General features: G+C 30.8%; 7 protein-coding genes across 10 annotated transcripts in view; 5 read left to right on the top strand and 2 right to left on the bottom strand.

Moving 5' to 3' along the window:
* The window catches only part of LOC114173941 (hypersensitive-induced response protein 1-like), a 6740-nt gene extending 5188 nt beyond the window's left edge, over positions 1–1552 (top strand). For 2 of the 3 annotated variants that reach the window (XM_028058635.2, XM_085669909.1), the window contains 5 exons: positions 169–401; positions 524–644; positions 737–828; positions 901–997; positions 1071–1552. In XM_028058635.2, coding sequence (XP_027914436.1) covers positions 213–401; positions 524–644; positions 737–828; positions 901–997; positions 1071–1435 — 864 coding nt within the window. In that variant the 5' untranslated portion in view covers positions 169–212 and the 3' untranslated portion in view covers positions 1436–1552. Of the gene's footprint in view, positions 57–168; positions 402–523; positions 645–736; positions 829–900; positions 998–1070 lie in introns of all 3 variants that reach the window. The other variant, XM_028058636.2, reaches the window with a different exon arrangement.
* Positions 1553–13105: 11553 nt separating this feature from the next.
* LOC114173938 (serine/threonine-protein kinase PBL34-like) lies at positions 13106–17043 on the top strand. The gene is made up of 7 exons (XM_028058633.2): positions 13106–13184; positions 13499–13715; positions 14403–14740; positions 14834–14969; positions 15435–15571; positions 15645–15768; positions 16235–17043. The coding sequence occupies exons 2-7, from the start codon at positions 13511–13513 to the stop codon at positions 16750–16752; spliced, it is 1458 nt and encodes a 485-aa protein (XP_027914434.1). The 5' UTR covers positions 13106–13184; positions 13499–13510; the 3' UTR covers positions 16753–17043.
* Positions 17044–18953: 1910 nt separating this feature from the next.
* LOC114173936 (alpha-amylase 3, chloroplastic-like) lies at positions 18954–25903 on the top strand. The gene is made up of 13 exons (XM_028058630.2): positions 18954–19492; positions 20033–20163; positions 20310–20364; positions 20459–20581; positions 20721–20847; positions 20988–21337; positions 21886–22631; positions 22945–23134; positions 23374–23480; positions 24106–24355; positions 24522–24644; positions 24786–24953; positions 25435–25903. The coding sequence occupies exons 1-13, from the start codon at positions 19229–19231 to the stop codon at positions 25597–25599; spliced, it is 2799 nt and encodes a 932-aa protein (XP_027914431.1). The 5' UTR covers positions 18954–19228; the 3' UTR covers positions 25600–25903.
* A 7122-nt stretch (positions 25904–33025) lies between these two features.
* LOC114174263 (Pectate lyase family protein) lies at positions 33026–35778 on the top strand. Its single transcript, XM_028059071.2, has 4 exons — positions 33026–33393; positions 33495–34161; positions 34743–34985; positions 35273–35778. Exons 1-4 carry the CDS (start codon positions 33173–33175, stop codon positions 35495–35497), a joined length of 1356 nt encoding a protein of 451 aa, XP_027914872.1. The 5' UTR covers positions 33026–33172; the 3' UTR covers positions 35498–35778.
* A 3717-nt stretch (positions 35779–39495) lies between these two features.
* LOC114173830 (GRIP/coiled-coil protein, putative (DUF1664)) lies at positions 39496–45501 on the bottom strand. 2 transcript variants are annotated; one of them, XM_028058464.2, is made up of 13 exons: positions 45300–45501; positions 45148–45209; positions 44546–44617; positions 44362–44440; positions 44110–44180; positions 43762–43863; positions 42832–42921; positions 41765–41839; positions 41455–41487; positions 41184–41261; positions 40796–40864; positions 40500–40612; positions 39496–39766 (listed from the first exon to the last, which is right to left on the bottom strand). In XM_028058464.2, exons 1-13 carry the CDS (start codon positions 45358–45360, stop codon positions 39745–39747), a joined length of 927 nt encoding a protein of 308 aa, XP_027914265.1. In that variant the 5' UTR covers positions 45361–45501; the 3' UTR covers positions 39496–39744. The 2 variants fall into 2 exon arrangements, with proteins under 2 accessions (XP_027914265.1, XP_027914266.1); XM_028058465.2 differs by having other exon boundaries at positions 40796–40861.
* A 9244-nt stretch (positions 45502–54745) lies between these two features.
* LOC114166856 (POLLEN-EXPRESSED TRANSCRIPTION FACTOR 2) lies at positions 54746–56553 on the bottom strand. Its single transcript, XM_028051729.2, has one exon. It carries the CDS (start codon positions 56511–56513, stop codon positions 54918–54920), a length of 1596 nt encoding a protein of 531 aa, XP_027907530.2. The 5' UTR covers positions 56514–56553; the 3' UTR covers positions 54746–54917.
* A 336-nt stretch (positions 56554–56889) lies between these two features.
* WHY3 (ssDNA-binding transcriptional regulator) lies at positions 56890–61680 on the top strand. Its single transcript, XM_028056531.2, has 7 exons — positions 56890–57117; positions 57199–57299; positions 57399–57497; positions 60457–60551; positions 60712–60785; positions 61091–61188; positions 61413–61680. Exons 1-7 carry the CDS (start codon positions 56931–56933, stop codon positions 61530–61532), a joined length of 774 nt encoding a protein of 257 aa, XP_027912332.1. The 5' UTR covers positions 56890–56930; the 3' UTR covers positions 61533–61680.
* The last annotated feature ends 10409 nt before the right edge of the window (positions 61681–72089 follow it).

Genomic DNA, 72089 nt, shown 5'->3' with positions numbered 1-72089 from the left:
TCCTATATAGACATACCATTCTCTCTCCTTTTCATTCTCACTCTCTCGCTATCAAGGTGAGTGCACTATCTTTGAAAATTAACCAATGGAAAATCATGGTTTTTGTTATTCTTCTGAGCATTGAGAACAATGAATTCATGCATCCTATTTATGTTGGTGTGTGTTTAGGTGCTTTCTGTTGGAGTTTTGTTGCTGTTCTTTGAGTTGTGAAGATGGGGCAAGTGTTTGGATGCGTCCAAGTGGAGCAGTCAAGTGTGGCCATCAGGGAAGTTTTCGGGAAGTACGATGATGTTCTTGAACCTGGTTGCCACTGTGTCCCATGGTGTCTTGGCAGTCGTGTGGCTGGTGCCCTTTCTTTGCGTGTCAAACAGCTTGATGTTCGTTGTGAAACCAAGACAAAGGTTCTTTCTTTCACTTTCACTTGTTCTTATCATCTTACCAAAATTGAAGCACAAAATTATATTTATCTGAGTAATGTCTGAAATGATGAATCATCTGATGATGTTGTGATGCATTCGATCAGGACAATGTATTTGTTACTGTGGTTGCTTCAATCCAATATCGAGCATTGGCAGAAAAGGCAGTGGATGCTTACTACAAACTCAGCAACACCAGAGCACAGATACAATCCTATGTCTTTGATGGTGACTATTCTAATGCTTCTGAATTGAAAGAAAATGGGTTTATCTGTGGATTCTCATATTGAAACTTTTTTACTCATGTTGCTGCTATTCAGTTATCAGAGCAAGTGTTCCAAAGATGGAACTAGACGCAACTTTTGAACAGAAGAATGAAATTGCAAAAGCAGTGGAGGAACAACTTGAAAAGGTATATTCTTTTTGTCTTATTCTTAAATTAAGAATGGAATAGAACATCCTTAATCTGTTTCCTTCTTTGTAGGCTATGTCAGCTTATGGTTACGAGATAGTTCAGACTCTTATCGTGGATATTGAGCCAGATGAACATGTGAAGAGAGCTATGAATGAAATAAATGCTGGTATGTTCACATGTCGCTTTATCTTGTTTGAAGAACTTGTTTTTATGTTTTGTTGGTGACCCTTTGCAAATAGCTGCAAGATTGAGGGTGGCTGCGAAGGAGAAAGCTGAAGCAGAGAAGATATTGCAGATAAAGCGAGCAGAAGGAGATGCAGAATCAAAGTACCTAGCAGGGCTTGGAGTTGCGCGTCAGCGCCAAGCCATAGTTGATGGGCTTAGAGACAGTGTGTTAGCTTTCTCTGAGAATGTTCCTGGGACAACATCAAAGGATATCATGGACATGGTTCTAATGACCCAATATTTTGACACAATGAAGGACATTGGTGCTTCCTCCAAATCCAATGCTGTTTTTATTCCACATGGACCTGGTGCTGTTCAAGATGTTGCTTCACAGATCAGAAATGGTCTTCTCCAAGGAAATGCAACACAGTGTTCTTGATCTTGTCCAAGGAAATGCATCACAATGTTGAAGAATTATTTTACCATGCTACAATGCTGTTATCAATTCAAAGCACTTTAGTTTTCTATCAAATTTTACGATGCAGAACACAACCCAGATCAATTGTCCCAATGATGCATCTATTGTATGTTTAATAATTTTCCTGTATAAATTATTTGGGGTTTTTAAAATGCAAAACAGTCATAAAACACAAATGCAAAAAGAAATTAAAAACAGAGGTTGAAAAATGAAAGAATTGGATACCAAAAGTCAATTGATATAGATTTAAAGTTCTTACGGTTCATCTTATTATAACTTTCTAAACATTTCTGAAAAATTTTAATTGAAGTTTGAATAATTAACTCGTTCAATTAAAAAAAGATATGGTATTGAATTGGTTAATTAAACTGGATATTAGAACCGAATCAAATTATTATTCAATCTAATTCATGTTTAATTATTAAATTAAAGGCACAGAAGAAAATAGAAGATATAAAGAGAATCAACTTAGAAATTTAGAGCTTCTCTAAGAGAAGACAAAATTTTAAATTGAAAAAATAAATAAATGAATTCAATATTTTCAACTCATCAATTGTATGCATGGGCCTAAGCTTAAGCTTGATTACAAAAATCTAATTTAAAGAAAGGAAATCAATTCCACGTTCCTACAATAACAAAAAAAATATTAAAAAGTCTCTAAATCTAATAAATCATATATTTATTTTGAAATATTAGATATGTAGAATAGAATCTAATGTAACTATAATTAGTCCCAAACAATATTTACATTAATGGTTCTCTCACATAGGTGTGATAGATGCACTATAAAGTACATTTTATAGTTAGGGATTTTTCGTGACTTTTAAGTATTAAATTTTGTACTAAATTAGAAAAAGTTATAAACATAAAAGTTGTAAACAATTATACTAGTTTTCAATCAAGATAAGAAGCAATTAGATGGAATTAATATAACTCTATACATTATATTTAGATTTTATAATGGTCATATGAGTGCAAAGAGAGTTGTGAATATGAATTAATTAATTTAGATTGCATTACATAAATGTAGTAGTGAGTTTTACATGGAATGTGGTAAAGTATAAGAATGAATGCTATGAATTAAGTACACTTCATATTGAGATTTTGTAAAAAATTATGTTAAGATATGGTGAAATGAAAAAGTTTGTTATTCAATTCAAGAAATTTATGTAAACGTCAAATACTCTGGTATTTTGAAACTTGTCACTACATATCTATAAATAGAAACTTCATGCACTTCTAAATCAACTTTTAATTGAATGAAAGTATTGTTATCTTAGCAAAATTGTGAGAGAAGAGTTATCTTCCTCTTTTAGAGTTTTATCTTTCATTTATTTAAGCAACGATTTTGATTATCACTTATCTTGGAAAGTATCCGATTGACATGGAAAACTTTCCATTTCCACATTTTCTCTTTACTTGTTTTTTCTTAGTTATTTATTTTCTATTATATTATTCTTTTCTCCCATGATTACTCTTGTATTGTTGTGTGTTTCTTTGTTTTCCACTCCTTGAAGTGAGCTTTCACACTTATTTAACCCTTTTATATTAAATTTTTTGTTTAATAACAATGCTTATTGAGTCCATTTCCTTCCATCTTAAAGCATATAAACATCGCCTTAAGTTCCTTATGTTTAATTGTCTGATAAAATCATGCATGTGCAATTTCAACCTTCATATTGTGTATTAAGTATCAACATTATTAAGGAAAGAAGACATGACTCCACTAGTTTAAAAATCATGTAGATGAGGATATTAAAGGTGAGACGTGAATATAATTGCGATAGCAAATGCAAGGAATTACCTTAGTGACTTCTGAATTGCTGTATGAGTGACATTTATATTGGCATTTGTATAAATTCCATCGATAAAAACAAAAAACTAATTTCCTTTTTAAATTTCTAAATGTACACAATTATAATTATTTTTTGATAAATTTTCAAACATATAACAATCATTATCTCACCAACACAAAAACAACATTCTATGTCACCAATTACAAGTCAAGCAAAAAAAAATCTACGTAAAAAATGTGCAGTAGCATTTTTGTTAGAAGTGACTCTAAATACCACTTGATGGACCTTGTAGCACGAAAATGAAGAGGAGAAGGTCCATGGTTGCAACGAAAATGGAGTGAAATTGAGGAGTGGATTCAAGCTTGGAGGCTCTTGAAACAATGAAGGTGAAATGGAGAGGAAACCTAGAAAAGAAATTTATTCTAGGGAAGGAGGCTAGAGGAGTTCTTGGTAGAAACTAGTCTAGCAAAGTGACTCTAGAGGCAATAGGTGGAGTACTCTCAACACTTAGTCTATTACCAATCCAAAGTAATCAAAGACAAGCATAGGAAGCTCTCATTTATAGTAGAGGATCCTTCCTTAATGCAATGAAAATGAGAAAGGAAATGAAATGCAAATGCACGGCTTGCTCTCCAAGTTGCTCAGGGAACCATTGGATGCAAAGGAGCTAGGATCTCACGCCAAGTGTCCTCCTTCACATGTCTCATGCATTGTCACACTTGGCACCATGTGGAAGGAGTCTTTGGAGAGCAATTCTCGGCCAAGTTATAATGGGGCTTGAATTAGCCCAATTTGCAAGCTAATCAAGTAGTTTAATAAATCATGGCCTAACAATTAGCCCAAAATAAAAGATATTCTAATGCTCCAATCATGAGTGCTCTCATATCTTGATGTCTTCTTTAGCCCATGAGAACAACATATAAAGCCCATGATGAATTTGATCCTCTTGAGGAAAGCCCGTTTGAATTCTTCTAAGAATGTCTCTTGTTATTGGGCCTTTGATTGGGTTTTGATCTTTAGGAGCATGTGGGTCATGGATTGGACCTTGGCATTAGCCCAAACTATAAGCCTTGTTAGGATCACATCACTCTATGTGGGGAACAATGAACAAATGAGTGGAGAACTTCATATTACTTTTTGTACAATTTTTTTTCAAACTTACTAATCAATCTTTTGTTTGATATCCAATAAGATGTACTTATTATGTACTACAAATTTGATTATAAGTCACAAAAATCAATCCTTATTATTTGCATTGAATGACTGGCTTGGAAAAAAAATAAGTCAAACTAGATATGCAAATAAGTTGGACACAATGAACAAATATGTGTGGAGTTGTTTGTCAGTTTTCGTATAATTTTTTAAAATTTAATAATCAATCTTTTTTTGTCATCCAATGGGATGTACATCTTATGTACCATGAATTTAATTATAAGTTACAAAAACCAACCTTTATTGCTTGCACTAGGTGACTAGCTTGAAGAAAAAAATAGGTCAAACAAGATAGACAAATAAGTGAACCCTAATGAACAATCCGACTCACTTTTTAGTGAGTCAAAAAAATCAATCCTTATTGCTTGCACTACGTGGTTGGCTTGAAGAAAAAAGAAAAGGATAATAAATGGGGCACAATAAGTAAATAAGCGGGGAGCTGCGTATTACTTCTCGTACAATTTTTTAAAATTTTCTAATCAATTTTTTTTGTTATCCAATGGGATGTACCTCTCATGTACCATGAATTTTAATATATGTCACAAAAATAAACCTTTATTTCTTGCACTAGGTGGCTAGTTTGAAGAAAAAAATAGGCCAATAAATGGGGTTCAATAAGTAAATAAGTGGGGAGTTGTGTATTACTTCTTGTACAATTTTATAATATTTACTAATCAAATCTCTTTTTTTTGTCATCCAATGGGTTGTACATCTTATGTATCATGAATTTGATTATAAGTTACAAAAACCAACCTTATTGTTGCACTAGGTAGAGATGGCTTGAAGTAAAAAATAGGCCAATAAATAGGGCACAATAAGTAAATAAGTGGGAGTTGCGTATTACTTCTCGTATAATTTTTAAAATTTACTAATCAATCTTTTTTTGTCATCTAATGGAATGTACATCTTATGTACCATGAATTTTATTATAAGTTACAAAAACCAACCAATCCTTATTGATGCACTAGGTGACTGGCTTGAAGAAAAATATATGCCAAACAAGATAGGCAAATAAATAGACCCCAATGAACAAATATGTCGGGAGTTGCGTGTTACTTTTCATACAATTTTTTTAAATTTAGTAATCAATCATTTTTTAACCAATAGGATGTACTTTTTATGTACCACGAATTTTATTATAAGTTAGACAAATCAACCCTTATTGCTTGCACTATATGGCCGGCTTGAAGAAAAAAATAGGCCAATAAATGTGACATAAGTAAATAAGCGGGGAGCTATATATTACTTCATGTACAATATTTTAAAATTTACTAATCAATCTTTTTTTGTTTTCCAATACCTCTTATGTACCATGAATTTAATTATAAGTTACAAAAACCAACCTTTATTGCTTGCACAAGATAGCTGGTTTAAAGAAAAAAAAAATACGCCAAATAAGATATGCAAATCAGTGGACCCCAATGAATAAATATGTGGGAAGTTGCATGTTACTTTTCGTACAATTTTTTAAAATTTAGTAATCAATTTTCTTCATCCAATGGGATGTACTTCTTATGTATCACGAATTTTATTATAAGTTAGACAAATCAACCCTTGTTGCTTGCATTAGGTGGCTGACTTGAATAAAAAAATAGGTCAATAAATGGGGCACAATAAGTAAATAAGTGGGGAGCTGCGTATTACTTCTCGTACAATTTTTTAAAATTTTCTAATCAATATTTTGTTGTTATTCAATGGGATATACCTCTTATGTACCATGAATTTTAATATATGTCACAAAAATCAACCCTTATTTCTTGTATTAAGTGGCTGGCTTGAAGAAAAAAATATACCAATAGATGGGGCTCAATAAGTAAATAAGTGGGAAGTTGTGTGTTACTTCTTGTACAATTTTTTTAAATTTACTAATCAATCTTTTTTTTCTTTTCCAATGGGATGCACGTCTTATGTACCAAGAATTTAATTGTAAGTTACAAAAATCAACCATTATTGTATGCACTAGGTGGCTGACTTGAAGAAAAAAAATAGACCAAACAAGATAGACAAATAAGTTCACCCCAATGAACAAATATGTGGGGAGTTGCGTGTTACTTTTCGTACATTTTTTTAAAATTTAGTAATCAATTTTCTTTTATCCAATGGCATGTACTTCTTATGTACCACGAATTTTATTATAAGTTAGACAAATCAACCCTTGATGCTTGCACTAGGTGGTTGACTTGAAGAAAAAAATAGACCAATAAATGGGGCACAATAAGCAAATAAGTGGGGAGCTACATATTACTTCTCGTACAATGTTTTAAAATTTTCTAATCAATCTCTTTTTGTCATTCAATGGGATGTACCTCTTATATACCATGAATTTTAATATATGTCACAAAAATAAACCCTTATTTCTTACACTAGGTGGTTAGCTTGAAAAAAAAATAGGCCAATAAATGGGGCTCAATAAGTAAATAAGTGTGGAGGTGTGTATTACTTCTTGTACAATATTTTAAAATTTACTAATTTAATCAATCTTTTTTTTTTCAAATAGGATGTACATCTTATGTACCATGAATTTAATAATAAGTTACGAAAACCAACCCTTATTGCTTGCACTAGGTGGCCAGCTTGAATAAAAAAATAGGCCAAACAAGATAGGCAAATGAGTGGACCCCAATGAACAAATATGTGGGGAGTTGCATATTACTTTTCGTACAATTTTTTAAAATTTAGTAATCAATTTTTTTTTTCATCCACTTCTTATGTACCACAAATTTTATTATAATAGAGGAAAAAATAGGCCAATAAATGGGGCACAACAAGTAAATAAGTGGAGAGCTGCATATTACTTCTCCTATAATTTCTTAAAATTCACTAATCAATATTTTGTTGTAATCCAATGCGATGTACCTTTTGTGTACCATGAATTTGATTATAAGTTACAAAAATCAACCCTCATTGTTTGTACTAGGTGGCTGGATTGAAGAAAAAAAAAGGTCAAACAATATAGGAAAATAATTGTAACACAATGAACAAATATGTGGGGAGTTGCGTGTTACTTTTCGTACGATTTTTTAAAATTTAGTAATCAATCTTCTTCTTTTTTTCATCAAATGCGATGTACTTCTTACCACGAATTTTATTATAAGTTAGACAATCAATCCTTGTCGCTTGTCCTAGGTAGCTGACTTGAAGAAAAAAAAATAGGCCAATAAATGGGACACAATAAGTAAATAAATGGGGAGCTGCGTATTACTTCTCGTATAGTTTTTTAAAATTTATTCATCAATCTTTTTTTGTCATCCAATGGGATGTACCTTTTTTGTACCATGAATTTGATTATAAGTTACAAAAAATTAATCCTTATTGTTTGCTCTAGGTGGGCTGGCTTGAAAAAAAAAAGCCAAACAAGATAGGTAAATAATTGGGACAAAATGAAAAAATATGGGGGCAGTTGCGGGTTACTTTTCGTACAATTTTTTAAAATTTACTAATCGTTCTTTTTTAAAATTAACCCTTATTGCTTGAACTAAATGACTGGCTTGAAAAAAAAAAGATCAAATCAAATCTAACTCTAGGTGGGGAACAATGAACAGAAAAATGAACAAAAGAGTGGAGAACTGCATATTACTTTTTGTACAATTTTTTAAAACTTACTAATCAATCTTTTTTTTTATCATCCAATGGGAAATACTTCTTATGTACTACAAATTTGATTATAAGTTACAAAAATTAACCTTTATTGTTTGCACTAGGTGACTGACTTGTAAAATAAAGGCCAAATTAGATAGACCAATAAGTGGTGCACAATGAATAAATATGTGAGGAACTACGTGTTAGTTTTCATACATATTTTTTTTGAACTTATTAATCAATCTTTTTTTATTAATCAATCTTATGAATGACTGACTTGGAAAAAAAATAGGTCAAACCAAATAGGCAAATAAGTGGGATACAATGAACAAATATGTGGGGAGTTGCGAGTTACTTTTCGTACAATTTCTTAAAATTTACTAATCAATCATTTTTTTTTCATAGTATGAGATTTACTTCTTATGTACCACGAATTTAATTATAAGTTACACAAATCAACCCTTGTTACTTGACATGCGGACATTTTTTTAAAAATTAAAAAAATTAAAAAAATTAAAAAGAAATTAAAAAATCACAAAATGACACGTGCCAGTTATTGTTCATAATCTGTTAACTATTTTAACAGTGTTAGTGAAAAGTATCAAATTAAATAAAATTAACGAATATTAAGATCAAATTGAAAAAAAAGTAAGACCAAATTGAAAGTACCAAATGAAAACTAGGACAAAAATATTTATTTAAGCCTATTAAAATTATAACAAATATATATAATTGTTAAATTTAAATATGAAAAAACATTGATATCTATCATTTAACATTTTATTAAATATAAATAATTCCGTTAAATTAAACTTTATCAATAACTAATCTAAGGTTTAGATGTAAATAAACGGTTAAAAGTTTCAAATATCTAGATAGATTGATTGAAAACAAATTTGAGCAATCATTTTATATATAAGTATAGATAACTGCTTAAAATTAAAAAGATCAAAGTTAAAATTAATTATTAAAATGGTATACAAATAACATTAATTTCATCCATACAATTATAAATTTTTTATTAAATTAAATTCTACTTTGATTTGGCTCATTACCACGACAGATTTATCCGTTCCTCCGATTGAATCTAATTGTGTTTATATCCATTAAAAAAAAAAAAGACACAAATCACTTCAGAAATTAATTATTATGAGCCTATGGATAAAAATTTATATATTTATTCTCAAATATATTAAACAAACATTAAATATGCATGCCACTAAGTGTACAAAAATTAACTATTTAAGTAGTAGTAACAATTTATCATTCCATCTCATCCATCAACTCAACATTTAGCAAACTAACTAATAATGCTGAAGCACACATAACAATTACAACAGGGGACAATTTCTCATTCACAGATTACCATCTTATGTTCAATTCATTCACAACCAACAAAATAACTAATTTAAATACCTATCTCTTCTTATATAATTTTAGAAAAATTATGTTTCGAAAAAGTTTTATTAACAAATTTTTAATAAAGTATACGTAATAATATTTTAATGGATGGAATAAAAATTTGATATAATTTGAAAAAAGAATGTTTGATGTGTGTTAAAAAATAAACTTTGTGAAATTTTATTAAAAAAAAATTTCTCAAAAGATCATACTCCATAATCTTGTGAGGAATAACAGATGTAAAATCCTTCTAAGTTACTGAGATAATATATTATGGGAGAACAAGTATATAAAATTAAGATGAACAAAATAAATTTAAAACAGTTATGAATAATTTTAATAGATCTATTACCGATTATGATTCATTATCATAGAAGTTTCGTTGCCTCTAGAGAATCTACTTAAACAACAAACAACATTTATACAGAAAACTCATATTAAGAATCTTATTACACCCTGATAATCATAACCAAACAAATATTGATTTTTGAATTTGTATTCTTAGACATGAAGTCCAACCATCTCCACTTGCCACAAATTTCTAAAAAGACTAAAATATAGACAAAAAAAAAATATTTTGACAAGTCCCAATCTCCAAACAAGCAAAAAGAATAAAAAACTTAGAGAAAGTCAAGATGATGAAAAATATTTTACTCTTGAAAGAGATAATAATTTTATAAAATAAATCTCAAATAAATTTAATAAGTTTTATCAAGTTTAAAAGTTAATTACGTAATAAATTTATCAAAGATAAATTTGATAGAAAAAATACAGACAACAAAAATATATATAACTTGTTCATTAAATTAAACTAAAATTTTTTTAATTAAATTATATTCTACTGTTAGTATAAATTAAAATAAAAAAATCTATACAAATAAACACATAATGACTTATTTCCAAATTGACGTATTTATATAAAAACTAATTTTAAAAATGCTGAGAATAAATATTATTTAATATTTACAAAATATTTAATAATTTAATAAGATAAGTTAAAAAAGATTAAATATTTATGATAGTTAAAATTATTATTATTACATTCCAATAAATTATTTAATATTTGATTATAAGTTACAAATAGAATACATTTATATATATATATATATATATATATATATATTCAAAAACTGTCTGACAAATGATTTTATTTATTTCTATATTTTATTCCTAACAAAATTGCATAATAAATAAATGCCCCTACTTAATATTAAAACTATAAATGTTAATATTAATTATAATAAGTAACATTAATTTCAATTTTTGAATTCTTTACTCATTTAGTAACATAAACTCAATTTCCAATATGAAATTAAATGAGCAAGTGTCATGTAATATATTAAATAATTTCTTCCTTCAATACAATTAATAACATTAAATTCAATTACATCAAATATAAAACTGAAGTTTTGACTAAGGATAGCAGCTATATTATTATAATATATTAATTATGTTTTAAGTTTACGTAAAATTGTGAATTTTTAATTGAGTTATTGATAAATTTTTATAGTTTATTAAATATTTAATAAATATAATTTTTTTAATTGAGTCATTATTGAGTGAAATAATCGTTAAATGGATGACATGATTATTATTTTATAATGTCATTTCTTTCGTTTGTTTGCACTTGTTATTTTTTTATTATTTTTATTTTAAAATTTTGTATTTTTATAATTTCATAATTATAATTTTATATTTTATTATTTTATTATTTTAATTTAAAATTATATAATTATAAAATTATGAAATATAAAGTTATAATATATTTTAGACTTTTATTCAAATAATAAAATAATAATGTTAAAATTAGACAACTTTGAATTAAAATATTTAAATTTTAATCGTCTGTTTTAAAAATAGTTGGTTTTTTAAAAATATTATTTAAAAATAATTATAATTATAATTGTAATTGTAATTTTTATAATAAAAAACATAAATTACAAAAATATGAAATGTATAATATTGAAATTATGGGATATCAATTTATAAAATTTTAAAATTAAAAAATTTATAATTTTATAATTTTGCGTTTTCATACTTTCATAATTTTGTAAATAGTTTTATAATTATATAATTATATATTTTATTATTTGGTTATTATGAAATTATATGTTTTTACAATTTTATAATTTTGTAATTTATTAAATTTTACAAATTTATATTTTTTTAATTTTTATATTTTTGTAATTTTGTAATTTTTAATTTTATAATTTGAATTAAATTTAAAAATAATTTTCGTTAAATATATTAAATATTTGAAAAATATATTTTCATTTTTAGTAATAAATATCATGCAGTTACACATCTCAAAGTTAACAGTTAACTTCAATCTTAATTAAAAAATTTTAAAAATTGAATGACTAAATAGATCATACAAGTTTATTAAAGACAAAATTAAAATTCTTAAATTTATATGGAGACTAAAAACATAATAAAAACATAATGAATAATGAAGCTTTTATATATATATATATATATATATATATATATATATATATATTATATAATACAATATGATATTAGATATAGATAAATAATAATAATTATATTTAATATTTATAAATAAAATTAGTTTCAACAATTTCATTATATATGCACATTTTATTTATTAAAGAAAAAAATAATTATATATATTGGGTAAATCAATAGTTAAATTATATTTTTTTTATTATTGTGGTTATTTACTTCAATTTTTTGTTAAAATTAAATAATAATTGAAAAAAAGATATATTTTGGATTTATATAAAATAAATTAAAAATAATCTAACAAAATAATTTACAAATTTACTATTTTATGTGAATTATGTTATATTTAGTATAATTTAAAACGATAAAATTTAATAACTTCTCATATATATATATATATATAATAGATATTTAACAAGCAAAAATAATATTTAAGAAATAAAAAAATAAAGTGTATAAATATTTATATATATAATAATCTATTGCTTAATTATTAAGTAAAATAAAGTTTTATAATAAACACAAAATTACTATTTAATATTAAACTTATACATAAATATAAATAACATTGAATTCAACATTGAATTCACCATTACATACAAATAAAATCATTAAATTGAAATGTTTCCTAAACATTTGATTCATTTATAGAGGTCGAAGTCTCATTTAAAAAGGTAAATACTTAATGATAATAATAATTTTCTTAAAGAGCACCATTATGAAATAATAAAAACACACATGATAAATGTTAGTTCTGAAACAGTAAAGCTGACACTCGAGGTTGGGTTGGCTTTTGCTACTGAGGACAGCCTCGTCATCCTCACAGTGGGTCCCACTCTGTTGCAGCTCAAACTCCTTCCCCTCTTCTTCCACAGTTACACACTCTTTTTCTAGTCTTCTATTACAAAAATCTCCTTTTTATTCTTGCACAATAATATATTAATATTTATCAATTTTTATTCTTACAATAAAAAAGTTTAATTTAATTCAAATATACCAAAATCACAGTTTCATCAGATACCAGCAAACTAAGGAGAGAGAACCTTACGGAGTTAGTATAGTAAATTGATAACTGCTAACGCAGTATTATAAAAATATTTAAATTTAGGAAACTGTATTAAACATTATTCATATGTTTAATTTAAAAGAAAAATCATTAAATTTTTGTTGAGCAAGGTGTTTATTGTGCAATTGTTGCAGAGGAGGACCCATTTCAGTTATGTATCTTTGAGCGGAGATTACTGAGTTCAGCCCAGGTGCTGTTCACTCTGTTCTTTCTGCCCCCACTCTCCTCGCTTCACTTTTCATTTCCCAATTCCCAATCCATCTACCCTTCAAGTTTTCTTTTTTCCTTCTTTTGTTTGAGCTATTTTCACTTACTTAATGTGATCTGTTACTTTTCCCCCTTTCTGTCTTTATATATGGGTCTTCTCAGTTACTCGGTTTCAAGGGTTGTTGGGTTGTAAAGTTGTGATCTTTAGGTTTTCCTGGGGAATTTGCCATCTGGGTTAGTGGGAGGGTAGGAGGAGGTGGTATTTGGAATTGATGATATCTGAGTTTGGTTGTCTAGGAACTGGTAGAGATGGGTTTGGGTGCTGAGAATGGTAAGGTGGTGGAGCCTTGGGATGTGTGCAAATCAAAGGGGAGAAAGAAGAAGAAAGGGAATGAAGAAGTAGAAGGGGCTGGGTCTGGTTGTTGGTTTAGGCTCAGGTTTATGGGCAGCTGCATTTCCTCAAGATCCAAGGTCGATACCTCAGTCAGTGGCAGTGGCACCAGTACTCATTATGGTAATCATTATGGTTTTGCATAACTATTATTGTTGTTCTTGTTATCATGTGCTTGGATGTTCCATCTATGTGAATGTGTTTGTCACATGATTTATTTTTTTGGCGCATAAGCTTCCCCATTTTTGTTTTTAGTCATTAGTTTGAATTGGGTTTTGAGAATTCTTTCTTGAGCACCTAATGCAGGCTTGTTTACCTATCTTGTTTGCTATTTGGTTGAAAGTTACCATGCTATGTAAAGTTTGGGGGCTGCAGCAAAACAGGGTTGAAATTGAAATGTAATTGAGTTTTTTCAGTTCATGTTTATCCAGAACCGCAGTGGCTTACACTCTTAATCCTAAGAGATATGCAATGCATATGTAAGCTTTATATATAGCATGTTTCTTTTACTATACCTCCATGTGTATTCCAGTTCACAGTGGGAAGCCAGTGAAAAAAAATTAAATTTTAGACTGGCTAGGAAATGCATAAGTGTCAGATTTGACTTTGGTTGTGGTGGTAGGTAATTACTATCATATGAACTTGAGATTAGATATAAGGAAGGAAGTTACTCCCATTTTGAGACTGTGTTTAATTCTGAGTATTCGTTTGTACTATAAAACCTATGGTGCTTGATTCTATTTTTAGTTTTTTACTACTTGTCCTGATACGCTTTTCTGTAAAATTCTCTTTCTGGTGGCTTCTCATTAGCTGAAAGTAAATCAACTAATGATACTAGTAGAGACCAACCAACGGCTCCAGCAGTCTCTTCTACAACCACTAGTAATGCCGAAAGTAATTCATCCACTTCCAAACTTGAAGAGGAGCTTAAAATTGCTTCCAGGCTGCGTAAATTCCCTTTCAATGATCTTAAGTTAGCTACCAGAAATTTTCGGCCTGAAAGTTTTCTTGGTGAAGGTGGGTTTGGTTGTGTCTTCAAGGGATGGATTGAAGAAAATGGAACTGCTCCAGTGAAACCTGGTACAGGGCTTACTGTTGCTGTAAAAACCCTCAACCATGATGGGCTCCAGGGTCATAAAGAGTGGCTGGTTTGTATATTTTCAAAACTTTTTATTTTCTTCTATTATTATCTGCTAAATTCTACATTTCTAATGATCATTCGCGTTTGCATCACGTGACAGGCTGAAGTAAATTTTCTTGGCGACCTAGTTCATCCGAACCTTGTTAAACTTGTGGGTTACTGCATTGAAGATGATCAAAGGTTGCTAGTGTACGAGTTCATGCCTCGGGGTAGCCTAGAGAATCACTTGTTTAGGAGTAAGTTACCCTTTTCTATGTAATTAGTTTCCACAGTTTCTTCTTTGAGAATAATAGTTAGATCACTTCTGCACCTTGAAATTTTGATCACATAAAAAAGAAGAACCTTGCTGGGTTTCTCTCGTAAAGCATGGTTTCAGATCCACAGAAGTCAGGTTATAAACTTTTGTTAGTTTGGCATGGAGATCTAGACGTACAAGGGAAAACGGGTTACATAATGTGGTGCTTCTACTGTACTACTGTAATGATCTGCCTATTTAGAATAATGCATGAATCTAATCTATACCATTATAATGATTCCATTAATAACTTTGTTTCTTTGAGTATCTCACTTGTTATATAACGGATTTAGTAGTTTTCTCTATCAGGGTTGGAACTGTAACTCAATATTGCTGTTATCTATTTTATATTTGGATTATGTCTTTTCTTATTTATGTTCTCAATTTGAAATTATGTCATATGTAGGATCTCTACCTCTTCCATGGTCCATTAGAATGAAAATTGCCCTAGGAGCTGCCAAGGGTCTTGCTTTTCTTCATGAAGAAGCCGATCGACCAGTAATATATAGGGATTTTAAAACTTCAAATATACTATTAGATGCAGTAAGTGCCAACAAGTACATTATGATTACATATGTTTCACTTTTTGTTCATCTAACATTTCGGACAAATTCAGGAGTACAACGCCAAGCTCTCAGACTTTGGTCTTGCCAAAGATGGCCCAGAAGGTGATAAAACCCATGTATCTACTCGAGTGATGGGGACCTATGGCTATGCAGCACCAGAATATGTCATGACAGGTGATTGTTGTTTGATATGGCATGTCCAAATCTGAATGTTTTAGTTATTTATCATTACTGCTATAAAGTCACCAATGCTTAGACTTTGATGCCATTTCTATCTGTCTTTATTTTGTTGGGCATTTTTCAGCTCCTAAGTAATTATGTTTTTTTATTGATGATCTTTACTTTCAACAAAATTCTGAACAAAACATTTTAATGTTTGGAATGTATTAAGCTCTTTGTATCTGATATCATTTGTTTTCCACTCTAAACAAATTTATGATTAAGATAGTAAATTAGTCTGTCTATATTCTCCCTGTCTGATTATCAATTCTATTGATGACTTTGATATCTTCAGTTGTGTTTTCATAATGTTTATGACTTACAAAATTGGAGTTTATGGATATTCGGTTGATAATTTTTAGTTATGTTTTTTCCAAATGCATCTAAAACACAATCCATCCAATATCTAATTGTGTGGCAGGTCATCTTACATCAAAAAGTGATGTGTACAGTTTCGGAGTGGTACTACTAGAGATGTTGACTGGGAGAAGATCGATGGACAAGCACAGACCCAATGGTGAGCATAACCTTGTGGAATGGGCTCGGCCGCATCTAGGAGAGAGGAGAAGGTTCTACAAGTTGATAGACCCTCGTTTGGAAGGCCACTTTTCGGTGAAAGGTGCTCAGAAAGCTGCCCAACTAGCTGCTCACTGCCTTTGTAGAGATCCAAAAGCCAGGCCTCTCATGAGTGAAGTTGTTGAAGCTTTGAAGCCTTTGCCAAACCTCAAGGACATGGCAAGCTCTTCATATTATTACCAGACCATGCAAGCCGACCGCATCGCAGCCAGCCCCAACACAAGAAACGGCCGAACACAAGGACCATTGCTCACCCGCAATGGACACCAGCAAAGGAGTCTTTCCATACCAAACGGAGCCTATGCTTCTCCTTATCACCATCAGTTTCCTCAACCATCCCCCAAGACCAATGGCAAAGCATAGAGCTGGTGAAAATTCTCTTTTTCCCTTTCACCTTTTATGTCATTTCTTAGTTTTTCCTTGTAGATGTACCTTCTGTCAAAGCATCCCTTCATGGAGATCTTGAAAGCAAACCAAGCATGTTGCTTTATCATATTATGTTATGGCTTTCGCTTCAAAGAATATTTGGGTGAGAGCAAGTGAAGCTTATTCAGCTACTGTCTCTTCTGTCAAATTGTTATTCAATATTTTCATCAGGTTGTTTGAAAATATTGAACATTATGAAATCCTCATCCTTATTTTATTTTGTTTTCACATTTGTCACCGGAAAATGTTATCTCCTCATTTATCTAGGCCTTGCTTGTGATATCAAACCCTGCAGCTCTTTAAACTAAACATTTTTGTTTATAAAAAGATGAGAAAGAAGCTTTATTGCTAAATTTATAGCAGTGATTTGTTCTCGTATGATCCGGATTCCGTTTTGTTTAACTTATAGGCAGCAGGTTATACTTTATAGCATTTTATTGTAGTTAAAAATTCAAATTTCAATGTATAGATTGATCATTGGCGCTGTTCATTCTTATCATTTTTGTCTTTAAAGATTATACTGTGTGGGGTTCAAAGTGTAGGATAATATACTTTTATGTGGGGTCGCATGAGAATGTTCCAAAAGTACTAGTTTATGATTTTTACTTATTAAAATGATTTAATGAATAGTTATGCCTGGAAGTGTAATGCTTCCCATGTTCACTTAGTGTTCAATAAATATGTTTTTAATCTTTAAATTATAACAAACTTTTGCTTTTCATCAATATTTGAAACTTTTCTTTTTGTTAAGACTCGATACTTAAAAAATCAAATATTATCTGTACACAATTTGAAAAATCAAATATTATCCGTGTTTATATGCTGTAAATATAAAAACTTTCTACTAAAATTAGGTTGATTCGAACAATATTGTAGGAAGAGTTCATTTGTCATCTCCAAATAACATTGAACTTATTTTAAATTTCTGTATTTTTTTTAAATGTTGCTTTAATATTATTAGAGCATACTATTTCTTTCAAATATATTTTTAGTTTAATTCCTTTGATATAATGCATTTATTTATGTAATTTGTAACAATTACACATGGAAAAGAGTTATAGACTCCTAAAACATAATTTACATGAAATGAAAGACTCTAAAGAGTCACAATTTCTCATTTGATTTTTATAAAGTGGACTGGAAAACAGATATTACATTTTCTTTCTCAAATATCAGTTGAGCTTTTTATTCATGCAATTCCATAACTTTTAAAATTCAAATTGTCCTCTTTCTTAAGCATGTCCATATAGAGTTTTTTATTTATATTTTTAAATTTCATTTAAACTAAAAGGTATTTCTTTATCGAAGAAAATATTTGTTTCTCTCTCATTTTACTTTACGTGTCATTGAAATTAATAATTTAATAATTTTTCAGATTTTACTATGATGTACGATGCAACAATTACAATTTTATGCAATATTATTTTTGAAAGTATTCACTCTAATTTAAATAATTTCCCTATTAAAAAAAACCAACTAGGTAGAAGAGAATATTGTAAATAATAATATGTAATGTTATGTTATTGCCCATTTAAGTTTGCAATAATTAGGAAGAATGAAATAGAAAAGAATATAACAAGATTATTTTAAGAAAAAAAGAAAAAGAAAAGAGAAATAAGGAGAGGTAATAAGGGCATACCGATGGTTAAATTTCAATGGATGCTTCAATTGAAGAGAAGAAGAAAGGAAAAGAACGGTGTATGAGACATTCAAGAATGTTATGTGTCTTACACCCTACAACTCAAAATATATGATTACAACTTAGAATATTAATAACTATTAGTTTATGTCGTGATGCAACATTCCATCATGTGATTTGGTTCATGTTGGATCGTTGGTTTTTTTACGTCAGAGTTTAATTACTTCTCCTAATTGTGTTCTTCCAAATCAACCATGCATGTGGCAACACCAATTGTGGTTCACAAACTCTACATTCATTTTCATTATACATTAATATTTATTATATTAAAAAGACCTTCTAACTTTAGATAATATCATCACAATTATAATTAATAAATGGTTGTTGCTTCCAACATGACACTTTCAAGTAACTAAAATTTTTTAAGCAACTCCTCCATGGCTAAAAATGCTCTGCAAATTTCCTTCAATTTTAAAAAATACATGGATGGAATTTAAAAACTAGGTTTTGAGATAAAAAATTAATGTAAAGAAATCACAGAATACAAATAGGAGGAACTATTCTGGGATTCTTTTGGAAAGAAAATTTTGAATCCAATGATTTGGAGAGAACACATCAAAAGGGATAATTTTGATCTACTCTTTTGTAAGTTAGTTGAATACACAAAAAGAACCAACAACGTTGTTAAAGGCCAATGCAACCACCCTCCTTTGTTCCTTTCATCTTTTTCTTCTTCCTCTTCTTCTTCCCATCTTCTTGCAAAGCAAAACAGCCATGTCTACCGTTGCATTAGAACCTCTCTTCCACCTTTGCTCCAGAAAACCTTCGTTTCATAGCCATAAACCAATCCCACTGAGACCCTTCTTTCTTCCCACGTGCTCCTCCAATCTCAATGATGCATCCTTCATCTTTCACCACCAACCTCGTAGGACTCTCTCTCCCCTGCATGCTGCTTCAGTTACAGACACACCTACTCTCCATCCTCTTCAATGCCCTCAGACCATCACCTACACTTTCGCAATCGACCGAACCCAAATGGTCTCAACTTTCCCTTCCAATTTTATATGTTTGGATGTGTGTGACATGGTTCATAGATAATCATGTCTCTTAAGCAAGAAGTCTTAGGTTGAACTCAGGTCAATGTGAATAAAATAACATATGTTGGAATATGTGAACTCCTTGTGCAGACTCTAGTAGCTGGGGAATATCATGCGTTTACCCACAAAAATATAGATGGATATATCTTGTTTGGTTTCATGACAAAGAGATGGGGAATATCCAAGAGGGAAAAGCTTTGATTTTTATTTTTTTAAGGAACATGTTTGGATGAAAGAAGTAGTTGGGTGTTTTTTTTTTCTTTGTTAATAAGAAAAAAGTTGCAACTTTTGATCAACCTTGATCAATTTTGTTATTGAAATCTTCGTTTTTTCTTGGGTGTGGCGTGTGGTGGGGGTTATAAGGGAATCACCATGCATGCAAGACAAAAAAAGATGTTTTTATTTTAATTTTGTTTTGTTATGTGTTTACGCAATTAAACTGTTTGGCATTGATGTGGTTCTTTGCGATGGAATAATTTAGGCGAAGGGAAAGGTGTTTGTGAGATTAGATCACGGAAAGGATTTGAAGGATTGGGAGCTTACGGTGGGTTGCAGTCTACCTGGAAAATGGATTCTTCACTGGGGAGTTACCCTTGTTCAAGATGTTGGAAGGTACATCAACCTAAACAAATGCTTGAATTCTCTTTGATTGTGGCTTTGAGCTTCCTTGTTATTTTTTAATTGATATCATTGCAGATCTTAATATTAAGAGTCCAACTAATTTTATGTATAATGATAACCTAAGCTTGATCCTCCAGGGAATGGGATCAACCTCCTCTTGATATGATACCCCCTGGATCTGTTCCTATAAAGGTAGAAAAAAAGCTTCATGAGTTGCCATGATCAATATGGCACATATTCACATTGCCATGCAGAAAGATTAAGTTGGAAGTGAACAATATTTCAGGACTATGCAGTAGAGACCCCTTTGAAGAACTCATCCTTATCTGCAGAAGGAGATACGCTTCACGAAGTCAGGATTGATCTAAAAGCTAAATTTGGAATTTCAGCTATTCATTTTGTTCTCAAGGTTTATTTCTAACAATTGCCACTTGATAATGCTCAAAGAGAAGGCATTGATTCTGAGAATCCTTTGTGACTGAACATTGTTCCTCCCTTTTTGTCATTTCTTTCTGCTTCCCAATTGGGTGTACCTGTTGCTGATTCAGGATGAGGAAACTGGAGATTGGTACAAAAACGAAAGTAGAGATTTCGTGGTTTCTTTGGTGGACTGCATTAAGGAGGATTCGGATACAAGTATAATTGAACCTAAAAGAGGCTTTGATTTTTGGCCAGGTTTTTCCCATCGTTAACACAGTAGTTCGTTTGCTTCTGTAAAAAAGTCTCTTGTTTCTCATAATGCTCTAGGATGTCAAATAAATCATAATCATGTGATAAACAGTCAAAGATTTGTGCTTATATTTCTTCTATCACAGGGAATTTGGGGCAATTATCTAGAATGTTCTCCGGGTTAAAAGCTGACGAAAATAAAAGAAGTGAATCCAGAGTTCCAGAAGGAGAAAACAATCAACCAGAAGGTTTCTATGAGGAAGTGTATGTAACAAAGAAGGTTTTAGTTAGTAACTCTATCAGTGTCTCCACCAAGAAATGCTTTGAGTCTGGGGCAGTTAAGGACATTTTATATTTTGAAACTGATCTACCTGGAGATGTTGTCCTTCACTGGGGAGTTTGTAGGGATGATTCAAGAAGGTGGGAAGTTCCACCTCCTCCTCATCCACCAAGCACAGTACCATTTAAAGACAGGGCTTTGAGAACTCAATTATGGGTACAGAACTCAATAATCTGTCCTTTTATTCTCTTTTATGTTTTGTAACTTATGTTAAAAAATTAAATGTCCTTCATGCCTAATAACAGCCGGGTTATGTGTAACTTCTTCCTCCTGTTTTATTCTACAAATATTGATGATCACTAATATTCTATACTGGGTTTTTCTTGATTGTTCTTCTTCTACTGTCTCTCCAAAATAAACTGATGAACACTGATTTTGTTAAAAAATATATTAAAAACAATTTTAATATACCAACATCAGGTATTTTTAATACTCAACAGAAAATAACACATAAAAATTCAGCAGAGAATTTGAACTCAGGATATTCTAATTTAGATTCACTCAAAAATTCCTCTGAGAGCTTTTTACGTGATCACCTCCTCCCCATTCTCTCTTTTGGTTATCTTATTTTGGTTGGGATATATAGGTACAATATTGTAAGCAATGCCCATCTTTGTGTTTTATGATATAGAAACCTCTAATATCAAACACACCATCAACAAAGAAGATAAAGACAATCATTACTTATTCTTCTCTTTTTGCAGCCAAGACACGATGGAAAAGGATCTTCAGTACAAATCACTTTAGATGAAGAATTTTCAGGATTTGTTTTTGTTATTAAGCAAAATGAAAATACTTGGTTCAAGTACTTGGGGAATGACTTTTATGTTCCCCTCTCAAGTTCTAGCAACTTGCCTAATATTGGCAACAAAGAGGATCTGTCAGAAGGTGTGCAGATTGAAAAGCCCAGTCAACAAAATTCTTTCTCTGCATTTACTGATACAGTAGCCTATGAAATAAGAAATTTGGCCACAGACAACTCCTCTGAGAAGAAACAAGAGAAAAAATCTAAAAAGGTTCGACAAAGCATTTTTGAAGAAATTGAAAGGCTGGCTGCTGAAGCCTATAATATATTCAGGAACTCCATTCCAGGTTTCTCTAAGCCAACTATTGCAGAACCGGAAGTAACTAAAGTGGAACCTGAGAATACTGTTGCAGTACCCGAGAAAACTTTTGTGGAACCTGAGAAGACTGTTGTGGAAGCAACTAATGTTGCAGAGACACTGTCCCTGGAGCCAAAAATATGCTCAGCGACAGGCACAGGGTATGAAATATTATGCCAAGGATTTAACTGGGAATCTCATGCATCTGGAAGATGGTACATGAAGCTTAAAGAGGTAGCTTCAGAATTAGCATCAATTGGTTTCACTGTGATCTGGTTACCACCCCCTACAGAGTCTGTTTCACCTCAAGGATACATGCCAAAGGATTTGTATAATTTAAATTCCAGGTACTTGATTAGATGCAGTCTAATTCTTTTAATAGTTGAAGTGAATCTTATAACAATTAGGTAAAAGGTTCAGTGTTAGGCAAATTACTATTTAGACAGTTACATTCAACAGCATATGGCATATGCTAGGCTTTCAAATATTATGATCACTCATTAACTTAAGTAGTGAACTGGTATATTTTTGGCTGTTGGCTATGTAATACCCGAGAAAAAAGGGTAATCTCAGAGTATACATAGCATTCATAACATTTTCATGAAAAGGAACTTGCTCATATCAGTGGTTATAATTTTTCTTTTTGAAAATAAATATCAGATATGGAAACATGGATGAACTCAAATATTTGGTGAAAAAATTTCATGAAGTTGGAATCAAAGTTCTAGGAGATGCTGTTTTAAATCACCGCTGTGCACATTATCAGAATAAGAATGGTGTTTGGAACATATTTGGAGGCTATCTTGACTGGGATGATAGTGCAGTTGTTTCAGACGATCCACATTTTCAGGTTTGTCTATGAAGGTTTTGGATAATTGTTCTGTTTTCTTATTCTTTGAACTAATAACATTTGTCAAAGTAAAGCAAAACAAGATAGATAAAAGTCTTACTTTTTCTCTAACATAGTTAACTTTTAGGGTTCAAGTTCATCCCTTTCTATTATGTTCCATTGATAATTTTAACACTGTCATACTTTTTACTTTCTTGGTGAACCTGAAAAAAATACTTAATATCCTGTCTAACATACAGGGTAGGGGCAACACGAGTAGTGGAGATAGTTTTCATGCTGCTCCAAACATTGATCATTCACAGGAGTTTGTGAGAAAAGATCTCAAAGAATGGTTATGCTGGTTGAGGTTGATATTTTTAGACTCAAATTTTCTTCAGCTTATCATTAACAAAAAATTGTGGTCAGGAAAATGCATACAATCAGTTTGTGACTAAATCATTGGTTCTAATTATTGAGACTAATGGTTTTTGTTGCCAAGATGGTTACGCTGGAGAGCTAGAACAGAGATTATAACCGTCTAAAAAATTTGTAAACTTTCATGTTTGAAGCTTTATGTTTCAGACTTTATTCTGACTGTTAGTTGTGTTGTACTTGACTTGGCAACTACTACAATGACTAACAATAGATATTTGTGTCTCATGTACGGAATTTGTAAGTTATAGCTACCACAATGACTAACAATAGATATTTGTGTCTCATGTACGGAATTTGTAAGTTATAGCTACCACAATGACATTTTGATGCTAGAACAGGTTATAGCTGTTTGAGACCAATCTGGTTTGTTCTCATCATCATCATCATCATCATCATCATCATCATCATCATTATCATCATCCATTCTGTGTAGTTGCTGAGATCAAGGTTGCCACTTTAGGCTTTATTGAAAACTTGTGTTGCACATGGAAATGTTCAAATATTGACATGGACCTTGTAGAATTGTTTACTTCTCTAATTCTGTATGTGACCTTCAGGAAAGAAATTGGATATGATGGATGGAGGCTTGACTTTGTGAGAGGATTTTGGGGTGGTTATGTAAAGGACTACATAGAGGCAAGTGAACCTTATTTTTCTGTGGGAGAGTACTGGGATTCTCTCAGTTATACAAATGGTGAAACTGATCATAATCAAGATGCTCATAGGCAGAGGATAATTGACTGGATCAATGCTACAAATGGTACCTCTAGTGCATTTGATGTGACAACAAAAGGGATTCTTCACACTGTAAGAATTAACTCTGGCACATCTTTTTCAAAACATTTGTTCCAGTTTGCATATTCAATGGAACAAGCTCAAAAGGATTTTGAAATTAAGCTAGTTTCATTTATTTGGTGGAGTTTATTGACATTTTCTGGTTGAGTAAAGCTAATTAAATTCTTTCTGAATATAGGTACTGGAAAAATGTGAATATTGGAGATTGTCAGATGAGAAGGGAAAGCCTCCAGGTGTTATTGGATGGTGGCCTTCTCGTGCTGTTACCTTTATAGAGAATCATGACACTGGTTCTACGCAGGTTTCAACTTCCTCATTCTAAATTAATCATGATACATCTTGACACCAGTGTAATTTCATATTTCAAATTGGACATTTTTCTTTGAATTTGTTCAGATTGTTTATTCAGATTTATGGACTTTTTTAATATCTTCTTTTGCAGGGTCATTGGAGATTTCCCAGTGGAAAAGAAATGACAGGATATGCTTACATTCTTACTCACCCAGGAACCCCATCAGTCTTTTATGACCACATTTTCTCTCACAACAAAACTGAAATAGCAAGTCTGATATCTCTCAGAAAGAGGAACGGGATCCACTGCAGGAGTACAGTAAGTATCACAATATTGTCCTGTGTACCAAATCTAGTACTGTGTGAACATTTTCAAGGTGGAAGAATAAGAATAAACTTTTTTCTTATCATACTAAAGCAAAATAATGTTGGTTCTCAACATCCAATAAGAGTTATTCCAAGTACTCAAAAATCATAATGCAAAATGACAAATGACATTCCATAATGCGTATCCACTGATGGAGAATGAAACGTGCCATTCTTTCATTAGATGCATGTTGTTCTTGAAGCTACTTTTAGTGTGTTCAGAAACACATAGATAACTATAATCCAACTATTAGCTTCTGAAAATAACACCCGAGACATAGAACAAACACACTGGTACTGTAGATTTTGCATCAAAGTCCACACTTAACATGCATTCTAGTCTTCCATAATCGGTTCAAAATACGCATTATTGTATTCTGAAACATAAATGTTTATATCGTTGGAGTACTAACTTTGAAACTTTCTTGCTCTAGATTCAAATTAGCAAAGCAGAAAGGGATGTTTATGCAGCCATCATTGATGAAAAAGTTGTTGTGAAGATCGGACCAGGACATTTTGAGCCACCAAGAGGCTCCCTGAAATGGTCATTAGCTATTAAGGGAAAAGACTACGAAATTTGGGAAGCATCACAACCATAGTATAGTCATTACTAATTAATACTTTATATATTCCCTTGTACATTATCCACCATGAGTGTCCCCTTCTGTTACTATGGCTGGCTTCTATTGAAGTGAGTTGTGCCAAGTAGTTGCTTAATGTATATATAGGCTTTGTAGTTATGGCAACATCAACAACACTACTGAGAAAACTGCACAGGGTAATTTTCAGCCAAATGCAGGCTCATGTGTGTTGAAATTGTGGTAGAAAAATAAGATAGGGAAAAAGGGGAAACAGAACGAGATATGAACATCAATTAAACCAAAAAGTGATCCTCCTCAAATGATGAAATCATGTTCGTTTTTCATTTTAGAGTCAATGATTTTGATCACAAATTGAATTAAAGACAAGAACGAGATATGAACAGTAGAACAATGCAAAACAAAGAAGGATAATGGATGTATGGAATGAAAAAACAAAACGAAAAACATTTGAAGACTCTAGGGGATGATGGAGAAAGGTGAGTAACTTATATAAAAGACGTTTTCATGTGTCTTTAAAATAAGCTCCTAATAAGATAAAATTCCAAAAAAAGTTTTACACAAACACAAAAGGCCAATCAAATTTACTATATTAAAGTTGTCTTGACAAAACATGACTATTTATGAGAAAAGAAATCCTCAAATTCATATGTTAATGAAAATGAAATTAATACAAATTTTTATTACAGATATCCTAGTTTGATCGATCAAGTGATAATAGTTATGTTTGGTCATTTATTGTAAAACATTCTTTATTTGTTCATTTTATACCGATGAAGCTCCGAGCACCTTTTCTCTTATTTGGATTTGAGAGGACCCAACTAAATACTATTCTACAAATTACTAATTGTACCAAAAATTAATTACAAGAAGAGTATCTCTTAATTACAAACTTAAAATATTACAAAATAAAGAAATTAAATATGTTTGTAAAAACATCTTGTCTTTGTTAGAGGAAGGGTGAGAAGTTAAAGAGAAAACTCAAATTTTCTTTGAAAATACTAAGTACAATGAGTCATTATATATATATATATATATATATATATATATATATATATGTATATATAGTAACATTTCTCTTTTATAATTTGAATTTTTCTTCTTTACATCAATTTCTGCTCTTAGTCTTTGAAACTCTTCAAACTTTAGTAACTTCGTGAAGATATTTACAACTTGATCTTGAGTTTTGACATACTTGAGCTCCACATGCTTGGTATCTCTCCACCTCTCCACTAGCATTCTTCTTAGCTTTGAATCCTATTTTACTCCATTTGTTCATGACCTTTGGGAAAAGTTCTTAATTCTCAAGTATCATTCTTCTTGATTGAATTGATCTCCTTGTCCATGGCACATCTCCACCTTTTATCTTTCACGACTTCCTCAAAATTGAATGGCCCATAATCCATTTGAAGGCAATATAATTCTTCAAGATTAAAATTGGCTTCATTAGACCTTTCGTAGATGTCACATATATCTCGTGTCTTGCTTAGCCTTTTACTCATACTTTCTTCTTCAACATGAAATGTTGGTGATGGAGGGAGTGAATGAGGAAGAGTGACATCTTGAATTGTAATTTCTTGATCTTCTCCATCTTCTCCAAGATATGGAAGAAAATTGTAATTCTTTTCTTCTTGAGCCTCTTATTTCCTCATAGTTCCTTCATCAAATTCAAAATCACGACTTACCATCACTTTACCATTACTCAAATTGTATAATTTGTAGCATTTAAATTAAATATCATAACCGACAAAGACATGTTTGACACTTCGATCATCAAGCCTTGATTCTTGTTTTGGTACATGTTCATAAGCTATACTCCCAAAGACACGCAATTGATTAACACTAGGCTTCCTTTCACTCCATGATTTTTTTAGATTTGACGTTGTAGAATGATTAGACAAATAAACTACATTGGGAGCAGTTGCAACCAAAAATCCTTGTGCATATTTTTGGCTTTTAACATGCTTTCGACCATGTTGATAATAGTTATGTTTTTCTTTTCTACTACTCCATTTTGTTGTGGTGATCTAGAAATAATAAATGGGCGATGAGTTCCATGTGATGTATAAAAGTCATTGAATTCCCTTGAAGTGAATTATCCTCCTCAATCAGGTCTTAAAGGTCTCAAAGCTCTGATTTCAAAGTCACTCTTATTTTCAACTAGAGCCTTGAAATTATTGAAAGCAACAAAAGCTTCTGACTTTTGTATGAGAAAGTACACCCATATTTTTCTACTAAAATCATTAATGAAGAGTAAGAAATATTTATTCTTATTGAATAACGGTGGATCAACTAGACCACATACATGGCATGTATAAGTCGAAGAGGCTTGGTTTCTCTTAATGCAACTATTTCCACAAAACATCTTCTTTCATGCTTTCCAAGAAGACATGTTTCACACTACTAATTGAGATTGTTGATTGCAGACATCCTTCTCACCATCTCTTTTTCTTCTCAACTTTTAATTCTGCAAAGTTTAAGTGTCTGAACCTCATGTGCCAACACTATGCTTTATCATGCATTGCCACCTTTAAGCACTTTGCTTCAATAGTTTTTAGATTGAAGATAAACATTCTATACAAAAATATAAAATAATGAAGATTATATTTCAATGGAAGTATTCTTTAAGGCTTTGCAACATTTGTGTAAATGAATTGAAATTTTTTCAATGCTCTTACCATTGCCTTTGGAAAAGGTTTTTTTGTTATGCTTGTCAAATTGAAAAACTTTGCAATTGAAAAGTTGGTTCTCAAGCTCAAGAGCATCAAGTGAGAGATGATTCACTCAACTAGAACATTAATAATGATAATGCCTGAACCACATGTGTCAAATTCAACATTTTTGAGAATTTTCTTAATTAAGAAAACAACGCTCCTTCTCTAATGAATTAAGAGCACCACTTTTTCCTTTCATGTTCTCCTTAAAGATATTTTTACAAACTACATCTTTAATCGAACAACATTTTTCGTTAAAGACAAATTTAAGTCCTCATTAAATAAGTTGATTGACATTGAACAAGTTTTGATTCATTTCAGGAACATAAAGAACTTGTGAAGTAGTTTTCTTTGTTTGTAAGACTTGTGATTGTAGCTATCCACTTTCCTTTGATTGAGAGGTAACCACCAATGCCTATTTTGACTTATTTGAAATTGTTTGACTTTTATTAGCCCGGGAAAGCATTATAAAAGATAACATACTTGATAAATCATTATCAATAAATAAATTTTCACTTGATTCACTAATCAAGAAAAAAAATAACTACAAATTGTTTTTCCGACTCTGAACTAGAAATCTAAGTTCTGTCAATGTACGTGGTTTTTGTAATTGAAAGTAACAAACTTCATATTTCATGTAGTTGCACTAATTGCATTTTTGCATTTAGTCTCTTCCAATATCTAAAAGTTGGATGACCTTTTTTACCCCAATGTTGATAAGATGTATAGCTTTTCTGTCCTTTTTTTTTTTCCTGCTAGCTCACCCATTGATGCATGATTTTGCTTAAAAATTCTTTTTATTTTGTTCAACAATATGATATTATTTCATCAACCATCATTGTTTGTGGGTTGTAGATCATGAACACTTTTTTGTCATAATAATCTTTAAATAAATTCTCTAGCAAGATTATAGATGTCTCACACTCTTCCAATACTATTACCAAAATATTTTCAACAATTATGAAATCAACAAAATATCTACCTATTAGAAATAGTCCAAGTTTGAGTCAAAGTTTCAGATTTGATAGAATAGACAAAGTTAAACATTATATAAGAACAAAAACCCATAACCTCATTGCTTTAAATTTTTGGGTTAAAAGTGGTGTCAAATACCTTATATGTGTAAGACTAATGTCATATATATAGAACCACAATTTCTCAATGACTATAACCAAACCATATGAAACATATCCTAACAGTAGTATTAGAGCCGAAAGGGACTCACCCTAGAGGGTTTATATAAGAGTAAAAATTCATAATCACATTGGCTTAAGGTTTTGACTTAAAAGTGGTGTCAAATGACTTATATATGTAAGTCTAATGTCATATATATATAGAATCACAATTTCTCAATAACTATAACTTCATATGAAATATATAAACCCATCACTACCCAACAAACTTTTTATATTAAAGGTTAAAATAACTATATTCAAAATGTATCAAAGTTTAAAGAACGAATTCCAATTTTACAAAACATATATAACTATTTAATTTTTAAAAACCAACTTTGTGAAACCTAACCTAACGAGTTTTGTTGAATTTGATATATCAAATAACTAAACTAATTTTTAAGACCAAGTCAAATGAGATACCATACCCAATAAACCTCGCTAGGATAGCCACTTATATTATATTAGAAAGTGAAATTAAACTTAATCCATTCTCACAAAGTTGGTTCATAATGCAAAAGTTTCTCTCACTTAAATACCAAAAACTAACATCATTAATAAGCGATGTGGGACTTCCAAATATAATATATAAATTAGATGAAAAATTGATCTTATAATAAGCGAAAGACGGAGTTAAAATTAAAAATTTGGCAATGCCCTGGATACTACATATTGATTGATTCAGGCTTTTGGTAGATTGGGGCATCACCTATCGTATTCTCCCTCCTACATTTTCGTGTCAGACCCAATCTCTCATTTTCTTTCACATTGCTATCAAACAAAGTTTACACTTGCTTTATATATCTTTTTTCTTCTCTTATTTTCTCATTTCGCAACACATTATTAACGCTGCAAAACAGAACATTTAACACTTATAACATGACACTGAAAATATAACATTTTTTTTGTTAGAGCATCAAACAAAATGAAGAAGTTCTGTATATTGATTATTCTCTGTAACAAAGAAAAACAAAGGGTCAGACCTTGACATTTTTCTCAATTATTTGTTTGGTAATGCAGAAAAAAATCACCAGTAATAATAATTGTGTAGTTTTTTTTAGAAAAATATCATCGCACTAAATAAAAGAAAAACCCTTAATATCTTAATTAATTAAACTATCAATACATTTCTTATCTTCTTTTAACAAAGTTTAAAACACGTATCTTTTAACATTTCCTAACATTTCAGTCTATAAGAATCTTTGTCCCTTTAATCCTTTAATTTGTAATTCATGTACATAAACAACTCGTATCCCGTAAAATTAGTTTTTAAAAAAAAAAATCATATTCAACTTTAAAATCATATTCAGAATATTGTTGCATAAATTTTTGGTATGTGATATCGCTTAACCCACAACAACATAGCTACAATGAACAAAATGAGGATTTGTGGTTTTAAATGATGCATCCTTAGATGTGAGTTTGCTTTTATCATCATGTTTCTGAGATAAGAATCATAATATTCAAGATCCTAACCTATAAATTTTAGCATAAAAGAAGGAATTTGACTGGATTTGTTATGAATGAAGAAGTTAATATTCATTCTATCAACAATAAATCTAGTGAACCATGAATATGTCCAAATTAAATCAGATTTTATATCGTCACCAACTTGCCAAACAAAAGTTTGGTCAACATGAGAAAATATGTGTTTAATGCTAAATTGAGGAAGAATATTATAATTTTGAACATTTATTTTCCTTAGATTTTTACTAAAATAGTTTTATAACGATTTTATTTCGTTAAAAAACCTTTATATCTTTTATGTTTTAAATAAGTAATACTCACATTAATTCTTATATTTTTATTAGTAATATTTATTATTTTATTTAAGAACATTATACCAATTGAAACTTGAATTATGGAAATTAAAAATATCGAATAATTTCTTAAGATAAGATGAGTGCAATTTTATTAAAAGTATGAGAAAATTTGAATGTTATTTATTAAAAAATAATAAGATATGTACGTGTATGTTTAAAATCATAGAAAATATAGTTAATTTATTAAAAACATCAATCAAATAAGCTTTAAAACTAGTAGGGTGAGACATTTAGTTTAGATTTTCCACAAGAAAATTCCTTGTCATAAAACAAACCGTAGCCAAAAGCTATTTGACATTAAAACAAGAATGTTGCGGTTATATTTAAAACCTAAACTAAAAATGTTATTAGCTACTAATCTAATACTATATACAATTATAAATTAACAAATGACAACTTTCTCTATAAATTAATATATCTGACCCACTTCATTTCAAAATTTTCATTCTACAAAAGGGAAAATGGCTAACGTGTCAATTAACCACAATTTTCAGCGTTTTAAAAAAAATTCAAAATGCAATTATTATCACCTTCAAAAAGTTTCTCTCTCTCTTTCTCTCTCTGTCTCTCTTTTCTTCTCCTCTCTTTCGCAGTCCACACTCTTCATCTTCTTCTCAACCTTCCTCTTTTCTCTGGTTTTCTCACCACATTCAACAACTCTTCATCTTCCTCTTTTCAACTGTTTGATAACCCCAGAAGTCGATTTTATTTTCAGTTATCTCAACCGAACAACTCATCCTCTTCTTATATTTTGTGATATCTAACTTTTTCATCCCTTTTTTTACAGGTTTAAACGGAGAAGTATTGTTTGTTTTCATTTTTGTTAAGCCAACAACTCATTTTCTGCTTATATTTTGTCAGATGTAACTTCTTCATCCTTTTTTTACAGGTTTAAACGGAGAAATATTTTTTGTTTTGAGTTTTGTTAAGCCAACAACTCATTTTCTGCTTATATTTTGTCAGATGTAACTTCTTCATCCTTTTTTTACAGGTTTAAACGGAGAAATATTTTTTGTTTTGAGTTTTCTTAAGCCAACAACTCATTTTCTGCTTATATTTTGTCAGATCTAACTTCTTCATCACTTTTTTTACAGGTTTAAACGGAGAAATATTTTTTGTTTTAAGTTTTCTTTAGCCAACAACTCATTTTCTAATTTTCTTTTAATTTGAAAGTTTGTATAAATATAGATGCATGATCTATTGTTATAATTAAAATATTTGTTATAATTTTGTTGTTCAATGCAGGATCTATTGCCTAAAGTTCAAGGCTTACAATGAACATTATGCTGATTTAAGAAGTAATCAAATTTGTGTACCAAAGAAAGTTATGAAGTTGATTAACTAAAAACAGATTATAGGTATGTAATTTGTTCTTCTTTTATTGTTATTTTTTTAAAGACATTATATTATAACCTTATAGGTTAATAAATATTAAAAAATCAATTCCTATTATCAAAAATAGTACATTTAAAAAAATCCGTGCGTTGCACGGGTAGAAAGACTAGTAATGCTTAAAAAGGAATGGAGCATAACATGTCTGGTCTTCCACCTCTCAAGGTAGAACAAACAAAAATTATAGCGTCTAAGATTGTTTGAAATGATCCACTTTTGTAGGGTTAAAATCATTGATAGCCTTGAAATCGAAACTATCTCCATTGTTGTCTCTCTTAATGTGATCAGTCATGTAGCATATATAAACACGTAGTTATGTATTCATTTCATTGCTAGAGCATTATTAATAACTCTATCAATTCGGCTGAGGTTCTTAATTCCCCTTGGCCATTATCACCCAAAAAAATCATTACTTAAATAGATAAATATATAATAATAAAAAAAAAAAGAGTGATAGATAGAGAGAAACACCATGACTAAATTATACACCATTTTGTTTTTAACCTGTTTGGTAGTGAACATACCTACTTTATATGGCAATGTGTTAGAGGATGAGGAGTTCTGGGAGAAGCAAGCTAATTCATTTGATGATTATTGGAAGAAAAGAGAAGCAAGTGCTGAACAAGAGAACAAGAAAGCTTATATTGATGACCCATTTTCATTCACCGGCAACGTGACTGATAATATTACTGAGTGAGTTTCATGGGAAAATCTTCACATATATTCATATATGCCATGTTGTTTTGTTGAATGATAGTGTTTTTGTTTTTCTGCTGTCTGTTATGACATAACAGCCTGATAGTTAGTGATGAAAAAGAGGAAAAAAAGGGAAGGAAGTTGGCAGGAAAGTTAGCAAATTCTGCATGCGTGGCAACAAACCCGATTGACAGATGTTGGAGGTGTGACAAGGACTGGGAAAAGAATCGAAAAAAGTTGGCAGATTGTGTGCTAGGTTTTGGCAGAAACACTGTTGGGGGAAAGAATGGTTCGTTTTACAAGGTAACCAGTAACTTGGATAATGACATGGTGAATCCTGTTCCTGGTACTCTTAGGTATGCGGTTACAAGAACAGCACCATTGTGGATCTATTTTTCTCGAAGCATGACCATTAGGCTGAACCAGGAGCTGATTGTGGCAAGTAACAAGACCATTGATGGAAGAGGAGTTGATGTCTACATTGTGAATGGGGCTGGTTTTACCCTCCAATTCGTCAAGAATGTGATCATTCATGGAATCAAAATTTTTGACATTCAGACTGGAAATGGTGGACTTATCAGAGATTCTGAGACCCACTACGGCCACAGGACTCAGAGTGATGGTGATGGAATTTCCATCTTTGGCTCTAGCCATGTCTGGATTGACCATGTTTCCATGAGAAACTGCCAAGATGGAATGATCGATGCTATTATGGGTTCTACTGCTATTACCATCTCCAATAGCCACTTCACAGATCACAATGAGGTCATCACTCGTTTCTTTTTCTTTTTTATTCACAAATGATATTTGTTAGTGGAAAAGTTAGACCAAAACTTATCTCATCCCTTGTTTTGTTGGACAAACTTAAATAAAAGTAGTTGAAAAAATATAAAAGATAGGAGTATTTCTTAATAATAATTATGATATTCATTTAATTGTGTTTAGATAATATAGTTGGGTAGGTACGCTGTTACTAATAACTGTGATTTGATAGTAATAGTTATATTTAATGTATATGAGTTCAGGTTAAAGGACCTATAAATAATAGAGTAGTGCTCAATATAAAATACAGAAAATCATAATATACTAAAGTGTTATTTTCAAGATACGTTTCTAAACCTGTTAAATTAACCTTATAATGTTAATTTTCAAGAGTCTGGATAAGAGTTGAATCAACAACTTCTCTCACTTCTTCTTCTAACTTTACCACCGAGTCACCTTGTAACTCTGAGCATCATCATTACTTGTTTGTTTAGTTCCACAAAACATTTGGAAATACTTGTAATTATAATCACATGGATGATTTTTAGTAATAGATGAGTAAATTTGATGAAATAATGATGCAGGTGATGCTGTTTGGTGCGAGTGACAGCCATACTGTGGATAAGGTAATGCAGATCACACTGTTATTCAACCACTTTGGTAAGAGATTAGTGCAAAGGATGCCAAGATGCAGGCATGGTTTTTTTCATGTGGTTAACAACGATTACACTAATTGGGAAATGTATGCCGTTGGTGGTAGCAAGCATCCTACAATTATTAGTGAGGGAAACCGATTTAGAGCCCCTGACGACCACAATGCTAAAGAGGTAATGTATACTCAAACCTTGGTACAAGTTTCATTACATTCTTCTTATACTGATATCATTAAGAGATTGTGGTTATATATATATGATATTGATTTTACATATATAAGACATTTCATATTATTTTTAACTTAAACTTTCAAGACAATAAGATTATGAATTTCTCGTCTTATATAGTGTTTAATTTTATTTTTAAATAATGTGGGACTTTGACTCATATTTGAACTATTCTCAACTCATCGTAAAAGCAAGAGATACTGACATAATTTGATGTTTTGGTGTTGGTGAAGATAACAAAGAGGACCTTAACAACACAGGAAGAGTGGAAAAACTGGCAATGGAGATCAATAAGGGATGAGATGGTGAATGGAGCTTATTTCATAGAAAGTGGGCCCGTTCTAACCAACAGGCCCTTCGCAAAGAATGACATGGTGTCCTCCAAACCTGGCTCATATGTGGTAAGGCTCAGTCGCTATGCTGGGGCCCTTAAATGCGTTAAGGGCAAGCCTTGTTAATTAGACCCCATTCAAGTCCCAAAAGAGAGTGCATGAGAACCAAATCCATCTTTCTGTGACATGTGTGTACAGTGTAATTAAGCTATGGGGAATCCTTTTGCAACGCATGCATGTAGAGATAGGTAGGTATTCTTGTATAGGATAACTATAGTATGACTTTCATCGTTTGACTTTCATCTTTTATTTCATGACGTAGTTTAATATGGATCATTGATTAATATATTACTATCCTTTTCTTAAAAGAATAAATGACTTATACTAATTAAAAGTATGTAAATCAAAAAATTAGGAATCATAGTATAATTTTCTTCTTGTATATTCCAGATGCTTCGTAGCGTTGCTGTGAATTTGTCACCGTTTCTGTTTCTTTGTACAGTATCGGCTTTCTTTCTCGTATGTATCAGAAAAAATGGATGTCAATGCAGTTTAAATCACATTTGCTGTGTATTTGGATCTTACATCACAGTTATGGTAGAGTTCCGTTGAATGAAAATATCTGATTAAAGAAGTTTTAAATAATTTATAAATCGTTACTAGTTTAGTTATCTAATAATAAATTCTTGAACACTTTAAAAGATGTTTTATATTAATAAAATCCTGAGCTCTGGAAAAATGAATAACTTTAATAATTTGATTAGTAATAAAAAAATTATATATTAACTTAAGAATTAGAATATAAATGGGTTTCTTATATCTGAGCAAGTGTGCTTTATTCGGGAGGAGTATGAACTTTTGACCACTTTTTCTCCAACCTTTTCCTTTATGATATTTTTGAATTTCATATGATAAAGCAAACCTATTTACCCCAAGCCTGAATCTTCTATCACCATTTTTTTAAGAAAAAACATAAATAAAGTATGACAATGATATGACAAAAATTCCAAATTAAAACTCCTGAAAATATCAATTCTCTAATTCAATTAGAATGCACAGGTAACTGGCTAGTTAAAGAGAGAAATAGAGTGGAGAACTAGCAACAGGTTTGTGAGAAACTATATTAACAACATCAACACTTTATTTGGAACACACAAGTTATAAGGCTTTTAGGAAGAAAGGAAAAGGCTAACTAACAAGTCAAATAAAGTGTAAATGATGTCAGAACACATTTCAAAATCAGTATAACACTAAAATTTAGTAAAACTATCCATAAGCAATCTTGACAAAATATTGATCAACCAATTCAATTGGGTGGTTGATTCCAATTTATTCCAAAGTAAATTATATGTTTTTCTCTCAAAACAAATATTTATTTGCAACTTTTGGTTAATTTTTAACTATTTTGCATAAGAATGTTTGCATTCAAAATCATTTTTCCAGCCAATTAATTGAATTTCATTGATTCCAACCGAATCGTGAAAGTGCTTAAAAATTCCCGAGATGAATATTGATAAAACGTCTCTTGCACTGATGTAAGAAAAATCTAAAAATTTGCTTACATTTTTTTAATACATAGCTACTATTAAGTAAAATTTCTCTTAATTGTCCTAAATAATAAAATCACATCTTTGAGTCTCCGTGAAAAATTTTACAACGAATTTATCAAAATTAACTATAAAATTAATGAATTCATAAGATGACTTGTCATTTGATGAAAAGAAAATGAGAAAAAGGTCATGAGTCGATTTCCTACGAATAATTCAAAAACAATATTTGTCAAACTATAAATTTAACTTAAAGTTGAAAAACTAATTCAACAATCATAATTGATGACAAATAGTGGTTATATGAACTGTAAAACTCATTTATGTTTTTAAAATTTTTGGGCCTAATTTGTTTAAAAGGTCTAGCCAGTTCAGTGGTTTCTTTCTATAATCTTTTCAGTTTCCATTTTACCTTTACTTTCTGTCTCCTCAACCCAAATAACTCACTTTCTTTCTCTCCTTTGAAACACAAGTTGAGCTAGGACCTTTGCGAGATCCTTCTCCGAGTTAACTGATCGTTCTTTTCCTCTGCGTAAGTCTAACTCAAAACCTCCATTTCTTTTTCTTTTCTTTTCAGTTCCGAAGTTTCTGGTTTGATTCGAATTTGTGGTCATAGACCTCACTATTTACTCTCTTTGTTCTTATTTGCCAGTCTCCTTAAGATGTAGTGTTGTGTACACTTCTGTTTGGGGCTTGTTTTGTGGGGTTAGCATCTGTTAGGGTAAGAGAAGCTAGGGTTCAAAACTTTTTAAGAGTATTGCATGTCTTTGGATTCTGAATCATGTTTTCCTGTTTGATGTTTATGTTCTATGAAAATGAATTGAGTTTTGTTTTGCTTGTGTTCTGGGTTTGCATGCGTGAACATATGAGAAACCTACTATTGTTTTCCAAGCGAGCAGCTTTCGCCTAAGCGAGAGTAGTAAAAGTTCACCTTTGTCTCTGTTCGAGTTATCGCTCAAGCGAGAAGATTTAATTTTGAGCAAAAAGCAATCTCGCTCAGGCAAGAAGATCTCACTTAAGCGAGAACTCGTAGAATCTCACAGTGCCTCTGTTCGAGCTCTCGTCTAAGCAAAAATGTCTAGCTTAAGCGAGGGCTCCTAATTTGAGCGAGGCTGGTGCAGGAAAATGTTGAAATGCTTGATTTCTTACATGATTGGCTGTTTTACTCCTCAAGAGCATGTTGTATAATGTGTTGCATATATGATGTTGTATTTTGAGACTGTATTGGATGTTTTTAACATAAGATGATGATTACTATGAGATAACATGTGGACTTGGTGTGAAAATTTCATAAAGAAACCCCTTTTGATGATAAAGTAGTGTGTGTAGTGACTTAAGGATTCAAGTAAGGATCCTGACACTCTAATGAATCAGTTAAACTAACGTAGAGTAGACTAGTTCATGTGGTGAGAGTAATAAGACTTTTGGCAGGATAATGATCTTAGATGATTATGGACTAACCTTATATCTCGTAAGGTGAAACTTATTAATAATGACTCTTTACAATAGTAGAAACTACCACAAGTGCAAATGACTGGTGAATTCGATTTCACAAAATATATCTGAATAATCCAATTAAAGGGTATTTTATCGTCTTCTATCACATGCTGTCGTGCTCATAATCTATTTGTTTATCTGTTAAAATTATCTTTCTCTAACTTACCTTTATTTTTGTTTATGTTATGTTTTCTTGTAGTATTTTTCTTTTTGCAATGATCATCAATGTTAGTATAAACAGATGTGGAGTACCCCTAATAATAACCATAATGATAGAGATGTTTAGTTAAACCTCTTTTGAAAATTTGTTTTCTTTATAATTCTTTGCTTTTTTTAAACAACATTTTGCCAATCTGTTTTAAAACATAACATTGTTATTCTCGCATGCTTTCTGGTATTTTATCTTGTTATAATATGTGATATCTTTTATTACAATTTCTCCATTAAATGAGATGTAACATGAACTTATTAAATTTTAAATTTTTGGTAAAAATTATATGTTAAAATACCTTGTTTACATAAAATAACATTGACATGTCAAGCTTCATAGAGTTTTTATTTTATTGCATCACAAAAAGATATATTTTAGTATTGACAATTCTAGTTTCCAATTACTTTTTATTTTTATACTTTTTCACAAATTAGCCATATAGAACAATATAAATTATGGATTTTTCTATTCAGAGTATACAACATATCCTCAATCGTTAACTTTTCTGGAACTACTTCATACATTATAATAGTTAGATTTTCTACAACTACCCAAATCAACTTTTATTTTTTACTATTACATGCATAAAGTAAATAGAGAAGAACATCAACTAAAGTATTTCTTTTAATAAATTTTTAATAATAAATAAATTTTAAAAAATTTATACTTGGACGAACTTTTTTGTTAATTTTAATATACAAAGAAATTACATTAATTTTTCTTTCTATTTTTAGCTTAGAAAATCTCAAGGAAAAAGAAAAAACTGTTTGTTCTTAGTTCATTAGGAGAGGACGATAACAATGTTCGGAAAAACGAATACAATATAGAAGTTAAGAATGATACACAAGCAACTGGCATAAGACGTGGTATTACCAAACCAACATACACCTTGTCTTGATAGCAAAATTTTATTCACAACATAAAATAACAATTCATTAGCTTCAATATAATGTTATACAGTCTAGTACTGCTATAGAGAAGTAAATTTCTATATGTGAAAAATCATAACAGCTCATGTTATGATCTAATGAACAAGAGAATTGAAAGTCGCTGCTGAATAAAAAACAAGGTGGGAAGAGGGCTTAAAAGCTACGTCATCATGATTTAAGACCTTGTCATCAACATCTGGTTGAAGAAGTCCTGAAAAAATCAAATTGTTTGAATCAAAATAATGCAAGCAGATTGAGCAATTGTAATCGCAAGGAAATAGTTATCAAGATCAATCAGAGTAACAGTATATGTATATATTATTTATAGATGAAACACATGCAGTGCATCGCGTGCCTAGTTTCCTCTCTCTCAAGACTAACATTAGTAAAGCGAATATTCCTTCATTGCTGAAACTGATACGAAAGTATATAAATGACTTAATTACAAAGACAACAAGTAAACAGCCCACAATTCAAAACACTTTCAAAAGATTTCTCTACTATGTTAGGCTTTGTTCTTTCTCAAAAGAGAAGATTCTGGGCTAATGGAAGTCTATAAATAACTAAACTTCAAATTTGTTTGACTGTCAACATTGAATGTTTTACCATCTCCAGATTTAGAATCATTGTACTTTTGCAAAAATAAAATTGCCTTCTTAAGGAAAACAATGCTCTTCCGACAACACAGGGACTTTAACAAAGAAAAAGTTTAAGCAGTTAGAATCATTATGTTTTCACACCCGACAGTAACATTAACAAAGAAAAAATTTAAGCAGTCGGTTTAACAGCAAATATTCTTTTCAAAAGGTGAGAATCAAATTGAAATTATAATCAATCTCTTCAGTCCTCTCCAGGTAATAGAAAAGTATAGTGCCCCAGAATACACCGCATGTGATGTATCCACACGGAAAATATTCAGAGAACTAAAATGAGCTCATTCAAACCTCAACAATGGCCTCCGTAGCTGTGTTAGCTTTTCCGCACCATCAGGCATGATAGTGTCTGAAGCTGCCCTGTCTAAACCAATAGACAACGTTTCTGTTATGTCTTTAAGACCCTACAAGTGAAAGAAAGAATCATTGAGCACATTACAAGAAACAAATTTCAAATTAACGAATACAGTAGGATACCATATACTAAGGATATAAATGCAACATTAAAGCATATTAACATATTTTACCCAGACACTTTGCCAATAGGAAAATAACAGTAGAAAACAGAGTACAAGGTAGAAGAATACCATCACATTTGGAGCTCCTTTAAACGTGATCATATTAGGGGACTTCCCCGAAATTTTCAGTTGTTCCTGCTGAATATTTACTAATTAATATCATATCATCATCTCAACAAGAACACAAAAGATATAACTAGAAAGCAAGCACACACAAGAAAAATATCTGAATGTGTTGTAATACTGTAAGCTAAAAGTTAGCACTAAATATTTCATGCTAATATAGGTTTCTCCTTGTTACATCAAAACTCTCAGCAGATGAGTGATAAGCCAGTCTCCAGACCATATATAATAATATATTTGAATATTCAGCAGCAAATTAAAAGGAAATTTGAGTGTGACAAACCACAAATGTGAGTAAGATCAGAACAGACAAATATAAGAAATAAACTCCAACCTGCAAAAGTTCAGGCATTTTCTGGCCTTTTCCATGTACAAAGTCAATAAGATATGCCAATCCATAATTTGCATAATCCTGCAACCACACAACTAAATCAGTTCTTTAAGTGTACCAACTGGTGTAACTATTTTAATACTAAGATCTTAAGTGCATACCAACCAAATAATTCTAGCACTTCAATTCTTTACACGAGGAAGAGATGTTCCAAATAAAAATAAATAAAAATGTTCAAGAATTAGATATTCAGCGAGGACATGAAAAAGTTTACCTGCTTAGAACTCAATGTAGTCAACCTTTCATCCTGAAAAGGCATAACTATACAACATAAGAATACATCAAAATTTGATGCACACAAGTACATGCATGGTCACAGGCACAAATATAGCTAGTGTCAAATAATACAGCTAGCCAATTTGGGGGAAAACACAAATATATTATTTTGATACAACTTAGGTTAGATATTTTCATTCAAATGAAAATCAAATAATCAAGCCGAAGCATCATCGTAGGTCTATTCTAGCAAGACAACCATGACGACAATCAACTGGCCAAAGCAAGAAAGTGAACACATTACATACCATTTGTTCCACTGTTTGTTGCAAGAAACCCAAGTCCTCATGGAGACTAGTTATAGTACTTCGAACTCCAGCAACCTGTGAAAGGTGAATCACAACCACAGATTTGTTTGCTTCCCATGATGTTTATAAATTATAATAAAAATGGATATGGCATTAATAAACTTGGTTTCAGTTCCTTTATCCTGAACTACACAGCTGATTTAAAAGAGATTGCCAGCCGACCTTATGTAACTTGTAAATAGATAGGCATCTATCAAAAACAAGTCCTGAATATTTCTAGACTGCGTGTAGATCCTCAATTAGTAATGAAAGAAAACTTAGTAATTTGCTTATAGTAACTATATAAGGCTTTCCAAGTTAAAAATTCTAGATTAAGAATTTTAAAAAGAATGATTTTTGAGATTGGAAGATTTTTATGATTGGATAACAGGTTAGCTGTCAGTTTAAAAATTATGATTGAATTTATTGAGGAGAATTAATATAGCTGGTTGAAGTTGTATGGTGAAAAGGTGTATATTGTGAGAAATTGTAAAGATACAGTAACTGGTCTTTGGCAGAATATAGAGATTAATTAAAAAAAATGTTGAATGTTTTGCCCTGAATAGAAACTGTCAGGCTTCCAAAAGAGGTATAGAAGGAGGGAAAGTATGGAACATATCTAATATTTACAGAACGTGATATTCCACTACTAACCAAGATTCAAGATTTATATTCCACTACTAATGAATAAGAATAAATCAGATGATATGCATGTGAGCATCTTCATTAGTGGTCACTGATAGGGATGAGACGACATCCCAATGAAGGGTTTTGCTATAACTACCACAGTATTCACTAACATAGATATCCATCAAAACTGAGTGTTAAAGTCAGTAACTTTAAAAGAATAGTTGATCCATTTGACTGGAAAGAATGAATAAGTAAGCACCAGCTCTATGATAAATAGAAAAGGAATGTATGTAAGAGCATTTTAAATTTTTGCCAGGAATTCTTCATAATTGCATCATTGAATGCATTTGATGCCACTACGAGTGTAAGCATAAATTTTTATGTGACAAAAGACATACCTCATCCTTTGTTGACCGGGCCAAATCAATCTGCTTGAGCATTTTGTCATCTAAATTCTGAATTCTCTGGATCAAATGCTTCTTGGCATCCTGCCATCATCACAATTGACAGGATATTGTACGAGTAAAAATCTTATTATATAATTTACGTACTATTTTTCATATTTAGTCTTCCAAACAGAACAATCCCCCGCACTTATTAGGGACAACATGCATTTTAGTATACTAAAATGTATAAGTCGACTTTATTGGTGATGAGTTATATCTCTTGATCTGTCCCGTGTTCTAATAAAAATAATAATTTCAGACTAATTATTTGTAATAGGGAAGACCGTTTCTTCTTCAGAATCCAAAGTTACCTACAGAATGTAAGCAACTCTTTTCGTTTCTCTTTCCTGTGTTAAAAAAGTTGTGCATCAATAGGTCCTTAACTAAGTGGTTATGGAACTTACTATCCCTTGATCACTGCTTACCCATCAAAATCTGGCCCAGCAGATTGAGGTGGTTACATTCCTGCATTTGGGAAACCTATATATTTATAAAGAGGCAATTTCATAAGGCACAACACTGCTACAGATGCTTATTATCTACCTTGATGATATTCTTTTACTGTTTTAAGGTGTTTGTGATCATGAGTCTACAAGCAATATATTTGTACTGACCCTTAAACACCATTTTCTACTACAATCCTACACTAGTCATCCTGTAATACAAATTAAAGCACAGTAGCAACTCCATAGAAATCAAAGTGAAACACCTTGGTTGTGAATCATACGAATGATAGATTATAATTAATCCAGTTGGACGAAGAACTTTTAAATTCTACATCAATGGGGTCTCAGTTTCCAGTGCAATAAGTAAGCAGTACCTAACAAACATAGTTACATAAAGATATAAAAAGAAAATGCCAAGCAATAAATGAACACTTACAGCAATCACATCAGAGGCATGTTGCAACTTTTTTGTTAAATCTCCAACAGCTTTTTCCATACTCTGTTTAGTCACGTACATAAGATCTGAGAAGGAAATGCCCTGTTATTGGAACGGAGAAAACAGAAATCAGAATCACAAGCAGTTAATTCAGAAATATTAAACGCATAAAATAAATTACAATAATTGTAGGGTGAATATCATCAACTTGCTACTTTTAAACGAGAGAAAATTAAGAAAAAATTATAAAAATACTGGAAAACGAGAAATACAGAAAATTTTCTTATCAACCATTCAATGAAATTATTCGAAGAGTGTGCAAGAATCAAACAAGAAACAGTTCCACACCTTCCACCACATGTAACCGTAACCCAGAGCACCCACGGCGGCAGCTGGAACGATAAGAGATGATAAATTACCTGTCAAAATAGGGAACAAACAATTAGAAAAGCAACGCATGGATCATACAAAATACGCCTACATCTGCACAACACACATCAACCTGTTGACATCCTACATATGAATAGCAGAGAATCATAAAAAGTAGAACAAGCCATCTTAAGTAACAGCAAAATTAGATAGTAGAATTGAATATATTACTTTGTCCAGAGCCCCCATTCAGTACTGTGATTGGTCTACTTGATGTTAATTGCCGAACTTCATTTGCCAGACGACGCACCTGTAGCAAAGTCAAGCAACATTTCGGTAATAAGAAAATTCAAATTCTCCTCCCAGCTCATTTCATAAACAAAAGACTCTGAGACATGTTCACCCAGTTCATTACCTGAGCAGCTATTGCATCAGCATATTCACTTTCACCTTCCTGATCCCCATTTTCTAATCCTTTCACCAGCACCTACAACCCCAAAAATAGAGAAATTGAACACCATCAGCATACATATATACACAAATACACATATAATATAATATATATAAGCAATATCCAAAGTTATTAAAAAAATAATAATACAGCTTTCGGGCTGATAATAGGCGAATAAAAAAAAAGGAAAATTTAATTCACGAGGACTATAGAAAATACAAGATGACCACCATATGTAGCTACAGCATCACACAATCATACCGAATTCGTGGGAACCAAAGGTATTTGCGGTCACGCACGGCCACTGATAAACAGAAGAAGTTAAAAACGAATCTTCCCAAACCCTACCATAGGTTAAAAACGAATATTCCAAAATTCCATCACCACTACTGGTTTCATAACACAGCCTCCTCAACTTCGACAACAACGTTACAAAATCCATAACTCAAATGAAAAACGAACAGAAAAGCAATCGCACAAAATTTATCACGCGGATTTCAAAAAATTGAAGTTAAGAGAGAGATGTAGAATATTACGACGAGAAAAAGGAGTGGTGCTGGAAATACCTGAAGGTTGCCGATTATATCGGACAGTTTGCCGTTTTTGATGAGGACGGTGCCGGTGTAACCTGAAGGAAGAGAGTGAAACACAAAAGTGAAAAAAAAAAGTACCTACCGATATGCTATTAAGAGAGAGAGATAGAGTGAGACAGAGGTACCTGCTCCAGCGATGAAGAGGATCTTGGAGATCCCAATTCCGCTTTGCATAGCCATAGCCATGGCGAGAGAGAAAAGTGAGGAAGATTCGTTGATCAGGTTCGTCTGCTCTATAAAATGCTTTCACTACTGACCCAATACGAGAACGAAACCGCCTTCCAAACGACTTCGTTACGATTTTATATATATCTACTCTGTAGCCTATAATAAAAGTTGAAACACTCCATACACCTCCAAATTTTATTTTATTTATGTCTTTAGATAACTAATTAAGATATTTTATTTTTGTTTCTTTTTCGGAAAATATGAGAAACTGGAATGATTATCCCATTAAATTGAAATTTACTTTTTCATTTTTCAAAATCATGTGTCCTATATTTATTTTGTTTTTAATTAAATATCATTAGTTAACATATTTTAATTTTAACAAACTTAAAACATCTCAATTTTCGAAAAAATTGTTTTATTTAAAATATAATGAAAATATTAATTGTTATCTCAACAAATTCGAGATGATTTATTTCAAAATATTTGTTTCCATCTTATGAGTAGATGCATTTTAAAAGTTAAATCTTAAGATTTGAAAAATCATTAGTTTTAATTTCTCAAAATATCAGATATATTCTCGAGATTTTATTAACAAAAATTGTTAAATGTTCATTCCCTATATTAACTATTCAGTTTTTAAAAAAATATTATTATGGGTTAGGTACTATTTTTATTTAACCCGGTATAAAGTTAAATGTTACCCATAACTCTGCTTTGTCGATTGTTTTATTATGATACCATTTTTTTAATCTAAGTTTAGGGTTTCAGATGTAAGAGAAAAATAATGTTCATGATGTCAAATCGGATTTAAATCATTTTTATATATTGTTCGATATTTTACTAGTTTAAATTTAATAAAATAGAATGTTTTATTATTTAAAACAAATAATTTATTGTATAAAATATATTATTATAATCTCACAAAACATAAAACTATAAAAATATAACATTTATATATTTAAACTAAACTCAACAACTTCTATATAAAAACTAACAACCGTAAAGCTCCTTGATATCTTTCACTATTTTGATTGATGGTTTCTCCTCTTTTAGTTTGTCTCTAAACTTGTAACTTCATATGCTCTCATTTAATAAGTGATCATCACAAAAGTAACAGACGAACAACACAAAAAAGCACAAAACACACAATCACAATAGGGTAAGATAGTATACATAAAAAATTTATTCTAAAAGAGTAAATCTTGTCAATTTCATACCAACATAAGTAAAATATATATGTATATGTACATCAACTAGTTGACACTAAAGTCAAATATCTAGATATATGTCACTAACATAGAATTCACTAGTGGCATTCACCTGTGATGGTTCCTAGACTCTGCAAAGTCTAACCTCAATGGGTTATCACCCAACCACACACTAGGTAAATTAAACAAGTTCAAAGACTAGAATCTCATGTGACTCTCACCACATAATTTATTATACTCTATTTGAGTGTGAATGATTATTATAATTTATGACATCTCCTTACTAACATCTTCTATGTCAAGGCATACACTAAGATTACCATCATAAAGAATTTCCCTTGAAACTCCTTAAACACAATCATCTTACATGCTCACAATATCATTCCTATATCAATTATCAATCATAAAACAACAAACATAATATATTAATCCAAACAAAACAATTATAAAGAAGAAAAGAAAAACAAGGCCAACAAAGGAAATTGGTTTAGCACCATTTGCCTCGCAATAAGTGGCACCTAGTGGTACAATCTACCGCTCAATGTCCTGGAGCTGATATGCTCTCAGACCTGTAGTGAACTTTGGAGCTCAGCGCGACCTAGATATCGTTTAACGTCAACAATGCACAAAAAGTTACGCTTAGCAATGAAAACTGACATGCTCACAACATCTTTCCTATATCAATTATTAATCATAAAACAATAAACATAATATATTAATCCAAACAAAACAATTAGAAAGAAGAAAAGAAAATAGGGCCAACAAAGGAAACTGGTGCTTAATGCCATTTCCCTCACAATAAGTGACGCCTAGTGGTACAATCTATCGCTCAATGTCCTAGAACTAAAATGCTCCTAGACCTGCAGTGAACTTTGGCGCTCAGTGCGACCGTTTAACATCAACAATGCGTAAAAAGTTACGCTCAACAATGAAAACTGACGCTCAACGCCACATTAGTTCACAACAGATAAATTTTATGCATTTACGTGAACTCATGCCTAATTTACTGCTCAAATTGGTATTCCCCCAAAATTCTTTGGTTCAAAATATTTTTAGCACATGGAAAGGAACATCAATTCGTTCAATTGATCTGATCCTAAGTTTCCCAATCAACATAAAATTCCATCAGACCATTCAAGCATCAATATATATATATATATATATATATATATATATATATATATATATATATAACAACAATTCACATTAAACACATACACATCGACTTAGATTCATCATATGTCATCAAATCTCATTTATAATATTAAAATAATCAAATTTCACTATTTTTAAATCACAATCAATTCTAAAACACTATTTTCGAAGATTTTACATTTTAACTCTATACTATATTTATAAAAAACAACTTTTTCCTTTACAATTAAGTTTGATTTATTTGTAAAATGTTACCACTACTTCTTTTAGATAAAATTAAGAATGCATTTGATAAGACCCAACCTAGCTATTAGCTCTCGTGTGAGTAATTTATAGGTTAGTTTTTACCGATATAAAAGTGTTGGTCGATACTTTAAAGTGAAGCTATTAGATTATCAACATCAATTAACTTGTAGCATATTCAATTTTCATTTTATTACTACCTTTTATAATTTAATACAACTTTTATTATCTTTACTTTTTTTTACATATTACTACTTATTTCAATTTTAAATAAATAATTAATTATTGTACCATTTTTAATATTTATTAGAATATCTTTTAATGTTTTATTTCATTGAAATTAAAATATTTAGCTATAAATTAAAATAACTAATATATTACATGATGTTATATCAAAATTACACATAATAAATATTGCATCAGTGAATAAATAAAATTTAATTAATATTTATTCCATCAACTCTTTCAAATACTAAAAAAAATGTATATAACTCTTAAAAACATAAAAAGAGTACTAAAAGTTTAATTATTTTAATCCTAAAAAACAATTAACTGTTGTATTAATTTTAGTATAAGGTGGGTTACTTTTTAATCTTTTACACGTTGAAATAAAAAAGTTAACATCAAATTGAAGAAATTAATATTTTATGATACGATCTTATACAAAATTACAAGTAAAAACAAATCGAATCTAATGCTAATTTAAATTGAAAAATAAAATAAAATAAAAAATATGAAAATTAATAAAATATAATTTAATTAATAGTAATTATATGGTTTAAATACCTTTTTCGTCTTCATTTTCGTAGTGTTTGTTGCAGATAGTCCTCATTTTGACAGAATGTTTTAAAATGGTCATCATTTTTTACCGAATGTTTAAAATGGTCATCATTTTCGTAATTCGTATTTTATTTAGTATTTTTATGTGATGCCGTTTAAATCAGTAACGGAGCATTGTATGTACAAGTGGCACTATTTGTATTACATTGCATTAGGGTGTGTTACGTGTACTGTACAGATGGCTAATTAATTTTGCAATTAGGGCTTGAGTTGGATTAGAGTCGTGCTCTTCATCGTTGGAGGCAATTTCTTCATCTTCGTCTTTCTTGAGCTCAGATTTGCAGAAGAAATTTTCATTTCATCGTTGGATTGCAGTCGCACATTTTATTTCAATTTTCCAATTAATCATCATCAATGAAATAAGTGGATTTAGGATTTTCTGGGTTGTGTTTGCTCGTGGGTTAGGATTTTCGTAATTCTATTGTGGGGTTTGTTTGTGCTTGGATTGTTGTGATGTTCTGCATAGTTTCTAAATTACCACACCTGTACAGTACACGTAACACACCCCAATGCAATGTAATACAAACAATGTCACCTATATAGTGCTCCGTTATTGATTTAAACGACGTCACAGAAAAGGACCAAATCAAACACAAATTGTGAAATTGAGAACCATTTTAAACATTCAGCAAAAATGATGATCATTTTAAACATTCTGTCAAAATGAGAACCATCCGCAATAAACACTACAAAAATAAGGACGAAAAATGTATTTAAACCTCATTTAAAAGTAAAACACTTCCCATATAACTTACAAATTAATTTTCATATTAAGTCTTTGAAGAAGAACGATAGTGGGATACATAATTCTGCTACAATAAAATATGCTTTTGACAAAGATTATAAATGAAAAAAATGATACTTTAATAAAGTTTGTTTTACCAAACTTTAACAAATTACCAATTTAGATTGACAAATTATGTTTTAACGAACTTGACAAAATTTTCATAAATAAAATTAAAATAAATAAATTTTTACTTTTAACTAAAATAAAAAAAATGTACTTTTTTTACCCAAATGAGTAATTTGTCAAAAGTTATTAATTTTTTTTTGTTAAAGTATCATTTTTCAGCCTCTCGTATATATAAAGACAATATTTTGGTTATATTAAACCGTATAAAGATATGAACTCCTTAGCAACATTTTCCTTTCACCTTCAGCCTGATCCCCAGATTTTTCCAATACCTTTTCAGCAGCAACTACAACCCCATAAAGCAGAGATATTACACACTGTCACCATGCATATATATATATATATAAAATGTAATTTATCAGCGATATCTGGAGTAATAAAAAATTAATAATCCTGCTTCTCAAACTCATAATTAGACGTATAAACAAAAAAAAAAAAAAAAAACTTGACGAAGACTATAGAAATCACACTATGACCACCATATTCCTATTAGAATTTTTCGAGTTTTCAGACATTTTACAAATATATAAAAGAAAAATATGTTTGCTATTTTTCCTACCTATAAATTTTGATTGGTAGGTAAATTATTGTAAAATTTAAAAATTTACAAAAAATTTCATACAAAATTTCCAATGAAAAATATCTACAGCAAATTTTCATGAAAAAAAAAATCATAACAAAATCAATTTAAAAAATAGCAATACTTTTTACAGCAAATTTAAACTTCATTAATTTGCTTAAGAATCTTAAATTCATGAATAGTTTTTTACAAAAAAATAAATCTAACTACTTTTTCATGCAAAATTGAATTTGTAAATATATTTTGCTACTAATATTTTTGAAAAAAATTCCACAAGAATTCTTCTTAATAAATTAAAAATTATATAATTACTCTTCGAGGCTCAATACATATAACAAAACTGAGCAAAGATTTCTTCATGCTGAAGGACTTAACGAAACTGGATAGAGGAAAAAGTTTGCAATTTTTAACCACCAAACTCAACATTATAAGTGATGCAAATTAAGTTTTGGTGTACAAAACTAAAATTAATCTTGAATTTGACAATAGTAAGTAACGGGCCAATTGATAAGATACAATATTTGAAATACATACACAACTAACAGATTGAGTTATTAACTAGGGAAAGGATTTCATAACTCCATATATAAAAGAAAACGTAGACTAAAAATGACACATCATGTATCATAAATTTAAGAATTGGAGTATACAACATATATCAACCACAAACCAAATCAAAAGATTTTTTGATAATAGATTTCCCACATATCAAACTAATATATATATACTTCTGGAAAGCAACTAGCCCTATAGGAATTTATACCTTTTAGTTCCTAAAACCATATAACCTGTGTTTCAGGTTCAGAGATTACTAAAAAAAGAAGAAGTCAACTATTCAATCAAAGAGAAAGGTCAGGGACTTGGGTTGAGGGCCACAGAGAACTCACCTTTTCCATATTTGCTCACAATGGATGCAGCAAGGACAACCTGTTCAACAAGTGAAACAAAATTTTAACAGAGCATAAAGGAGGCCGAGAAGAGATAGAAAGAGAGAATTCCATTTGCCTCCATGTGAATTCTTCTTTTTCCTAGATAACATAATTTCTTGTTAAAATCAATTAGAAGAGTAGCCTCAATAGATAGATGTAATCAATTCAAAAGCCGTATCCCAGCCAGAGAGACTAGTTTTTGCAATCGTAATCACTACTTTCATGAAAAAACAACAAAGGAGTCAATTATAACAAACACCATTAAGATAAAAGATCATTAAATTTCTGACAAATAAATTGAGAGAATGGTGGTTTATCAATCATTAAGCTTGGGGCTTGTTAATGAAAAAGAAATTTCATGAAAGGAACCAAGACATATAATCTAAAATAGAAAAAATGGGAAAAGAAACAAATAATCCTTTCAATAATAATGCGATAAAACTGTCAATTTTGTCTTAATGTCGTAAATGGAAACTCCCATGAAAAATTAACATTAGGCCAAGGAGAAACCATAAAGATAGTCCTTTGTAACTTGGGGCAAAGAAACATGCTTAAAGACAGGCAATTCTTTTCATCCAATCCAAATATAAATATAATTGCATTAATTGCCCCAAAATTTTGAATTGAGTAGTGGATGCCCATTATTATGGGATGCCGCTAAGAGCCTTGCAGAAAACCTTCTTTTATTTTTTATGAAAGGAGAGAAAGACATGAAAGAATAGCATTAAAGATCATTAAAAATGGTACATCACATCTTGTTTAAAAGCCACTTTGTCAGGTAATTGATCACAGTGCATGCATATGCACTTATTATATGACTGGATCAGTGTGGCTATATGTTGCCTCTGTAAGCTTTTTTCTGTTATTGTTAGAAATGATTCCGGAATAATATTCGAATTATGCTGCAAGTTAGGTCGTACATCTGAATTTTGTATGTACGGCCAAGTGCAGCAACAAATGTAATTATTGAGGCCATCAGATTGTTAGAAAATGAGGTCCCAGTGTGAACAGACATAGATTGGTGGAGTGCAGGGGAAAGTAGATCTTTGGATTTAGCAGGGATAGAACCATGCAGTCATAGCAAGGATTGAAGATGCTATTTTGCTAAGTAATGGAATATATAAGACTGGTATATATAAGGGTGTTATTGATGGCTACTATACTGTCATTTACTGCAATAAGGGTTTGAAGAGCACACCAAATGATAAGAATATCATAATTAAAGTTCTGGAAGATAGTAAAATTAAGGTAAAAAACTGAATACCAATATAATAAGCAATGTAGGAAGTCAGAGGCTGAAACAATGGCACCAGAGTAAGTGGCCTAACTTACTCTTAATTAGATGAGATTCAAGCCTAAGCAACACTAAAGGGCTGAGGAGGTACTAGGATAAGAGACTTGGAAGAACTAGATGCTTGCTAATAGTTGGAAATGAGAAAATGTGTAGGCACTTAATTGTCATGCAGGTGATAGATTAAAACTAGATGTATAACAAATTGGAGTAGCTACAATGAGAATATAGTATAAGAAGTAAAAGAAGAAGTAAAAGAAGTGAAAATACAAAGAATTTAGTTGAAGAAAAATCAAATAATTAATGTTAAATAGTCAAGCAAATCAAACACGTCCCCATTTGTACATGTAGATTTGAAATGAATAGCTAAGCAAATTGAAACCGGTAATCTAATTATTGTACATGCTCCGTACCTTTCCACCTCATTGAATACAAGTTCAATAAATCTCAGAAGTTGCCAGCATATACCACAATTATTCTGAACCAGAAAGAAAACATGTTATGTATATGGCAAAAGGCACAATTAGAATGAAAAAGGAACAAGTAGGATATCGTTGCTTCTAAGTTTTAAACAGAACAGTTCTAGTAACTGCCTTATGCTTTATCAGTGCTCCAACTTTGCCTCCAATATTTCAATAACCTGCCATAATCATGAATAAATTCAAATGTCATAAAATTCAAGTGCAATCGATTGTATAGGTTTTTTAATACTCAAGAGTCACTACTAGCACTAATAATAATTAAACGCACACATCCATCAAATGGCTATAAAACTTCCCTGCATTGCCAATAAGTTGTACCTATAACCAAAAAAATTGTACTCTCTGCAAATTCAAATGAAATTTTTTATATAAAATAATATATTATATAAAATTAAAATCAAAGTAATATAATAACTAGAGAATAAAATATTAAATATCATCATCTTCCATATGGTCACTATCTTCTTCATTCTCATTATGTCTCATTATGTCTAGATGATGAAGGTGGATGGGAAGAAGATGCCACATATCCTGCCTCATTCACAAGTAATTTATAACGCGATAATGCTTAAGCTTTCAAATGCATGGCCACCTAATCGAGGGCACAGGTCAGAAGAAACATTGCATTTCGACAAAATGAAAGAATAGTCAAATTACATCAGCAACATCAAATTTTAATCAGCAATTAGCATGCTTTTTTAGTCACACTGCTACATGCTCCTAACAAACAAACAAACATACTAACATACAAACGTAGCCTTTCTTTACCTAACAATTATAATACTCATTTGAAGGCCTTAGCATAGCCAACTGATCCAATAGAACTTAGCAAGTCACATACAATCCTTCAGATTCATTGAACATACTTAAGTCGTGTGTCATAAAAGTGCTAAAGCTATAATTTGACAACACAAACATAATATCTTCTCCTACAAAGTGATTTATGGGTAAAGTGTTGTGAATGTGACTCAATTACGTGCTCGACAAACAGCAACCAAATAATAAAGTTTATGCTATTTTAATGAGGAATAACATATTGTACAACTATTTAGTTAGTTGAAGTCACAGGTAGCCGAAGGTAGAATATATTGCATAAACCCCAAAAGCCAATGCCCCTAACACTAAGCTTTGTTGTCACATGCATTCCCAAACCCTTGAATCTCAACAAATATCTTGTAAGACTGTTTGATAGACCATCATGTCTAGCACTCGTGTCTTTCTTTTTCTCATGTTCACCCTTTTCCATTAGCAATTGAATGTTGCTACAGTACCAGAATTTTGCCATTTCACATCATTAAGTTGAATGGTAGCCTACTTTAGATTCAATTTTATGACCCAAAAGAGTAAAACAGAACTACAAAGACAGAAAAATAAGTACTTATAAACTACAGTCTCACCAGTTGAGTGTGCAAGGTTCATTGCATTAGTCAAGAAAATGACACATACAAATATAGAATTAAAAACTAAAATACAAGTACCTTATATAAATATATGTAGCAACAGTTTCAGACAATCTTTCCAAATTCGTGGGAACCACAGGCATTTACGGTAACAGCCACTGATAAAGAGACGAGCTTGAAAACAAATCTTCCCAAACCCTACCATTAGCTAAAAATGAATATTCCAAAACTCTATCATGACCAAAAATAAGCTGTAACTAAAATTTGAACAGCAATATAGTAAAAGCAGAACCAAAATAAAATGTATATAGAATCATCATTGTGTGCAGATATCAAGTATGTACATTAAGGACCCTGAATTGTTAAAAAGTAACAAACAAAATTGCCATCATCATTCATACAAAAAAAGATGTTCGTACAAAACTTGCAGCAACAAAAAATATGCTCTAGATGGCTGTCTAGGACAAAATTGACAATTACAATAGCAATATATCTGAAATTTCTCACAGAATGCCTCTGTATCCGAACCTCTCATACAATCCCAGAGTTGAACACGTGTAGATCCAGTAAGGTATTGTAATGCCCCTTCTCAATTTCCTCATCTTTTACTTGATGAAGAACAAGGGTCTCAATAATAAGGTCTTCCCAATCAACATCGTCCACTACCATTCCTTTTCTCTTCCTCCTTCTTTCAGGACAAGAGCTATCTAAAGGGACAGGAACATCACCCAGATTAGCATCTAATGGTTGCATAATTCGTTTTATGCGCAACTTAGCAGCATTGATTTTCTCCTTCCTGATTTTACATTTCAACAGACCATTGACAAACGATGGCGGCATTGTATCCACACCAACATCCTTCTCCATTAGTTCTTTAAGCATAAGCTTCTTGCTCAATTCAGATTTTCCATCCCACCACTCCCTACACTCCAGAATATCAAATTGAAAAATAAACCTTTTCCGAGCATTTCCACTCCCTCTCAATGGCTCAGCACAACGATTTTGATCTAAGAACTTCTTATACATCACAGACAAGCATTCAGTGGAAATCTGCATCCTGTCAGCATGCCCAACACTTTTACTCTCCAACGAAAAATACTGTAAATCCTTACGCGAAGTCACACCATCAACGCCGTATTCAAATTCATTGTCATGTCTCAAGCATTCAGCAACCACATCCTCCAAGTCCACCGCAGCTTGATCAAGGCCCTTCCTCTTCTCCTGAGCCTTCCCAGGATTCAACATAACCTTCCTCTCCATATACCGAATCACCAAAGGCGCATTCTTAATAATGTTTTTAACAGTAACATCCTTACCCCAAGGCAACACCTGCGCAGCCTTCACAAGCGTCTCAAGCAACTCCTTATATCTAAGCCTACAAGTCGAAACCCTAGCATGAACCTCCTTAGCCAATTCCTCCATCACCACCACGACCCCATTCAACTCCGCCACAAACACCAACACCGCCACCACCAGCGGAAGGGGCCGGCGGCCAGTGCTCAAAAACCACTTCACCGCACATTGAATCAAAAACACCCCCTGCTTCCGCATCCTCTCAATCACACCCCTCTCAACAGAGGAAAAAAGACTCGAATTTTTAATTGTCCGTTCCAACGAATGCACAATGTCAAACTCGGGAAAATCAGGTCTCAGATCCAAAAAATCAACAACACGCTGAATCATCCTACCAATTTCATACACGTCGCACCCCACCGTGGAGGCAACCTCAGCCATGGGCAAGGGTCGGTCCTCCCTCCGCATGACAACATACGCGCACGCGCCTACGAGCACGCGGAACCACTCGCCCTGGCCAAACTCACCATCGGTGACGGTGTTCACCATGCTCCTGACGTCACCGTTCTTGGAAGATAACCCTAGACTGTAGGTTACTTCCTCGATGGTGCTTTTTGCGGCAAAGTGTTTCCTCTCTCTGTAAGAGTATACGCTGCCGGAACCGGCGGTGCCGACATGGATGAAGGTACCCTGGGGACCATCGATGCCGCCGATTTGGGCTTCAAATTGGTCGAATTGCTGAACGCAACCGCAAGAAGAACATATCAACGCGCCAGATTCATCGTCGCGGATGAATGAGCTTTTGCCACAGTAGCTGCAAGAAGAAGGAGACATGAAGCCCCTCGTTCAAAAGAGTTTTACAAATTTAATTAAATTGAGTATATATACATAACCCTTTTCAATCTAGCAAAGTATGTAAGGAAAATAAAATTATTTATAAACAACACACCGTCCTTAAGATTTAATTATATTTTATTTAATTAATGTAAAAAAAAACATTATTCATACTATTAAAAATATATTTGTAAATATAATTCTATAAAAGATAATTACTATGCTATAATAATGACTAATATAATGTATCAATAAACTAATATTTTATAAATATTAAATATAATATTATAATTATACGATATTTAATTATTAAATTATACATATTTATATAAAATATAATATAGATATGTGGGTTTAATTTAAATATATATCTGTGTGTGTCTCAGCTGAGAAGACTAGGAGATTAAGGAGAACAAGATGTCCCACATTGTTCACGCTCACCCCTTAAAACACCTCTCACTACCCTTCCACTCTTTGGTTCCTCCCAAATTCATTGTTCCTTTGAATCGGAACTCTTCTTTCATTTCTCCAACTTCACTCTCTGTCAGATGTAACCACTCCAACCTCATGGAACCATTCCCACCACTGCCACAATATCCTTCAGGTTTATTCTTCAACTTAACTCCAAAATTCATCATTTTTCTTTGAAGACTCGAAGTGGAATAATGGGTGTTTGTGTTTTCAGTTGCAGAATTGCCGCAAAGGGTGTTCGCAGATTACTCCGTTTATACAGCGAGGGGTGTGCTCACCTTGACTCCTAGACCTCCGGATTTTGAATCAAAAGCTGTATGCTCTGATATCTGAGATTCTGGTGTTTTGTGTGTTTTAATGTGAGTGAGTGAAATGCTTAGTTATGGCAGACGGCTTTGGTTTTTGTTTTTGCAGTCTGGGGCGTTTGGGGTGTCTAGGGATGGTTATATGTTGCTCCAGTTTGCTCCTTCGGTTGGTACTGAAGAATCCATATATGATTGGAACCAAAAGCAGGTAACTTAATATTCTTACTGAGTCTAATAATTAGGTAACTGGCATGGGGTTCATGTCTTTGTAAAAACAATATTATAATTAAGATACTGAAATTTTTGTTTAGTCCACTTTTTAGGTTCCTTAACCATGGTAAGATAAAATTGAGATAAATAAAAGAGACTATATTTAAGATTAAATTGAGGGAGCTTCAAAACTCTCCTCATATGCTCTCATATTTATATTGGTAGGATTTTGAAAGAATGTATATAGGGATAATGATCAAAGATCAATCATAGATACTTAGGTACAAAGATAGGTACGACTAATAGGTACTACTATTTTCCCAATACAACTACTTCCTAACTATATTTAATGCTTATTCTAAGACTCTCCCTCAAGTTGTAGCATACAAGTTGTATGTACCAAACTTGGAACAAATAAAATCAATTTAAGATCCCCTTAATGATTTTGTTAACAAATCTGCAAGTTGATCATTGGATCCAACAAACTCGGTACAAATTTCCTTGGAAAACAATTTTTCTAGTACGAAGTGACAATTAATTTCAATGTGTTTAGTTCTCTCATGGAACACCGGATTGGAAGCAATATGGAGAGCTATGTAGTTGTCACAATACATCTTCGCTGAATCTTACAAAAGGTAAGTTCTTGAAGGCATTGTTTCACCCATATAACTTTACAAGTAAGAGATGTCATTGCCCTATACTTAGCTTCAGTTGTTGATTAAGCGACTACATTTTGTTACTTACTTTTCTCAGAAACAATATTTCCTCCAAGGAAAACACAATATCGCGTAGTAAAACGTCTGTCCATTGGGGATCTTGCCCTATCGGCATCACAATACCGAAAGATTTGAGTATTACCTTTTATCTTCATATAACAAACCTTGTCTTGGAGATTTTTTGAGGTATCTTAGGATACACATGACAACATTCCAATGGTCAACGCAAGGATCTTGCATAAACGGACTAATTACACCAATTGCAAAGAATAGATCAGGTCTAGTAATACTAAGATAAATAAGCTTTCCAATCAATCTTCTATATATTTCTGGATCAGAGAAAGATTCACCTTTTTTATATTGATAGGATTCTGATACAATGTGTATAGGGAAGATCAAAGATCAATCATAGATACTTCGGTACAAAGACAGGTATGACTAATAGGTAATAATATTTTCCCAATACAACTACTTCCTAACTATATTTAATGCTTATTCCAACAGATAATATTACCTTATCTTTTTAATGAGTAATTTAGAAGACACATGTATGTGGTGGAGATGTTAAATCTTTCTACTGTTATGTTAGTCTTTTACATTTTCGTTAACTTTCCTTACTAAGGTAGGTTTGGTGTCTTGCTAAAATAAGTGAGCGTCCGAGAGGTGCTTGGGCATTTCTGTCTACTTAATGTTTTGGTTTCTCTAAAATATAAGGACTTGTTATGTATTCTTGTGAGTGTGCTACACCAACTCCATTAATGCATTGTGTGGATAAATACAACCTGTTGGACTGGAAAAATTAGTATATTGTCCCAGACCACCGTGTGTGCATGATCCCCAAGAATATTCGTGTCACATAAAAGATTTTCAATTTACGGAAGAGAGTTAACAACACTCAATTACATGTGACCTGACCAGGGTGATCCTAGACAAGTAATAATTTCTCATTAGATCTTGTTTAAAATAAATTTAGATTAAGACAGTGGGGAGTGTTGTTTTTAGGAACTTTGGATTTCTTGGAAAATACGCTCCCATTTGTTATACTTTAGGGGTCTTGCCTAGGTGGTTCAAGATTAGTATGTTTTTGCTCTTCAAATGTACAAATGTGTTGTTGACATCGGTTTGAGTGGTTACTTAGAGGCTACGTGGTATGCCATCTTTTTGTGTTTCACTTTGGTGAAACTTGAGTTTTGATTAGTTTAAAATTATGCTAATTAAATGGATAATGCTGACAATTAATTTGTTGTGTGTAACAAATTAGAGGTGGTGTTAAACAAAAAAATAATGTATCGGGAGAAAGCGGTGCAGTGGTTGGACTTAAGTCTGAAACTTGAAGTTGAAGAAGAAGTTCAGGACAAGGCCGTTATGTAAAGCTGAAATGAATTAAATTAAGGAAGTTTAAATTTTTGTTTTTGAACGAGACTTGAATTAGACATTATCAAGTACATAATAAATTTTATATATGGTCTCTTTTCTCTTGCCATCCTATCACTAACAAGAAGCTACTCATCATTCATTGCATTGATGCTTCTGTATGTTTGCCATTGCCAGTTCAACCGATTGGTTTTTTATCCGTTCTTTGAGAAAAAAAATAAAGATATGATTTCATTGTTCCTATGAGACAGTGTAGTTGTTAGAACTACCCATAATGACATATGCAAGGAGTGTGCTCATGTTTAATGTCAAATCTTGCAATGCACTATGCCTCAATTTCTCTCTGGCCTTCTCTAAATAAGACCACTTGTGGGCTTCCCACAAGGCCCCTGATGAGGCCTAAAGAATGAGTGGGCTCCATGAACCACTACGCCTTAAAGGTAGTAAGACTAGATGGGGAAAAGTGTATGTGAGAAAGAAGAATCGGATGGTTGAGGTGGCATGACTTTGGGACAAAGCAGTTAGATCAAAGAGAAGGATATTTTGGTGAATGGAAATCCTATTTGTATTCGGTTTTGCTGTTAGTTAAGGGAGAGGGATTTTGGTAAAAAGGGGAGGAACTGCTTGTGTTGCTGTAGAGGAGCATAGCTCTGGGCAGTGGGATTTGTTATCCTTCTGTATTCTGCTTTCATTAACAGAATAATACAAACATCTGTGTTTACTTCATTTCTTTCTTTTTTTTTCTTGCTTTTGATGTGTGGGATTTGTAACAGCCGTCCATTGAAGGAAAGCAATGTGATTTCATTGGAATTTATGATTCTGTTGAACATAGAACATGAGGTAATGTTTCACTTTGCTTGAATGCAGGTATTCTCACTTTCGGTAAGTGAAATGGGGACTCTAATTAGCCTTGGTGCAATGGAGTCTTGGGAATTTTTTCGTAAGATTTCTAAGGCGAAAAGGTATTTTCTTTCTCTGTGGATTCATCTGTATTAACAAATAACTACATGAGTGTCCTCTGCACCTGTTGAGTTCGTTTTTTTTTTTTGTGTGTTATGCCATAAGTAATGACTGCTGTGATATCATCTTTTAAAGCATTTTGAAAATTGTATTGTTATGCAGCAATGGAATTGAAGTCAGAAAAGTTTTGAAGGTGGAACCACTTCTGGATGCTACTGGTCACTCATTTAGCTTAAGTAATTTTCTTTATTCATAAACTTCTGTTGCTGTTATTGTGTCAATTTGATTTTACTTTCCTGCCATCTTGAAGTTGTTGGGATACTCTGCAGTGCACTTATATTGATTCAGTTCACTGTTTTGTGTAAACTTCTACTCGAATCTTAGTAATGCAATATTTTAACAGCAATTAGTCTTGATGTTCTCACTTTAAGGAATAATTTTGCTTACCCATTTTTAAGCCAATACCTGAAATATAAAGGAAAAATATTAAATTCTGCAAATATTTACTTCAGTTCTGACTCTGTTATGTCAATTTCCTAAGGTGTTTATAAAAAACCTGCGAACATGGAGGAAATTGAGGAAAACATCTATCTCCCTATTACAAGAGCACAGCTAGCAGTTTTAAGGTCAATTTTCAATGTATGGTTTCTCATTCTCTCTCTTTCCTCTAGTAGTTGAATATTCATTGTCATGATCCTATTATAATTTGGAATAAAAAGTGCCTGGTTATGTTTATTGAATAAAGTGATATATCATTTAGGAACAGGAGGTTGTACAACATTTCTTTTTCTTGAATGAATCTAAATTTTCTTTATGCAATCTGATTCATATTTTGATTGTACTTTTGCTGCTTTTCTATGCAGTATATCGTGCCGTACCTTCTAGGTTGGAATGCATTTGCAAGCACCATAAAGCCAGAGGTATATAGTCAAGTGAACAGTGCCAACCCCAGATACACTGCAAACAATGAATGGAACAGATAGTGATCATCACTTCAGCAAAACCCTATGCTACCTTCTCAACTTTGAAATGTGTTGAATCTTTTCATTCTGATAGCATAGAGTTGTTTGAGAAATTTTGAGTATCATTGTTAGAACACTCATTTTTAATTTAATTATTTATTTTTATTCCTTTCCTTGTTTTTTGTTCTTTGGCACTTACTTTCTTCTTTTGTTTTTGAATTCGATTAGAATTTATTGACAGTGTAAATATTTCATCAAATCATGGATTAATAGATTCAAATTCATATATTGCTGAAAAACTATATTCAAGAGAGGGCTTGCTGCATTTTTGATAATCAGAAATGCAAATAAGCAATTTTTATAGCTGTTATGCTGGTAAGTAATATCTGGTAAGATTGAACGATCGTAGGATATGTTTTTCTCACAGTGATAATCGATTATCACAAAGGTTTTTTTTCCAAAATCAGTTTTAACTGAGATAATTGATTATTATTAAGAATAATCGATTATTCCAGTAAATTTTGAAAATAAATAAAATTCTCTTGGTGTTCTATTGTTTGGATTTTGTCTTTTTGATTATTGATCTACTAATTTAACTATCTCAACTAACATACACATATTACAAGACTTTAAATAATTAAATTCTTAAATCTTCAATTAATTTCTTGAATTGAAACATTTATTTAGTTTTCATGTATTATCATCAAGTCTTCCATATTTTTTCATAAGTCATCATCATCAAAATCTTTTATTGAAGAAAGATGTTCATTATTTTTTGTCAACATATGTTATTTTGTTCCATTTGTCTTCATCTTGTTAGTATATATAATATACTGCCTTTGCTTTTCTATAAACGGTACATATTTGATTCAATGAATTATTTATATTTTCCTTTCCTTGATAATTTAACAATATCTAAAATAAATTTAAAGAAAACTTTACTCAAAGTGCCATGCTGAGTTTATTTTACTAATATATATGACTTCATTTTTATAAAAGCTAATAACAAATACTTTTATGCCAATGAACTTTTTTTTTGTTAATGAACCTAAATTTGAAGAGTAGTATTCTGACTTTGGACCAGCTCTGATTCGTCTAACAGGTTTGCTTTAGTTTATTATCTATGAATAAAGTAAAGAAGTTAATCTGGACGCAACGTTGGGCAATAGGAGGTTGAATTGAAGAAGAATATTGTCAAGAAAGCCAATATTGTATGGGCTCATGCTATATTCTCCCATGTTTATTCTATATGCCCTTTCTTTCAACCCTTTTTATGATGCACAAATGTAAGTGCTAAATGGAATCTCATACATGAAAAGTCTTTGATGTTCAAATTTCAAATAACTGAAAAAGGACTTGAAGATGCGACAGGGATGCAACTAAAATGTTTTCAATTAATAATTATTAATTTCTGCTACTTTCAAAGTAGGCTTTTAGAACAAAAATATACTCTTCTACAATTAAATATTTAAAATAATTGAAATTTAATAAATCGAAAATCATCCTATTCTAAAATATATTTTCCATTTTACAAATTAATTAACAATATAGTAAGAGCATTTTATGCAAGGATCACAATATATATATATATATATATATATATATATATATATATATATATATATATATATATATATATATATATATATATATATATATATATATATCTTTGCTAGAGTGAGATGAATCGAATCAATATTGAATTAATTATGAGTTACGAAGATATGTAAAAAAAATTGAGAAAAAAAAAACAAATAATGACATACATTTCTAGAAAAGAAGAAATTTCCAGATATTGTGAGAAATAATTGAAGATTCGAGGTATTATGTTGAGGAAAATGATTATTAAAAGACATTTAAATTAAAGAAGTCTACTTTAAGATATGTTCAAGAAAGTTCAACAAATATGAGAGAACATTAATTTGATGAAAATGGAATTAAGATATTGACTAAGTAATTATTGGAAGAACAAGTTGGAGTGGTTAGAATGGTTAGAAGGACATTAGTTTCAAAAGAAAAATCATACAATACATACTTAAAATCATCTCGCGTAATGTACTCTGAGACCATATCGACCTATACATTCATGATCATCTCATATTTCTTGATATTATATTATATTGTGTCGTATATGATTGAGGTAATCTCAGGACAGCAGTACATTATGTCAGTAAGAACTTTATGACCAAGGTTTGTAAGGATCAACTGTAATTAGCAAATTTTAAGAGTTAAAACGTGATAAGCAGCATTAAAGAAATTAATTAAGGTAATTATCTCTATGATGCAGGTTGAATCAGGTCAAAGTTTATAAGTATAATATAAATAACATTATTCACGAGATCTTCAGTGACATACTCTTTATTACAATATTTATTATACATCCTTAATTTTTGATTTGAATATCAAAGTATCTTGAAACAGTATCCGTAATATTAATGAGATTATTAGTTGACCTTTATCTAAATTATTTTTTAGTTGATGTTACGGAGTAAACTTTAAGTCTTACTTAATTTTATAAAATCAACTTGTAAGGCAAATTTTGCATTCACTTATATTCTATAATTTTGTCTTGTCATATTCATCTCAAGAATAAAACTAGATATTAATAAGTAGTCAAATAACGGTCTAATAATGAGTGAAATAATAAATTCAACAAGTAAAAGATTTTGTTAGAATAGATTCTAACTCATGATTCTGATACCGTATTTTTTTTAACAACAAATAACTCCTTATATATTATAATATTAAGTCAAAATTATTAATTTATACGGTGATAATGAATATTTTCTGTTCAATATTCACACACATTGTAATCACTAGCGGAAATCCAAATGTTATGAGTTGGCTTTCATTCATATCGTCTTAATTTATTTAATTAAAAATCTAATATTTACATTTATATAAATTTTAGCTTTCAATCGTTAATAGATATACATGAGTGAATGATTCGTTCGTGAATAATTATTAGTATATATATTTTTGAAATAAAAGTTTAATTGAGTTAGTTTGTAGATTAAGAAAGGACATAGAAGTATGATGTGTCACGGAGATTAGAGAAGGGGAAAATAGGGTTATTGATGGAATAAAGAGGTTTCCTATTGAAAAAGAAAATAAAAATTAGAGAAGTGCGATAATGGAAGAAAAACACTTAGTGAATGACACAATAATAAGATGGAGAAGAAAATAGTTTGAGTGGGTATACTAAAGAGTTACGTCCAATTTTTTTTTTTTAAAGTATTTAGGCCGGTTCATATTCAATGACAAAGTGTATTTCAATTACACTGGCTGATAAAAAAAATAAATTTCAATTACACTGTTTTGAGATTAGTATCATATTTTCAAACAATTCGTCAAAGTTCTTTATTAACAAGTCATGTTTTGACTCAAGTTGATTCTATAATGACACTTGAATGAAAAGTATTCTTCCATTTCTAACGTAATTCTCACAACAGCCACAAACATTCGATCTTTAAAATTATAATCACGTTAAAATTAATTTTATAAAATTAACATGGACTTATAAAATTCAATTTTTCGTCGACTTGGTTGGGTTGAAAGTAGAGATGTTAACGAGACAGGTAGAGTTAGTTTTTTCGTACCTTACTTGTTGGGTAAATATCCGTCTCGTACCTGTAATTATATTCGTCAGGTATCTGTTATGCGGGTATCTACATACTTTTTTAATATCTACGGATATTTATGAATATTCGCGAGTATTTACAAAAGAACGAAAAATAAATATTTAATAACATATTTTAATCGTAAATTAAAAAGAAAATACAGTACATAACATTCATAAATTTTAAACAAAGTTCAAATAACTCATTTCAATAATATTAAATAACATTACAAAGAAATGAATTTTTTTTAAAACTAGTTGATAAAAAAATAACTTATTCAAAATCAATATTTAATATTTTAATCATGTTTTCTTTAATTTAAATTAAAATATAGCGGGTATGGGTATCCACAGGTACAAATACTATGATAATCGTACCCACTCCGTTACAATATCCATTTACAATATCCATTTTCTACCCGTTGCGAGTTTTATCCGTGAATACTTGCGGGTACAAATTTTTTTGACATCCCTAGTCGAAGTAAACTCAAAATATAAATTTATGCTCTTTGGTTTGTTCCCTAGATTTTTTTCCTTGTGCATGGAAAGGTAGAGTAGTAAAAAGGCAGGAGTGAACCTAGACTTAACATTGGGTAATAGGGAAATGGAGTAGCTAAAGTGGGATGAGAATCAAAGAAGCATATCGAGAGGCCACATATATTTAACTGTACCAACTTTCTGCTGCGTCTTCTGTTTTAATCTTTTCTGATGCGAATCTGCTACGTCAAAGTGTCTCAACTTTACTTTTGAAATCACATGCTCTTCGAATGCGATGCTACTACTACAATGTTTTTGGCTTCAGAGAAGCCCTGTAGCTACAACACTCTCGTCCTTAACTTTTTTCACATTCTTTTCTACACAAGATTTATCAAAGCTTTTTCACTTCATAATCGTACAGGATTTTGGGGATCGTTTCATCAGTGAAGTATAATGTGTTTTTTTCCTAAGTAATTCAGATTTAAAGGCAAGAGACAAATAATTTTCTTTTTAAATTACAATTTTTTTATTAGAAGTTGTAAAATATAAGTGAATTGAAAATTTTAATGTTAAAAAATGAAGTTGGGAATGTAATAGGATTCGAATTTGCTATATATATATATATATATATATATATATATATATATATATATAAATAAGAAATAAATATCTTTAACTTCTGCCTGCTTAGTGATCACTTGTAAACTTGCATTGAATTTTAGTGTAATGAAAATAATAAATTTTTATATTTCTGCATATAAATAAAAGCAAAGTTTACTTTGTTTATATTTCTGCATACGGTCACAAAATATGAGCTTTATTTGTTGTCTTAGAAAAATATCTTTACTATAAATAGACTACTTGGTGTGCATTTGTTGAGCCAAGAGAAAAGAAAACATTGAAACATATGTGGACAGATCTTTGTTGGGTGTCTCCTGGAGTTCCTCTGAACGCTTCATACAAGAGGCTACCGCTCTTTAATCGGAAAAGATGGTCTTTCTTGGATGAAGTGTTTGGGGGAACTCTTGGATTCAGCTAACAATGAAGAGAGAAAAAAAAATCCATTTCATGTGTTCGAACTCGACCTGTAGTCATCTTGTGTTCTTTTTGCTCCAAATTATTTAATGAATTATGGTTTCAGAATTCAACATTTTGAAAGCATTTTGTGTTTCAGGTCAGCCATGAAAAGCTGCTTCACTTATTCAGGTTGATTGGATCCAAAAGGCAATTGATTAAATACAACACTGGTTGTGGGAAATGTTTTTTAGATTGATCTACTGCAACATTGAAGTGTTTTTTGATACTGTTGAAATTACTTTTACCCTTCTATAGCAGAACTCAGCAATAATGGCCACAGAAATAGCTAGAGATAAGGGATGAAACAACATGTGAGAATAACTCCATGTTCTTTCCAAAATCCTGTTTCTTAGTGCCTTCAAAACTTAGAAATCAATGGTTAAATTGTATAGATCTAAATTAATCTTTTAATTTTAAATATTCATATATATTTCAAGAACGCCATAACTATGCGATAAGTTTGCCTCCTTTATAAGATTTTGTTTTGTTGGACTTAAGCCCTAATTTCATTGTGGAGGACTTCTTCTGAAATATATACGCTATGCCCAATGTTATCCTTTTATATTTTAATAACTTTCTTCAAAGTGTAGACATTAATTGTGTTGTTCATACTTGGGAAAGGTCATGCTTCTTCATAAAATGTTAACTTTTTGACAAGTGTATTAATTAGAAGTAGTAAAATGGAAGTCAAAGTATCAAATTTTTAAGAGATTTTTGTTTGTTTTTCTAATTATAATTATTTATTGATTTTAGCAATTGTGAAAAATATTGTTGATTCAATCTAAAAGAAAAATATTCAAAATTATAAAAGTAAAGATGTGATTAAGGAAAAGTTTCGTTAAGATTAGATTTCATGAACCAATTTAATGTAACAATATCACAATATATCTTTAATGTATTTGCATTCACAGTAAAAGTATACTTCATCTAATTTCTTAGAAGCAAGTTCTAAAACTATATATTAAAACTCTAATTCTTTAATTATTTTAGTAAATAATTTGCATTAAGATAAGATTTTTAGAATGACCAAGAGATTATGTGTATTCCTAGAACCCAATTTTTTGGATTTTCTATCCGTGTCTAAGTTTTAATTCACTTTCTAATGATTCGGTAACAACAAATAGTATGATATTCTACCATACATATTAACTATTAAGATAGAACAATTGAATACAAAATAGAATATATTTGCATAGAAAAAGTTACAAAGAGTATGAATTCATTACATTCAATCCTAATGAAATGGGAGATTAACTACTCTTAAACATCTAGAACATACCCTAGAAGTGCTCTTGATTGAGTTTCAGAGTGTCTCTGCATTTCCACACAAAAGAACTACCTCTTTTCATTTCATTCTTGACGCTTAACCGATCCATAAACTGTTTGCTCGTTGAACGAGTCTGATCTCTCGCTGGATGAGAATTACGTTAAAATCAAGTCCAACCGCTCTGTCTCGCTGAGCAAGACAACATTCTCGCTAGGCGAGTGTTGAAGCTGTAGTTGGACAAGACAGTCTTGATAGACAATTTTGAAATCTTCTCCAATCTTCCATTTTCTTACAAAATAATTGTAGAAAAAGAAAAATATACCTAACTTGACAGAACACAAAACACATAACACTTACCAACTTCCAATGAACTAAACACAAAACAAATGAACTAAACACAAAACTCATGAAATAAAAACATATAATAGATGTTATATTTAAATACTAAATATTTATCAAGGTTATCATAAAACAAAACATATTAAATAATTGTAGAGATATAAGATGTACTTGATATTAGAAGTTAGATAGAAAAGGTTATTTTTGTTAATTAACCTTCACCTGTAAAAAATTCATCACATTACCAATTACCTTGAATTTTGTTTTAGAAAATCCTTCATTTACAACACCATTCTCTCTCACTTAAGGTGGTGTTCGGCTTCTCTTTATATTTGAGTGTCTTCTTTCTTTCCAATATCTCTTTATATAAGAAAAGTTTATAACTTTCTTTTACAATTAAATTTTAAGGGAATTGAATTATATAGCCTATTTATCTATTTCTCATTATGACGATCTATTTTATTTTCTAAAAATCAATACTCATATTTATAGTACACCTCTTGACATTCATTATTATTAAAAATTCATCTAACAACCACTTTTAAGTTATTTAGAAAATATTTCAACTATTAAGACTACTAAAAAAACTCATATTTCCTGTCAATTTTGTTTTGAATTTTTTTTTTGTAAGAAATACTTATAAATTTTGTTATGAAAATTTTTTTACAAGAAATTGCTGTCAATTTTTTTGCAAAATATTTTGTATAAAACACTTTTCACAACAAATTTTATAGGTAATACTTATGAATTTTATAATTTTGTAAGAAATAATTGCATACGAAGAAATTACATGCTAATTAAGATTCTTAGAAAAAATTGTAAACATTTTTAACATATTTACAAGAAAAATCACATATAATATGAAATTTTTTACTAATGTATATGTACACTATGGTGGTGTATTATCAATAAAATAGCTTTTAAGTTTCAAATTGATAATTTAATTTTTTTTAATAATTTTATTTTTTGTTTACTTTTTATATAAAAATGTTTGATTCATAATTTCAAGTGTTGGTAATGAAAAAAATTTATTTTGTTTATTCTTTTTTACCCTTAGTTTTTGTTATTTGAAGAAATGTTCTCGTTAAAACAATTTTTATATCGTTCAATAATATGACTACTTTGATACTTGGAAAGCTTTACATTTCAAGTTACTTTCCATCTTGTTATACATTTAATTATATCAAATTGTTTTTAGGACACCTTTTATCATTTTTTTTCTTTCTTTTGATATTTTTATTTATTGATTATTTTTTTACGTGAAATGTCTTTTTCATGATTTTTATTTCTAATTCATTCTCACAAGTGTAATTTAATTATACCACCGTATAATTGTATACAAATATTTTATTTAGTATAATATAATAATTTAATATCTTTGTTATGTATCTTGTTTATCAACATTTAACATAGATTGAAGTTCAAAATGAAAAAAAATCCATGCATAACATCTAATTATTATTTGTTTAATACTTTTTATTTTGTGCAATGTCATTTAAGTGGTTTATTATAACATTTACTATTATATAAAAAGACAAAAAAATATATATGGATAAACATAGTAAAGAGACATTTAAAAATATTTTAAAACTTAAATATTTGTTTTCTTTTTATAAGTTTTAAAAAATACTTTTTTTATCTTTATCAACTTTTTGTTTAATTAATGTTTGCAAGATTAATAGAATTTTGGTTGTAATGAAATTTTAAGTAATACTTTATATAATTCTTTCAATGTGATCTATATGTTATCTATAGTTTAATTAGAAATTCATGACTAGTTAACGGTGTGGGCATGAATGAGGCATAAAAATACAAAGTAAACTTTTTATTTTCAGATTGGTGTATTTGTCATATACGTACAATGTATTAGATCTAATATATATATATATATATATATATATATATATATATATATATATATATATATATATATATATATATATATATATTTATATATATATATTATTTTTTTTAATTTTCTTTTGTTTCACCAAGAATATTTTGCGACCTTGATTCTTGGACGAGGATCTATCTTCAGTATCAGTATGCTGACAGGTGGGTTTTGTTAAGAAATTTTGAGGATATTTTTTTCTTTCTTTTAATTTTGTAAATAAAATTTGTATATGAGTACGAGGTATTCCAAATATTCTCATATTATATATTATATTTTACTGATAAAAATAGTTCTCCTTTTTAAAATAAGCGTTTTTAATCTTTATATTAATCACATGTGGATTTTTTTTCTATTTTAGGGTTGATTTAAAGTTGAATTTGTAAATATGGATTGTTTGTCTTTTTTTTTTTAAAACAGATGAAGTTGTCATAAGTGCGACTGATATCAAATTTGAAATCGTTACGATACAATTCAACTTTTCTTTTCTCTTTTTTGGAAAAAAACAAAGTTGTCACAAGTTTTAATAATTATAATATATCAGGAAAGTAAAGTCATCGAACTCATTATAGTTTGAGTGTATTAGACAAATAAAGTCATCAGGACTTATCACAACTTCACTTGACTGATACACTGAAACTTTCATAACTCATGATGACTTTATTTTTCTTTTAAAATAGAAATAAATTGGTCTATATCATGACGATTTTACTTGTAAAATCATTTTGATTCTTAATGACTGCACTCTATTTTAATAAAAAAAAAAAATCAACCCATATTTACAATTTTCACTTCAAATCGGTCTCAAATAAAAAGAATAAGAAAAAGCCTCACGTGTGATTACAGTATATCCACTTTTATAAAATGTTATTAAATTTAAGAAAAAAATACGTAGATTTAACACGTCTAAACTTAAAGAACATCATAAAGAATTTAATGAGAGAAAAAAAGTAATGAAAAGAAAAGTATGATAGACCTCATAATATTAGGTCAATGTATAAAGCTGAGCCTATTTTTCTCCTAAACATATCTACAAGTAACTGTAAAACCTGTTATATTTTACATGGCCTTTTAAAATGATCGAAAACGACTAGAAAGGGAAGAAGGAATGTAATCTTTTTTTATGATGTTCTGAATCACTTTCTTGGCAGCAACAACGAGCCCACTCCATCACTACCACTTAGCTCCTTGGCGAACATCCCGTCCAGGTTCAGAGAAATAAAAGTACCTTCATTACGTAGAATTCTCCACCTCCACACAATATTTCCATTTATTTTCATCAACCCACACGAAAATTTCAACCTTAAATACAACACTTTGTTGTGTCTTTGTCCATTCAAGACAAGTTTTGTTGCATTTCATGTATAACTGTTTCATTGATCTTCTGTTGGCTGTATCCTGGAGTTCCTCTGAACGCTTCATGTGAAGGGCTAGCTAGTGCAAACGTTCTAAGCCTTATTCAATGAAGTGTTTGGGGGAACTCTTGGGCTTAACCAACACTGCAAACCAACAACTGAACAAGATTTCACTTCATTCACAAACCAACATAGCATAATTTACGTTATCAGCATATGTTTTTCATTATGATTGCAGTGTAAGATTGGAAGTGGTTCGTTCCCGAGTTGCAGAGCACAGTTCTTTAATGGTAATGTTATCGCCGGATTCAAACCAGAATTATCAATATTACACACATGATGGAGAAACGCATTGAATTATTTTTGGATAGTGGTTCTTTTGTCACTATTGTAAGAAAAGTATGATGTAAAACATTACCGTTGTACCTTAATAATGTTAGTCGACTTTGCTGATAGAAAAAAAAAAAGGGTATATGTATAGTTTATAGGCTAACTGCAGAAACTGTTTAAAATATATATTTTGGAACTTTTTTTATGCAATTTTTTTTTTTAT

The sequence above is a fragment of the Vigna unguiculata genome, chromosome 2 (assembly GCF_037176805.1).
Source record: "Vigna unguiculata cultivar grain cowpea cultivar isolate G323 ecotype 2 chromosome 2, ASM3717680v1, whole genome shotgun sequence".
NCBI lineage: Eukaryota > Viridiplantae > Streptophyta > Magnoliopsida > Fabales > Fabaceae > Vigna > Vigna unguiculata.
Note: the sequence above shows the minus strand (reverse complement) of the source record. Positions and strands in the feature narration are given on the sequence as shown.

What these genes read in the sequence shown, in the direction of transcription:
- LOC114173938 (XM_028058633.2), top strand. Translation starts at nt 13,511, where the DNA reads ATGGGTTTGGGTGCTGAGAATGGTAAGGTGGTGGAGCCTTGGGATGTG. An exon ending in AGAGAATCACTTGTTTAGGA is followed by an intron (nt 14,970 to 15,434) that starts GTAAGTTACCCT and finishes TGTCATATGTAG; the next exon opens with GATCTCTACCTCTTCCATGG. An exon ending in CAAATATACTATTAGATGCA is followed by an intron (nt 15,572 to 15,644) that starts GTAAGTGCCAAC and finishes GGACAAATTCAG; the next exon opens with GAGTACAACGCCAAGCTCTC.
- LOC114173936 (XM_028058630.2), top strand. Translation starts at nt 19,229, where the DNA reads ATGTCTACCGTTGCATTAGAACCTCTCTTCCACCTTTGCTCCAGAAAA. An exon ending in CTATTCATTTTGTTCTCAAG is followed by an intron (nt 20,582 to 20,720) that starts GTTTATTTCTAA and finishes TTGCTGATTCAG; the next exon opens with GATGAGGAAACTGGAGATTG. An exon ending in CTTTGAGAACTCAATTATGG is followed by an intron (nt 21,338 to 21,885) that starts GTACAGAACTCA and finishes CTCTTTTTGCAG; the next exon opens with CCAAGACACGATGGAAAAGG.
- LOC114174263 (XM_028059071.2), top strand. Translation starts at nt 33,173, where the DNA reads ATGACTAAATTATACACCATTTTGTTTTTAACCTGTTTGGTAGTGAAC. An exon ending in ACTTCACAGATCACAATGAG is followed by an intron (nt 34,162 to 34,742) that starts GTCATCACTCGT and finishes ATAATGATGCAG; the next exon opens with GTGATGCTGTTTGGTGCGAG. An exon ending in ACGACCACAATGCTAAAGAG is followed by an intron (nt 34,986 to 35,272) that starts GTAATGTATACT and finishes GTGTTGGTGAAG; the next exon opens with ATAACAAAGAGGACCTTAAC.
- LOC114173830 (XM_028058464.2), bottom strand. Translation starts at nt 45,360, where the DNA reads ATGGCTATGGCTATGCAAAGCGGAATTGGGATCTCCAAGATCCTCTTC. An exon ending in AAGGAGCTCCAAATGTGATG is followed by an intron (nt 40,613 to 40,795) that starts GTATTCTTCTAC and finishes TTTCACTTGTAG; the next exon opens with GGTCTTAAAGACATAACAGA. An exon ending in CTACGGAGGCCATTGTTGAG is followed by an intron (nt 39,767 to 40,499) that starts GTTTGAATGAGC and finishes TGATTTTTTCAG; the next exon opens with GACTTCTTCAACCAGATGTT.
- LOC114166856 (XM_028051729.2), bottom strand. Translation starts at nt 56,513, where the DNA reads ATGTCTCCTTCTTCTTGCAGCTACTGTGGCAAAAGCTCATTCATCCGC.
- WHY3 (XM_028056531.2), top strand. Translation starts at nt 56,931, where the DNA reads ATGTCCCACATTGTTCACGCTCACCCCTTAAAACACCTCTCACTACCC. An exon ending in ATGATTGGAACCAAAAGCAG is followed by an intron (nt 57,498 to 60,456) that starts GTAACTTAATAT and finishes GCTTGAATGCAG; the next exon opens with GTATTCTCACTTTCGGTAAG. An exon ending in TTTTAAGGTCAATTTTCAAT is followed by an intron (nt 61,189 to 61,412) that starts GTATGGTTTCTC and finishes TTTTCTATGCAG; the next exon opens with TATATCGTGCCGTACCTTCT.